Source organism: Brachionichthys hirsutus, chromosome 15, assembly GCF_040956055.1.
Source record: "Brachionichthys hirsutus isolate HB-005 chromosome 15, CSIRO-AGI_Bhir_v1, whole genome shotgun sequence".
NCBI classification, from domain to species: Eukaryota; Metazoa; Chordata; class Actinopteri; order Lophiiformes; family Brachionichthyidae; genus Brachionichthys; species Brachionichthys hirsutus.
Genome location: NC_090911.1, coordinates 1,102,722 through 1,171,340, shown reverse-complemented (window position 1 = coordinate 1,171,340; position 68,619 = coordinate 1,102,722). Strand labels below are relative to the sequence as shown.

The window sequence follows — 68,619 nt, the reverse complement described above, 5'->3', positions numbered from 1 at the left end:
TAACTTACTGCAGCGGAGCCTTTCCGACTTCCGGCATCGACGAAACAAACAAACAACCCGAAGAAGACGACAACAATGCCGCTGGGACAGTGGCGGCGGAAGAGCAAGTCTCCCAGGGAGCACCTGGTGGACAACGAGGAGGTCGGCGGCGGGCGCGCAGGTACCGGCACCGGGAGCCCGAGCAAGCCCGCCGTGCACGGCGCGGGGCTCCCGCCCCCGCCGGCCAGCCTGCGGCCCAAGCTGGTGTTCCACACCCAGCTGGCCCACGGAAGCCCCACCGGGAGGATCGAGGGATTCACGAACGTCAAGGAGCTGTACGCCAAAATAGCGGCGGTGTTCAACGTCACCGCGCCTGAGGTAAGCCCCCCCCCCCCGTTTGATGTTGCCTTCAGGGTACTTTAATATTCAGGTGTTTCCGCTTTTACAAAGGTGCTTTCATGTCTTTTTTATGGTAGATCATATTTCACGGAGGAATTAAACACTTTTTTTTACCCAAACACACCAATAATATTTATGACGGCGAGTTTTCTTCCATTTTTGAAGTTATAGATTCTATAAATTGAAACGAGTGAAGTTTGTTTTAATGAGTGACTTCTGTCACTCCAACCTGAAACGTGAGGGAGGGAGGGAGGGGGGGGGGGGGGGTCCGACAATGTCCCCGCGGGCCCCCCGTCCTGTTCAGGATGCCTGACTTGTCCCACCCACTGTAAATACCCCCATAAACCTCACAGGTGGTTTCATTACTGTCTAAAGGCCTAAAGCGATTAAGCATTCAGCTAACCAGAGAACGCAACTCTGTGGAGCTTCATGTTGGTTCACATCGGTTCACATCGGTTCACATCGGTTCACATCGGTTCACATCGGTTCACATCGGTTCACTTTGGTTCACATCGGTTCACATCGGTTCACTTTGGTTCACATCGGTTCACTTTGGTTCACATCGGTTCACTTTGGTTCACTTTGGTTCACTTTGGTTCACTTCTTTCACTTTGGTTCACATCGGTTCACTTTGGTTCACTTTGGTTCACATCGGTTCACATCGGTTCACATCGGTTCACTTTGGTTCACTTCTTTCACTTTGGTTCACTTTGGTTCACTTTGGTTCACTTCTTTCACTTTGGTTCACATCGGCTCACTTTGGTTCACTTTGGTTCACATCGGTTCACTTCTTTCACTTTGGTTCACATCGGTTCACATCGGTTCACTTTGGTTCACATCGGTTCACTTTGGTTCACTTTGGTTCACTTTGGTTCACTTCTTTCACTTTGGTTCACATCGGTTCACATCGGTTCACTTTGGTTCACTTTGGTTCACTTTGGTTCACTTCTTTCACTTTGGTTCACATCGGTTCACATCGGTTCACTTTGGTTCACTTTGGTTCACATCGGTTCACATCAGTTCACATCGGTTCACTTTGGTTCACTTTGGTTCACATCAGTTCACATCGGTTCACTTTGGTTCACTTTGGTTCACTTCTTTCACTTTGGTTCACTTTGGTTCACATCGGTTCACATCGGTTCACTTCGGTTCACTTTGGTTCACTTCTTTCACGTCCTGATCATCTCAGATTTAACCTTTGACCCTTTGGAAGGCCCCGACCTGTAAACCTGAAACCACTGGACCAAAATGCCTGTTTATAAAGAAATGAGAGCTGCTTCCAGTTTACTTTACATTACATTGCATTACGACAATGTAATAATATAAATTATAAGGTATCACAACGTAGTAATTACAGGAGCGGCTTTCCTGCAGAAATAGCACATTGCTTGTGCGTATTTTGTATTTTACTGAAATGTATCTGTACCCCGTTACGTATTTCTACATTCAGGTCGCACAAGCTTTACTTTTGAGCCTTTCTTCCACCAGCGGCTTCCTCTGCAAGCTTTTGCAGGAATATCTTCCATTCAGCTTTTTAATGTTTATTTTGTGCCTCTTCCGAGGTTATCGTATTTATTTATGGACCTTCGATCCATCAATAACGCTCATTGGACTCGGCGTGTTGGAGCTTTATGAGCTACGAAGAGTCAGAAGTATTCGATGTGTGACGCTGCTAGAACATCTGAAAGCTGTAAAGCTCTTTGTTACAAACTGTAGGAGTAGCAGGAAGGGGGGGGGGGGGGGGCAGAAGGTCAATACGAGGACCGGACCTCTGTCTGTTCTGTTGGGCAGAACTTTGTCACATTGGTGCTCTTTGATGCTGATTCAAACAGTGCGTCCCTGCAGGTATCCTCCATTCATGCACGTGATGCGGTGAAGACGACTACAGACTGACGGCCTGAGGAAGCGGGGGGGGGGCGGGGGGGGGGGGGGGGGGCTGTGGTCATGTTAGTTGCCACGAGCCACGTTTTTTGCACCACAGGAAGTCCCTCATGTCAGAGATTCTGCCTCGGTCCTCCGTTTGGCTGTTGTCTCCGTCTCACGCGTGAAAGTAGAGCCGGAAGAGCTTTAAGAGCTTTAAGAGCTTTACGAGCTTTACGGTCCCGTTCTGCTCGGGTCAAAGTCTGCTTCCTGGCCCTCGGCTGCAGACTCGGGTGTGGCTCTGGGGGCTCTGGGGTTCTGGGGGCTCTGGGGGCTCTGGGACTCTTGGGACTCTGGGGGCTCTGGGGTTCTGGGGACTCTGGGGGCTCTGGGGTTCTGGTGCTCTGGGACTCTGGGGGCTCTGGGACTCTGGGGACTCTGGGGGCTCTGGGACTCGGGGACTTGGGGGCTCTGGGACTCGGGGGGCTCGGGGACTCTGCTGAGTGTGCGTGTCGCTCACCAGAAAGCACACAGACATGTGAATATCTGGACCGTTGTCATGTGACAGACGCACACTTTACTGGTGTTGGACTTCTATGTTTGCAGCCGGGACACGACTAGCTTGCTATTACAACATGTAATAAACATTATAACAAGTAAAGTAAAGCGTTTATCTTGATTGCTGGATGTTTATCTGTTTATTTGGTGGACGATTAGAAATGAGGTGGAGAAAAGGATTCTTCTCGTCTTTGAATCGATTTTGTGTTCTGGTCTGAAGTAACATTTGTGGAGTGAAGCTTCTTAAGGTGCTTCACCGTCCGTGCGTCCGTCCGTCCATCCATCCGTCCATCCGTCCTCCACCACTTATCCGCGGCCGTGTATTAGCAGGGATTTCCAGCCCCCCCTGTACCCAGACATTTGTTCTCCTGAGGCGTTCCCAGTCCAGCCGAGAGACAGAATCTCTCTGGCTGCACCTAGAAAACAGAATCGGTGATAAAGGAGTCCTGCTGGAGTCCAACGTGCACCTGGAGCAGGTTTAACTACTTGTACTCTTGAAGCACCCCCCCCCCCCCCCCACACACACACACACACACACACACACACCCGTAAGTATGCTGTAAATATCGGCGTGGTAACGTGGGCGGGACCCCAGATGCTGTCGCACACTCAATCATCTCTCATTATTGATCTACGATCTAGAATCTGCATCAAGATCCAATCAAGGCTTCTTAGATTTACCCCCACACTAAAAAAAACACAACCTATCATTCAATATAATGAATTAAATATCAAGTAGTAATATCTCATGCACAAATCATGGATCACAACCCCACGGAGGTGTTCCCGGCGGCTGTTCAGTAATTAATGCCGCTTGCTATTGAATCTGTTGCATCATAATGTATTTTCAGCTCATATCATCCAGAGATAATTATTATTGCTCATAAGGGAACGAACCCACAAGGACCTGACTGAGCAGAGCCCGTCACCGCCCTGCAGCTGATGTGCTCGTGGTTACGATGCACGAGGTTTATTTAGGAGGCCGGAAATCTCTGAGTCGAAACAGAGTCGTTTGTTTGTTTGTTTGTTAGCAGGAAAGAAATAATAAATAAATGGATGTTGGTCTAACTTTGATCCTCGGTCTTAGATCCTTGCACTATCAAACAAAACGTCTCCTGGTTCTGATCCAGAATGAGCTCAGGAGCAAATATTACATTTTAACATTAAACCCATTTATGGATTCAAGAATCAGTTAAAAATACATCAACTCTGATTCACTTTAACTCTTCATGTTGGTGTATAAAGATACCGAGAACAATCCAGAACCTTCTGGTGCTGATCCAGATCACCGTGTGGACGGTGGAGATCCGGTTGGGAGGGGAACGAGCTGCTTGGGGGACACTTGACTGTGTCGTTGGTTTCTGGGTCAAGAAGAAGTGAAGAGAAGTTTAGATATCCTCCATCTTTGAACGGTGAGAAGCAACGCTGCGATGAAGAACCGACCCGCATCCTGTTTATTGATGAATCCTAAACCACTGATGCTGGAAGTAGGAGGAGTTACAGGGAAAAGAACCCTTTGTTTGAACACAACACAGACCGGAACAGAGCGGCGGCGTTATTGCGTCATCGCCATTGTGAGTGCAATGATGACGATTGGCCTTCTCCACGAAATAGAAAGCGTGCGTCAGACATCCTCCACGTGCTGAACGGAACGGGTAACGGCGTTCCTCATCCTGCTGGTGGAGCCGTCTCCCGCTCGGGGGGGGGGGGCTCACAGCGAAGCAGGGCTCGCCGTCCATCCCGCCACCGGCAGCAATGTGGCGTTCGGTTTGCGTCTCGGGAGCAGATTGGATCAGTGTGACGAACGCAGTGGGAGGTGTGAGACGCTGCTCCCCGTATCCCGGCGACGCCTCGGTGACCGTTACCCGGGGGGGGAAGGGGGGGAGAATCACCAGTTCAACGACAGAGCACTCTGCTTCTCTCTCCTCCCTCCATAATAATCCCCTTTTATAGTCGGGTAACCCCCGGCAACGCACGAGGCACGTCTGCTAATGAGCGAGCGGCGTTAGCTGGCACACGGCGAAGGGCCCAAACGAGGGTGGCCTCGCTGCCGGGCTCTGATTGGATCACGGAGGTGATCCTGCTGATGAACCAGCTGGAATCAAGCTTGGTGCACGTTCCTAATCTGCCTGAACACAAGCTGGTCTGACCCCCCAGACGCACCGATGGGGGGGGGGGCGAGGCTGCTGCAGCGACCCCCACCCCCCCTGATGACTCCTGGATTTAGTGTTCTGTCATCTCAGCTCAGGCTGTGATAAAAAAACAGGGATTTTTGTTATTGATGTTTATCGCCTATGTACAGTGTACGTACACGATGTACACGCCCATGTACACTGTACGTACACGATGTACACGCCTATGTACACTGTACATACACGATGTACACGCCTATGTACACTGTACGTACACGATGTACACACCCATGTACACTGTACGTACACGATGTACACACCCATGTACACTGTACGTACACGATGTACACGCCTATGTACACTGCCCCTTTATGGGTCCGCTACAAGAAGGAGACCCTGCAAAAACTCCAGGTAGCATGTAATGACTGCCTGAGGATACTGCTGAGGAAGCCCAGGAGCAGCGGTGCTAGAAAGCTCTTTTGTGACTCAGGACTAATCTACAGGCCCTCTTGAGGGACCTGATGTTTAAGTTCATGTCCCGACTTGATGGGTCCCGAAACAGTATTATATTGATGCTCACAAATCCCAGGTGCAGCTCGGTCAGATATCAATCGTATCTATGGAAACATTGGTATTGGTGTCTGTTAAGACTCTCCTGAATAAGATGTTTTGCTGTGTTTTTGTGTTGTATGTTTTTACTATTGGGTCTAGAGCCTGTAATAAAGTTTATATATATCAAAGAGATTTTCCTTCACAGGAGGATCTATTCTTTATGTTTTCTGTTTCTGTGTGTGCAGATCCTGTTTTGCACCCTCAATACCCACAAGATCGACATGGAGAAGCTGCTGGGGGGGCAGATTGGCCTGGAGGACTTCATCTTTGCCCACATTAAAGGGCTCCGGAAGGAGGTGGCGGTTTATAAATCTGAGGAGGCGCTGGGCCTCACCATCACCGACAACGGGACGGGATACGCCTTCATTAAGGTAGAGCCCCGTGGGTCACGGTGGTGCAGCGTTGATCAGGAGGAGCAGCTCAGCTTGTGTTTGTAATTCTACTCCTGTCTTTGTTGGATTTAACTCATTCAGTTCCAGCCGTTTTCAGCTCCGCTTTATGCCGCGTTCCCCAGTTCTCGCGTATTTTCCCTGATTTTCTAAGCCGCACAGAATATTCTTTACCGTGACACTGCACCTGCCAAAGGGAAGAGTAAAGTCTCTTCTTTCATCACTTGGTTCTGGAGTTATTGGCCGTTGAAGAGAGGCGGATTTCAATGTTTGGGTTATAAAACCATCTTTAGACGTGAATGGCACTCAAAGGGTTAATTTAATGTATGTTAGCCTTTATATTTGTTTGCCTTCGAGTTCGAAGAGTTCAGAGACTTCACAGGTTTTAACTTTGCTCAATGTCATTTCAGCAATATTACGTTGTCTAGTGATTAATTAATTAATTTAGGATCAGTTCTTTCAAATAATCGAATGCCTTCATTTATTCTGATGTACTCAAAAGTAATAATAATATTCTGTTATTGATCTGCGCCACATAAAAACGAGCAAACGGATTAAGACAAAAGCATTTTTAAGTTGACCTAAAAGGTGATTTCATGCTCAAACGTGCCGTTGGGTAATTATCAGTAGTTGTTTGAAATGTACTGCAGTATAATACCAGTTACTTTATACAGGCCACATACCGGTAATAAACACAATGTGTATATTAAGATCGATCAAAGTAGAACTCGCTGAACCCCACAGGGAACATTTGGTTCGGCGTTTTACTCAAAGGGCTCACGGGCGCCATCGTGTGGCCAGAACAGCGAGCGGATGGCTTCAGGGTCGGACGTCGTCGTGCTGTTGGAGACGCCGCTACACGCATACATTGTCCTCTGCAGTAGTATTTGTGGTTTTGTCTCGCTCTCTCCTCCTGCGCCGCCCTCCTCTCCATGCGGCAGCGGATCAAAGAGGGCAGCGTGGTGGACCGGGCGAAGGTGATCTGCGTGGGCGACCACGTGGAGTCCATTAACGGCTGCAACATCGTCGGGACGCGGCACTATGAGGTCGCCCGCATGCTGAAGGAGCTTCCCAAAGACGAGCCCTTCACCCTCAAGCTGGTGGAGCCAATGAAAGCCTTCGGTGAGTGAAGAGGGAGGAGCTCACGCTAGCGTGGGGGGGGCCAGAACGTCACCATGCATGAGGCCAGGACGGGAACAGAAGCACGTGTTGATATTCGGGTCCTTTTTAGTTTAAAGAAAAAGGATCAACTCAGAACAAGATTAGAATTGAATCTATTGATCATGCCGGAAATGCTTTTAGCGTCGGAGACGATCGACTCGCTTTAGTTTCTGCGTATTCCCTCGTCTGAAATGATCGTCCTCACTAAACTAACATCAAATAATCTATCCTTCACGAACATCCCGTCTGTCCTCTCAGAGCTTTCATTACGACAGTAGAGGCCTGATATTAATATCAATTAAAGTACTATAAATGCTACTGCAAATATCATTCTTTTAGAGGAGTACTTGAAGAGTGAAAGGTGTTCTTGAAGCCGCTAAGAAAGTATCAGAAATACACAGAAAGTAGTTTTGAATGCATTTTTATCATATTATTTTCTGTAAATATATAGTGCTATTGTGCTTCCACCTGTTGAGTGTTAAAACAGCAAAAACGTACAATCCTGTACTCATGAAGTATTTGATCAACGTAGGGAAGCCTGGAGGGTCATTGGCTGGCCCTCCAGGCCGGGGGGGTGGGGGGGGTCGCTGATCCCAGACTTCGCCGTCTGTCCCACGTCTGCAGGCCTCGGCTGATATTGAATCTTAGCGTGACGAAGCCGTTCTCCACGCCGTCCCTCCCAGAGACCGGCTGCAACCTCGCCTGATGCGTCGTTCCGCCCGCGTGTTCGGGAGTAAACTGGACTTTGTGTGCGTTTTCTTTCCCTTCTGAATGACAGAAATGCTAGAGCCCAGGTCAAAGGGCACCAAACCTGCTGGCGACAACAAGCTCGGTACGGGAAGGGGGACTCTGAGACTCCGATCCAGGGGCCCAGCGACTGTAGAGGAGGAGGTGAGTCAGTGGAACATTGATCCGCCGTGGATGCAGCATGACGACAGCCGGGAATTTGGCCCCTTTGATGTCGACTCCTTTGCATCTGCGTCAGTAAAGATCTCTCTGGCGGACTCAAAACGCATGAAAGATCATCAAGAAAGAAATCTGGCACCGAAAAAATGCTCAGTAGCTTCTACAGGCTGAGAGGCGAGCGTGTCCCTCCAACTTCTGTCCCTGGCTGGAACGCGACGGCGCTAGCACGGCGTTAGCACGGCGCTAGCACGGCACTAGCACGGTCCACAGGGACACGACTCACGCAACACCACCCCCTCTTCACACGTCTGCCGTCAGGCCAGACTGACTGAATCATATTTAGCAGAAAATTAGCATCAACGTGCAACGAGCACCGAAATACAATCAAAGGAAGGCCTGACTGATGGAGGTGTGTGTGTGTGTGGGTCTGTGTGTGTGTGTGTGCGTGTGTGTGCGCGCTCTGTAGCCGACAGAATTTGAAGAAAAGGCCGTGAAGAAGGTGGACGACCTCTTGGAGAGCTACATGGGCATCAGAGACACTGAGCTTGGTGAGTGATCACGCAGATTTAAATCCATGTGGGGGGGGGGGGGGGGGGACAGTGAAGCTACAAGGAATAGACGTAAAGAAGGTAGAGGACTTCAGGTACCTCGGGTCAACAGAGCAGAGTGATGGAGAGAATGTGGAAAGGAGGTGAAGAATCGTGTGCAGGCAGGCTGGAACGGGGGGAGGAGAGTATCAGGTGTGCTCTGTGATAGGACGAAGGGACAGGTCTACAAGACAGTGGTGAGGACAGCCATGATGGACGGCTTAGAGACAGTGGTGAGGACAGACATGATGGACGGCTCAGAGACAGTGGTGAGGACAGCCATGATGGACGGCTTAGAGACAGTGGTGAGGACAGCCATGATGGACGGCTCAGAGACAGTGGTGAGGACAGCCATGATGGACGGCTTAGAGACAGTGGTGAGGACAGCCATGATGGACGGCTTAGAGACAGTGGTGAGGACAGCCATGATGGACGGCTCAGAGACAGTGGTGAGGACAGCCATGATGGACGGCTCAGAGACAGTGGTGAGGACAGCCATGATGGACGGCTTAGAGACAGTGGTTCTGAGGACAAGACAGGAGGCGGAGCTAGAAGTGGAGGAGATGAAGATGCTGAGGTTCTCCTTGGGAGTGACCAGGTTGGACAGGATTAGAAATGAGACAATAAGAGGGACAGTGAAGGTTAGACGTTTTGGAGACAAGGTCAGAGAGACCAGACTTTGATGGGTTGGACATGTCCAGAGGAGAGACGGGGACTATATCGGTAGAAGGATGCTGAGGATGGAACTGCCAGGGAACAGGACTAGAGGACGACCCAGGAGAAGAGACATGGACGTAGCAGAATGTCGTTTACATCGCTGCAGGTCTAACGTCCCGAGTTCTGTCCTCCTGCAGCTGCTACGATGGTCGAGGTCGGGCGTGACAAGAAGAACCCAGACGAGTTCGCCATGGCGTTGGACGAGACGCTCGGCGACTTCGCCTTCCCCGATGAGTTCGTCTTTGATGTCTGGGGCGCCATTGGGGACGCCAAGCAGGGACGATTCTGAGCTACTTCTCCCAAACACACACACGCACACACAGACACACACACACACACACACACACACACACAGACACACACACACACGCGCACACAGACACACGCGCACACACACGCACACACACACAGACAGACACACACACACGCCCACACGCGCACACACACGCACACACACACAGACAGACACACACACACGCCCACACACGCAGACACACGCACACACACACACACACGTGTCCTTGCGCGTAGCTCTGAGACGACGTCATTCCGGCGGGATTAAAGATGGCCGTGTAATCCTGATTTATCCGTGACGTGTGGAACGCTGAGACTTTGGCGTCTTGAAGCTCGTCCTGCCGTCCTGCCGTCCTTCCGTCCGAGCAGCGGTGCGCAAACAATCGCTTCTTTAATGGCTGCGTCTTCTAATCTAGAGTCGCATGGCGTAGCTTTGTATCCTTTTTATATGTGAAATGTCGACAGCTTGTCGTTATGGTGATATTTGTCCAGGAGTCTTTTATCTGCCGCTCCCCCGGCAGGGAGACGCGTTTTTATCAGATAGCTTTAACTACGTTTGACATTAACATTGCCATGAGTCTTAGTTATCGCCGTTATGTCCTGAAATAGGCTCATTTAGAAACGCATGCCTGTTTGTTTTCTTGTAAATTATTTTATAATGAAGAATCTGACTTTTAGTTGTTTTTCTGCACAAATACATTTGTCTCTTTCCGAAGGTACTATCTGACATGGGATCAGTTGCAATGCCTGACATGAACGCTAATGTAGCTGCTATAAACAGAATCGGTTCATGTTTACTCTACAGCGGATGGAAACTGAAGGGATCACTATCGTTAAATAGACAATAAAATCTGACATGCTACTTTCTGCCTTTTCATGAATGTGTCTCTCAGAACCTAAATAATACAGCTCAGTACAACAAACTTTATTTTGCACGTCTGGCCTGCGTACATGTTCAGTAGAAAATACATCCAGTGAGTAATAACACGAGTAATAACCGAAATCAGAAGTACGGTGCACGTGTAGTGTACGACTTGACGAGGATGGAGTTGCACACACTGCGGAGTCTCTTTGGAAGCGCATCGCGTTAAAACATGACGTCACGTTGGTCCTTCCCAGAACGACGAGCGCTAACGAGAGCTCGGTTGGCGAGCCTGATTTGCGGCGCCCTCTACAGACGGGCAGTACACTGTGTGCACATGGAATTTAAGAGTGGGAACAAATATAGAAGTCAAAAAATAAATATGAGAAGTACTGTTGAAAACCCAGTCGAAGTACCCGGGTCGTCTTTTATGGTTGGCTCGGTACCGTCAGTGGGATGGATCTCACGGGGGTTATTTCGGGACCCCCCCCCCCCCCCCCTTACATCCCGACGCCTGGCCCCGCCTCCTTACAGCTCGTCTGGAGTGTAAACCTTCTTGGAGTTGACCGTCAGCTTCTCCTGCGCCTCCTTCATGCTGGACACAACTGAGTAGGATGGGAGGGAACACAGGCAGGAAATACACGCCACGATTATCGGCAGCTTTCAACGCATCCTAGACCCCCCCCCCCCCGTGACCCGACCCCGGCTGAAGGCGAAGATCGCCATCTATTACTATGTAATGACACAATTACAAAGCACACGTGATCAGAGACGCGTAAGCACGCTCGTGGAGAATGAGTCCTGGCAGAAGGCCGTTCCGGTGATTGAGAAAGATGATGATGATGATGAAGTCATGGCGCTGAGAAGTCCAGCACGACCGAAGCGGAACATAACTCGCTCTAATAACAAAGGTTCCTCACGGTAACGGCTGGCACTGAATGGGTTAAGGGAGGAGCCCGGTGGGAGTCCACGCCACGGGCCGGCGCTCAGGTGTCTCACTGACCTTGTTCCTCGCTGGTGTAGAAGTACTTGTAGTTCAGATTCCCATCGCTGTTAAAAATCTCAGGATGGACGGCACCGCTGGGATCTGAAAGGGTTAACAGGGAAAGGTGATGGGACAGACGCATCAGCCAGTGCCCCCCCCCCCCCCCGTGTATTCAGGCCCAGGCCTCAGAAACGTGTGTGGGTGCGTCCTCCTAAAACACAAACGAGTTCAACGGAGCGGAATGCGTCCGGGACATTCGGCCCGGCCCTCGTCTAATCTGAGAAGCTCGTGTTCCTCCCTGTGACCCCACGGAAGGTCAGCAGGTCAACGCGACTCCACTCCCTCCGTACCAAGGAAGAGAATCCGAGGGACGTATCTGCCGTCAATGAAGTAGGCGTCGCCAGGCGGCTCCTCATCACCCTGGAGGAGATGAGTTCAGCCTGACGTTAGCTAGCATCGGCGGTTAGCGCACGGGTACAACGAGGTGTATAAATACTCATTTCCGTACCTCCAAGTTGATCATGACGAAGTTACGCGACAGCTCAGCGATTTCCGTGGACTCGGCGAAGACGGGCTTGAGCGCTGACGTGAAAGAGCAAACGCACAACGCTGAAGCGGCTCGTCGACACACAAAATAAAGAATCTGCTCTCGCACAAGCTCAGGGTGCTCCCGCCGTGGAGCCGGGGCGCACGCGCTACCTTTGCAGGCTCCACACCAGCTCTTGTGGATGATGATCATGATTGGACGGCCGCTGTCGACCCGACGCCAAAACAGAGCCGTTATTAAGTAGTTATTACAACACACATTATGAAGGCGGTGTCGGGTTTCCTGCAGGCTGCATGAAAGCTGAGCTGCAGCTTACCTTTCCTGGGCTTCCTTTTTGCCTTCATACAGCGGCCTCCATCGGATGTTCTCTCCAAACCCTGCGTACAGGAAGTGTTACTGCGTTGTGTAGCTAATGTTAGTGTTACTGCGTTGTGTAGCTAATGTTATAGTGTTACTGCGTTGTGTAGCTAATGTTATAGTGTTACTGCGTTGTGTAGATAATGTTATAGTGTTACTGCGTTGTGTAGCTAATGTTATAGTGTTACCGCGTTGCGTAGCTAATGTTATAGTGTTACTGCGTTGTGTAGCTAATGTTAGTGTTACTGTGTTGTGTAGCTAATGTTACTGCGTTGTGTAGCTAATGTTATAGTGTTACTGCGTTGTGTAGCTAATGTTATAGTGTTACTGCGTTGTGTAGCTAATGTTAGTGTTACTGCGTTGTGTAGCTAATGTTATAGTGTTACTGCGTTGTGTAGCTAATGTTAGTGTTACCGCGTTGCGTAGCTAATGTTATAGTGTTACTGCGTTGTGTAGCTAATGTTATAGTGTTACTGCGTTGTGTAGCTAATGTTATAGTGTTACTGCGTTGTGTAGCTAATGTTAGTGTTACTGCGTTGTGTAGCTAATGTTATAGTGTTACTGCGTTGTGTAGCTAATGTTAGTGTTACCGCGTTGCGTAGCTAATGTTATAGTGTTACTGCGTTGTGTAGCTAATGTTATAGTGTTACTGCGTTGTGTAGCTAATGTTATAGTGTTACTGCGTTGTGTAGCTAATGTTATAGTGTTACTGCGTTGTGTAGCTAATGTTATAGTGTTACCGCGTTGTGTAGCTAATGTTACTGCGTTGTGTAGCTAATGTTATAGTGTTACTGCGTTGTGTAGCTAATGTTAGTGTTACTGCGTTGTGTAGCTAATGTTATAGTGTTACTGCGTTGTGTAGCTAATGTTATAGTGTTACTGCGTTGTGTAGCTAATGTTAGTGTTACCGCATTGCGTAGCTAATGTTATAGTGTTACTGCGTTGTGTAGCTAATGTTATAGTGTTACTGCGTTGTGTAGCTAATGTTATAGTGTTACTGCGTTGTGTAGCTAATGTTATAGTGTTACTGCATTGTGCAGCTAATGTTATAGTGTTACTGCATTGTGCAGCTAATGTTATAGTGTTACTGCGCTGTGCAGCTAATGTTATATTTCTGCCCTGAACACACAACCAAACAAAGAACTAAGTAAACTCCAGCAAATACAAATGGCTGGAGGTAAATTCAACCTTCAGGACCTCCAAGCTTTCGTGTGTGAGAAACAATCTATTCATTTTGATAGATTCATTTTGCGGCTGCGCATAATCTAATCTCAGTTTTACCACAAATCCTCTGTAATCTGACACAAGCCTGTCAGTAAGTGGTTTCATATACATAGTTCATCCAGATTGATGTAATCCGAGGCATAGCTCTGTCCAACACGGCACCTCATCAACGATCCAGGTAACTATCCGGGACTAAACTAACATCAAACTCACCTTTATCCAGGTTTACGTTAACATCAAACTCACCTTTATCCGGGACTAAGCTAACATCAAACTCACCTTTATCCGGGACTAAGCTAACATCAAACCCACCTTTATCCGGGACTAAGCTAACATCAAACTCACCTTTATCCAGGTTTACGTTAACATCAAACTCACCTTTATCCAGGACTAAACTAACATCAAACTCACCTTTATCCGGGACTAAGCTAACATCAAACTCACCTTTATCCGGGACTAAGCTAACATCAAACCCACCTTTATCCAGGTTTACGTTAACATCAAACTCACCTTTATCCAGGACTAAACTAACATCAAACTCACCTTTATCCGGGACTAAGCTAACATCAAACTCACCTTTATCCGGGACTAAGCTAACATCAAACCCACCTTTATCCAGGACTAAGCTAACATCAAACTCACCTTTATCCGGGACTAAGCTAACATCAAACTCACCTTTATCCAGGTTAAGCTAACATCAAACCCACCTTTATCCAGGTTAAGCTAACATCAAACTCACCTCTCCCACTGGTTTCTCCGGCGACGTCTTGAAGACACGTCAAAGACAACAGAAGAAGCGGCACGGATGAAAGTAAAGCGATCTTCATCATTTTGAATGGCCTTTCTTCACACAAGACAAGTCGCTCCTCGATTGGATGGACGCCGCCGTGCGCGCGCATATTTATCACTTTACTCCTCCCCCCTATTGGCCAGCAGCGAATCATTTTCCATTTTCGGTGGACGTTCACGTGACGTCACATCCTCACAACCACGTGTTCTGTTTTACGGCGTCACTTGGTCAAGTTAGACAACAAACTATCAGACCTAGAGCGGAAATACAACAAAACAAAAGTTTAAAAGCCAGTCATCGTTTCAAAATGTTGAGTTCTGCGCATATTGAATGGAATTCAATAATTCATACTTACGTAGTTGAGTGAATGCAGCGAATGTTGCCTCGACAAAAGTCTAAATTGGTTTTTTTTTTAGATAAGAATAAAAATTTATTGTGAAAAATTGAATAGGAGATGTATTTTACTGCTGGAACGTGATCCCGGTTTGAGCTGCACACTGTGGGCTCAGTGGCGTGAGGAACTCAGGTCGGGTTATTCATTTAAAAGGCTAAAAATAGTAATTTGTGGTGAATATCCGACACCGTATATTTAATCCTTTCTTTGGAAATTGGAATAATCTTTATGCCGCGCTAAAACTGAAATCCATTGTTTGTTTTGTTTCTGTAGCCATCATGCTAATGTTAGCCAAATCAGCCTTTCATTTAGCGCTTCCTGCACCGATCAGGTCGCGTCTATTCGGGTTATGTTAGTCAGATTGTCGGTAGCTCTTTGCTAGCTCAGTGTTGGCGTAAAGGCAGGATTACTGTGGCTGTGGTTAGCCTCACTAATGTGTTCATTGCATTTTAACACGCATTCACGCATTCACTGTGTGACGTTTGTTTATTGATCAAACGTTTTTCTCGTGTTTAAACAGAACACTATGAATCAAGAGAAGCTTGCCAAACTTCAGGAACAAGTCCGAATCGGTGGAAAGGTGAGTGTGTTCCGGTTTGCTGATGTCCTATAATCAGCTAAAGTGTTTACATTCTGTATTAAAAACGTAATATTCACATCTCAGACGGGCGTTCAAGTTTATTTCTGCTGTTGTTTCTCATTTCAAGGAGTTTAACACCTGTCAGCAGAAAAGTGGGCCCCTAATCTGAGGCTTTGTTTACGTTTACTGTAGGCTCTTCACACACACACTAGATGGCGCTATTTGTTATTTTTACTTTGACAAGAACTTGCTGTTTTCTACAACGCTCCTCTTTTATATTCTGACATTCACTTTCTTTGTGTTTTAGTACAAATAAAAAGGAAATAAATCCTAAAGGTTGGTGACTAGTTGTATTTCCCGAGTTTCTTTTCAGTCCACACTTTTTGATTTGGCATTTGTCACATAGAATTTATAGTCTACACATTTCTTTTTTGTAGATGTGAATGAATAGTACATGTAAATAATACCACTATGACTTGGTTGTGTACCGTACAGAATTGGCTCTATTGTTTGTGTGGACAGTATTAAGGTTACGATTACTAGTTCGAATATCAGTTCTCATTGCAGCCATCCCAGTCGTTTTCACTTCACTTCATTTATACAGAGACGTAAAACGCTACTTTTAGTCGACTTTGGTTGAAAGATGAATCTTTGATTTTATTAAATGCACTAAAAGTAACTTGCAACAACAGATCAGTGTAACCTGAGAATCTCAAAATGTGTTTGAAACTGTTTCACCGCAGCTCTGTGAGAAGAGACTTCATAGCTTCCCAGACAGAAGGAAAAAGAAAAACTATCTTTGACTCAGAGGTAGTAAATTCTGTTTCTGTTCTTTCCACAGGGAACAGCCCGCAGGAAGAAAAAGGTTGTCCACAAAACGGCAACAGCTGACGACAAGAAACTCCAGAGTTCATTGAAGAAGTTAGCCGTGAACAACATCGCAGGAATAGAGGAGGTGAGCGTTTTACACAGGAAGAACTTACAGGAGAACGTTTGAATAGAGGAGGTGAGCGTTTTACACGGGAAGAACTTACAGGAGAACGTTTGAATAGAGGAGGTGAGCGTTTTACACAGGAAGAACTTACAGGAACGTTTGAATAGAGGAGGTGAGCGTTTTACACAGGAAGAACTTACAGGAACGTTTGAATAGAGGAGGTGAGCGTTTTACACGGGAAGAACTTACAGGAACGTTTGAATAGAGGAGGTGAGCGTTTTACACAGGAAGAACTTACAGGAACGTTTGAATAGAGGAGGTGAGCGTTTTACACAGGAAGAACTTACAGGAACGTTTGAATAGAGGAGGTGAGCGTTTTACACAGGAAGAACTTACAGGAACGTTTGAATAGAGGAGGTGAGCGTTTTACACGGGAAGAACTTACAGGAACGTTTGAATAGAGGAGGTGAGCGTTTTACACAGGAAGAACTTACAGGAACGTTTGAATAGAGGAGGTGAGCGTTTTACACGGGAAGAACTTACAGGAACGTTTGAATAGAGGAGGTGAGCGTTTTACACAGGAAGAACTTACAGGAACGTTTGAATAGAGGAGGTGAGCGTTTTACACAGGAAGAACTTACAGGAGAACGTTTGAATAGAGGAGGTGAGCGTTTTACACAGGAAGAACTTACAGGAACGTTTGAATAGAGGAGGTGAGCGTTTTACACAGGAAGAACTTACAGGAACGTTTGAATAGAGGAGGTGAGCGTTTTACACGGGAAGAACTTACAGGAACGTTTGAATAGAGGAGGTGAGCGTTTTACACAGGAAGAACTTACAGGAGAACGTTTGAATAGAGGAGGTGAGCGTTTTACACAGGAAGAACTTACAGGAACGTTTGAATAGAGGAGGTGAGCGTTTTACATGGGAAGAACTTACAGGAGAACGTTTGAATAGAGGAGGTGAGCGTTTTACACAGGAAGAACTTACAGGAGAACGTTTGAATAGAGGAGGTGAGCGTTTTACACAGGAAGAACTTACAGGAACGTTTGAATAGAGGAGGTGTGCGTTTTACACAGGAAGAACTTACAGGAACGTTTGAATAGAGGAGGTGAGCGTTTTACACGGGAAGAACTTACAGGAACGTTTGAATAGAGGAGGTGAGCGTTTTACACAGGAAGAACTTACAGGAGAACGTTTGAATAGAGGAGGTGAGCGTTTTACATGGGAAGAACTTACAGGAACGTTTGAATAGAGGAGGTGAGCGTTTTACATGGGAAGAACTTACAGGAACGTTTGAATAGAGGAGGTGAGCGTTTTACACAGGAAGAACTTACAGGAACGTTTGAATAGAGGAGGTGAGCGTTTTACACAGGAAGAACTTACAGGAACGTTTGAATAGAGGAGGTGAGCGTTTTACACAGGAAGAACTTACAGGAGAACGTTTGAATAGAGGAGGTGAGCGTTTTACACAGGAAGAACTTACAGGAGAACGTTTGAATAGAGGAGGTGAGCGTTTTACACAGGAAGAACTTACAGGAACGTTTGAATAGAGGAGGTGAGCGTTTTACACGGGAAGAACTTACAGGAACGTTTGAATAGAGGAGGTGAGCGTTTTACACAGGAAGAACTTACAGGAACGTTTGAATAGAGGAGGTGAGCGTTTTACACGGGAAGAACTTACAGGAACGTTTGAATAGAGGAGGTGAGCGTTTTACACGGGAAGAACTTACAGGAGAACGTTTGAATAGAGGAGGTGAGCGTTTTACACAGGAAGAACTTACAGGAACGTTTGAATAGAGGAGGTGAGCGTTTTACACAGGAAGAACTTACAGGAGAACGTTTGAATAGAGGAGGTGAGCGTTTTACACAGGAAGAACTTACAGGAGAACGTTTGAATAGAGGAGGTGAGCGTTTTACACAGGAAGAACTTACAGGAACGTTTGAATAGAGGAGGTGAGCGTTTTACACAGGAAGAACTTACAGGAACGTTTGAATAGAGGAGGTGAGCGTTTTACACAGGAAGAACTTACAGGAGAACGTTTGAATAGAGGAGGTGAGCGTTTTACACAGGAAGAACTTACAGGAGAACGTTTGAATAGAGGAGGTGAGCGTTTTACACAGGAAGAACTTACAGGAACGTTTGAATAGAGGAGGTGAGCGTTTTACACAGGAAGAACTTACAGGAACGTTTGAATAGAGGAGGTGAGCGTTTTACACGGGAAGAACTTACAGGAACGTTTGAATAGAGGAGGTGAGCGTTTTACACGGGAAGAACTTACAGGAGAACGTTTGAATAGAGGAGGTGAGCGTTTTACACAGGAAGAACTTACAGGAACGTTTGAATAGAGGAGGTGAGCGTTTTACACAGGAAGAACTTACAGGAAGGTTTGAATAGAGGAGGTGAGCGTTTTACACAGGAAGAACTTACAGGAGAACGTTTGAATAGAGGAGGTGAGCGTTTTACATGGGAAGAACTTACAGGAACGTTTGAATAGAGGAGGTGAGCGTTTTACACAGGAAGAACTTACAGGAACGTTTGAATAGAGGAGGTGAGCGTTTTACACGGGAAGAACTTACAGGAACGTTTGAATAGAGGAGGTGAGCGTTTTACACAGGAAGAACTTACAGGAACGTTTGAATAGAGGAGGTGAGCGTTTTACACAGGAAGAACTTACAGGAGAACGTTTGAATAGAGGAGGTGAGCGTTTTACACAGGAAGAACTTACAGGAGAACGTTTGAATAGAGGAGGTGAGCGTTTTACACAGGAAGAACTTACAGGAACGTTTGAATAGAGGAGGTGAGCGTTTTACACAGGAAGAACTTACAGGAACGTTTGAATAGAGGAGGTGAGCGTTTTACACGGGAAGAACTTACAGGAACGTTTGAATAGAGGAGGTGAGCGTTTTACACAGGAAGAACTTACAGGAACGTTTGAATAGAGGAGGTGAGCGTTTTACACAGGAAGAACTTACAGGAACGTTTGAATAGAGGAGGTGAGCGTTTTACACAGGAAGAACTTACAGGAACGTTTGAATAGAGGAGGTGAGCGTTTTACACAGGAAGAACTTACAGGAACGTTTGAATAGAGGAGGTGAGCGTTTTACACAGGAAGAACTTACAGGAACGTTTGAATAGAGGAGGTGAGCGTTTTACACGGGAAGAACTTACAGGAACGTTTGAATAGAGGAGGTGAGCGTTTTACACAGGAAGAACTTACAGGAACGTTTAAATAGAGGAGGTGAGCGTTTTACACGGGAAAAACTTACAGGAACGTTTGAATAGAGGAGGTGAGCGTTTTACACAGGAAGAACTTACAGGAGAACGTTTGAATAGAGGAGGTGAGCGTTTTACACAGGAAGAACTTACAGGAGAACGTTTGAATAGAGGAGGTGAGCGTTTTACACAGGAAGAACTTACAGGAACGTTTGAATAGAGGAGGTGAGCGTTTTACACAGGAAGAACTTACAGGAACGTTTGAATAGAGGAGGTGAGCGTTTTACACGGGAAGAACTTACAGGAGAACGTTTGAATAGAGGAGGTGAGCGTTTTACACAGGAAGAACTTACAGGAACGTTTGAATAGAGGAGGTGAGCGTTTTACACAGGAAGAACTTACAGGAACGTTTGAATAGAGGAGGTGAGCGTTTTACACGGGAAGAACTTACAGGAACGTTTGAATAGAGGAGGTGAGCGTTTTACACGGGAAGAACTTACAGGAACGTTTGAATAGAGGAGGTGAGCGTTTTACACAGGAAGAACTTACAGGAACGTTTGAATAGAGGAGGTGAGCGTTTTACACGGGAAGAACTTACAGGAGAACGTTTGAATAGAGGAGGTGAGCGTTTTACACAGGAAGAACTTACAGGAGAACGTTTGAATAGAGGAGGTGAGCGTTTTACACAGGAAGAACTTACAGGAACGTTTGAATAGAGGAGGTGAGCGTTTTACACAGGAAGAACTTACAGGAACGTTTGAATAGAGGAGGTGAGCGTTTTACACAGGAAGAACTTACAGGAACGTTTGAATAGAGGAGGTGAGCGTTTTACACGGGAAGAACTTACAGGAACGTTTGAATAGAGGAGGTGAGCGTTTTACACAGGAAGAACTTACAGGAACGTTTGAATAGAGGAGGTGAGCGTTTTACACGGGAAGAACTTACAGGAGAACGTTTGAATAGAGGAGGTGAGCGTTTTACACAGGAAGAACTTACAGGAACGTTTGAATAGAGGAGGTGAGCGTTTTACACGGGAAGAACTTACAGGAGAACGTTTGAATAGAGGAGGTGAGCGTTTTACACAGGAAGAACTTACAGGAACGTTTGAATAGAGGAGGTGAGCGTTTTACACAGGAAGAACTTACAGGAACGTTTGAATAGAGGAGGTGAGCGTTTTACACGGGAAGAACTTACAGGAACGTTTGATAGAGGAGGTGAGCGTTTTACACGGGAAGAACTTACAGGAGAACGTTTGAATCGAGGAGGTGAGCGTTTTACACAGGAAGAACTTACAGGAACGTTTGAATAGAGGAGGTGAGCGTTTTACACAGGAAGAACTTACAGGAACGTTTGAATAGAGGAGGTGAGCGTTTTACACGGGAAGAACTTACAGGAACGTTTGAATAGAGGAGGTGAGCGTTTTACACAGGAAGAACTTACAGGAACGTTTGAATCGAGGAGGTGAGCGTTTTACACAGGAAGAACTTACAGGAACGTTTGAATCGAGGAGGTGAGCGTTTTACACAGGAAGAACTTACAGGAACGTTTGAATAGAGGAGGTGAGCGTTTTACACAGGAAGAACTTACAGGAACGTTTGAATAGAGGAGGTGAGCGTTTTACACGGGAAGAACTTACAGGAACGTTTGAATAGAGGAGGTGAGCGTTTTACACAGGAAGAACTTACAGGAACGTTTGAATCGAGGAGGTGAGCGTTTTACACAGGAAGAACTTACAGGAACGTTTGAATAGAGGAGGTGAGCGTTTTACACAGGAAGTCACATTGTATGATTTTTAATTATAACAGGCACTTTACAGGTGTAGCACAAGAGCAAGCACTTTAAAGGAAAAACTTTCCTTTAACAGACAGAAACCTTGAACAGAACCTTCAGTGACGCAGTCACAAAGGTTCCTCTTAGTAACACGCTACGTCGGCTTGGGTTAACGTCCTACGATGGCCCAACGGCCCCCTGTTTAAGGAGGGTTGAATGTCACACGGTCAGACGAGACTCTTTGGCATCAACTCCACTCGCCGTGTTTGGAGAGGGAAGAACGCCAAACCCACCGTGGCGCACGGGGGGGGGGACGTTGTGTTTTGGGACTGCTTTTCTGCGACGGGGTCAGGACGACTGATCCGGGTGGATGAGGTCAGGTTTCGTGAGATTTTGAGCATTGGAGATGGAACGTCGGTCTTCCAGCATGACGGTGATCCCGAACACACCGCCCGGGAAACCAAGGCGTGGCTCCGTTAGACGCATGCCAAGGTCCCGGAGCGGCCCAGCCGGTCTCCAGACCGCAACCCAACAGAAGAATCTGTGTTGCCCAGCGACGGCCCCGAAACATCCCAGAATACCAGCAGCAGCGTCCAAACCGGGTCGGCCCAAGAACGACAGGAAACGTCCGTCGTGGCCAGCAGGGGGCGACGCTGTACACCGTTAGCCATTGTGGAAATGACAGACTCACTTCTGGTGTTTGTGTTTGTTTGTCTCGGATTAAGCGGATTAACACGAGGATTAGAGACTAATCTGGTTCACGTCTTGGGACATTAAGTACTGCTGATGTTTCATTGGCTGTAAACGTGGTTTTTTTTTGGGGGGGGGTTGTAGGTGAATATGATCAAAGACGACGGGACAGTGATCCACTTCAACAACCCCAAAGTGCAGGCGTCTCTTTCTGCCAACACGTTCGCCGTCACGGGCCACGCCGAGACCAAGCAGCTGACGGAGATGCTGCCGGGCATCCTGAGCCAGCTGGGCGCCGACAGCCTCGGCAGCCTCCGCAAGCTGGCCGAGCGGTTTCCACGGCAACGTAAGCGCACGCACCAGCACGCAGTCGGTCGACGTAAGGTTCCGACAGTGGGGGGGGTCACTGCAGCAGCGGAGGCTGGCATTGACTGACTGATTGATTGATTGATTGATTGATTGATTGGGTGAGCTACCGATTGAGTCCAGCTCTATTCATCCGTGACACGTCTATTTCCTGCATGGCCTTTTTTAACGTACGCCTACCGTGATTCCCCAAAGCTTCGTAGGTTTCAGCCAAACTCGGATTCACGTCGTTTCTCTTCCTCCTTCCGTATTTTCCAGCGATGGACATGAAAGCAGTCGAGGAAGAAATAGATGAGGAAGAGGACGATGACGTTCCAGGTAGATCATTCAAGTTTTTCTGCCTCTTTATGTTCGACTCGAGTCATTTGCGTCGCGTTCTGTAAATGCACGTTGCTATTTGGTGTCTTGCAGACCTCGTGGAGAACTTTGACGAGGCCTCAAAGAATGAAGCAAACTGACGAGTCCCTTCTTCCTGTCGGCGCTTCTCTTTTGACCTCCACATGGTCTCACAGAGGCCGTTTCCCCTCGTGAGGCCTAATGGATCATCTCCAAACACAAGAACCACGTTGGGCTCAAGCTGCTTTAGAAATCATCTTTCTTACATGGTTAAATATTGAACCGATTCGATGTTGAAGTGATTGCAGAGTTCACTTTATATTATGGTGATGAGTTGTGAATTTAATAAAACATGTTTGGGCTATCGATGCGTCTTTTTATTACTTGAATTCTCAGGTATGCGTTGTCTTTCCCTAAATATCTGCTGGTTGAAGTCTTTAATTGTTTGGAAGTTGCAACAGCTACTAATTTGACAGCAACTACATTTGCTGGATTTGTACCAGTCCTGGATTAATGAAAATAAACTAATATAGTAGAAAGTTTATACTTATTTGTAAAATGTGTATTGATTTAAAAAAAGACTCTAAATTATTATTTTTGCAAGAGTAAATATGTATTTAACAATGCTCAGGATGGCTCAGACATCGGCTAGAGCAATCAAATAAATGTACAGGAAATAAATATTTCTTTCTGATGTATGAACTTGAAGTACGGCAAGGTAGTAAAAACGTTCCAAAACTCATTGATCACTCACAGTAAATCAGTCGTTTTATTTGAATGGGGTATTCAGGTCTTTAAGGCTTTTACAAAGTACATATGAACCAGTATTGTAATTTTCATATATATAGTAGTAGTATAATTTCTTATTGATATTGATCTCTCTTTAATAATTCGTTAATCTGAGTGGTTCTGGGATTAACAGGGTGTGCGTGACGTGAACGCATCACTGATCCCTTCTGACGCTGCTCCGGTGAACCGGACAAGGTGATTCAGGTGGAGCTGCGGACCCGCCCCGAGACGCGACCAGCTGCAGCAAACCGGAAGCTGGGTCTCTCCCTTCAACATAAAATCACAACAGGGAATGAATATTAGGCTGCATTTACTGAAGCAATAGCGCTTTTATTTCTGATGGTTGAAGTTAATTTCTATTGTGAATATTGTATAAATTGTGCATGCTTGCACACCACGGGAGATACCACCTTTATCTTCGACTTTTCATAAACATGAATTTGATTTTTGTTTCTAACTGGCTGCTAAACTGGAAATTATTTTTGCTGAATCTCTCTATTGTTATTTATTTATTTATTCTTACACAAAAAGTTATTGTAAACTTTTTCATGGAGCAATAAATTTCAAAGCTTCCGCCGTTCCTACACACAGTGTCACCATTGGCTATCGTACTAATAATGACGTCACCGCATCTTGTATTGTGTGTGACGTAAGGAGACCGGAGTGATTCACATTTATTTCTACAGAGGGCACAGTCAAGGTCAAATAGCTAAATGTGAAGTGAAGAAATCATTTTGATAAGAATGTATACATTGGGCCACTCGCAGGCATTCATCCGGTTAAACGGTCCATCTGCGTCCGTATCGACGTTTTATTTTGAAAGATACAACCGGAAATGAAGGATTTCCGACCTTGATCGCTGTTGTTGGGGGCGGGTCCTCGGTTGTGTCGCGCAGCTAGCTAGCTAGCTAGCCTCTACTTTTTGACTTGAGCGAGCGGCGACGGTGAAACACGGAAAATAGCTTTCAAAGGCGGCGAGCCATGCGGGACACCGGCGGCGGAGCTCCGGGAGACGCCCCGTGAAGATGAGGACGCCTCCGGTGAGCGACGCGCCGGTGTTAATCGCGGTTCCCGGGTCTGTTGCTGCTACAACCCGCCATTGCAATGACAAGCGCGAACTCGGCCGGAGTCCGTGTCGGCGGGGGTCGCGGCGTTCAGCTCACAAACCGGCGGCGAGCACCGGACGACGGGGTTCCGGTAACACGGCTTCACGTCAATGAGCGTCGGACAACACTTTAACGTTCTGCTTCGCACCGCGAACACCGGCGGGAGCCGGCCCGTCAGCCCCGGAGACCACCGACTCCACGGCGGGGCGGCTGTCCGCTAGCGGGGCATGGATCGAGTCCCCGTCGGGCTGTTTGTCCTGCAGCCTCCTGGGATCAGGTCCCCGTCGGGCTGTTTGTCCTGCAGCCTCCTGGGATCCAGTCCCCGTCGGGCTGTTTGTCCCGCAGCCTCCTGGGATCCAGTCCCCGTCGGGCTGTTTGTCCTGCAGCCTCCTGGGATCGAGTCCCCGTCGGGCTGTTTGTCCTGCAGCCTCCTGGGATCGAGTCCCCGTCGGGCTGTTTGTCCTGCAGCCTCCTGGGATCGAGTCCCCGTCGGGCTGTTTGTCCTGCAGCCTCCTGGGATCCAGTCTCGTGTTTCCCTTAAATCTGTACAAGAAGAAGAAGAAGATAATTTCAAGGGCTGAGACTTGATCAAGCTGAGGACGAGGCGGCGCGTCCTGTCGAGGATGTGATTTGTACCTCACTGAATATTAAAGTGGTATTAAATCCCGGGGGGGGGCAGAGACCTCTCTGATGTGTGCTCCTGCATGCTTTCGTGTAGCGTTAGCGTCTCCAGCGTCTTTTGGTTGTTGCTGTTTTTCGGGTTAAATGGAGATCAAAGCGATCAGAAGCGCTTTTGAAGCGGAGCAGCTCTTTGGGTGGGGCGGCTGCTTCTTCTTCTTGACCTTTTCCACCTCTCTTTTTTGGCGCCGTGTGGAGGATGCCGACCTGAGGCGTGTTTCTGTGGAGGTTCTACCGACTCCACGTCAGTCGGTCCATTCTTAAAGACAGGAAGTGGCCGTTTGGGGCTTCCTGTGTTCACCCCGAGCAGACGGCGCCTCAGGGCGGCGTCGACCGGGACGACAGGGACGGAACGGAAACCTCTGGAAGCTTCGTCTTCCACCCGATGATGAAGAGGAGTCCTGCTAATGAACTCATCGGTCTCATGAATGATCCCGTCTGAATCCTGCCGTTACCAATCACTCAAATTAGTTCCATTATTGATAACTCGGCCACTTATTCTCTCTCAATTAATAATTAGTCATTGTTTATAAATTTTTTTTTTTTTTTTAAAGGCTCAAAAGTTTGAGATGGATAGTCCTAAAATGTTTTTGATGCCACACACAGGAAATGAAGAAACACCAGTAATATACCAGTATTATACCAGTATTATACCAGTAGTACACCAGTAGTACACCAGTAATATACCAGTATTATACCAGTAGTACACCAGTAATATACCAGTATTATACCAGTAGTACACCAGTAGTACACCAGTAATATACCAGTAATACACCAGTAGTACGCCAGTAATATAGCAGTAATATACCAGTAGTACACGAGTAGTACACCAGTAATACACCAGTAGTACACCAGTAATACACCAGTAATACACCAGTAGTACACCAGTAGTACACCAGTAATATACCAGTAGTACACCAGTAATATACAAGTAGTACACCAGAAGTACACCAGTAGTAGACCAGTAATACACCAGTAGTACACCAGTAATATAGCAGTAATATACCAGTAGTACACAAGTAGTGCACCAGTAGTACACCAGTAATATACCAGAAGTACACCAGTAATATACCAGAAGTACACCAGTAATATACCAGTAGTACACCAGTAGTACACCAGTAGTACACCGGTAATATACCAGTAGTACACCGGTAGTATACCAGTAGTACACCAGTAGTACGCCAGTAGTACGCCAGTAGTACACCAGTAGTACACTAGTAGTACACCAGTAGTACACCGGTAGTACACTAGTAGTACACCGGTAGTACACCGGTAATATACCAGTAGTACACCGGTAGTATACCAGTAGTATACCAGTAGTACGCCGGTAGTACACCAGTAGTACACTAGTAGTACACCGGTAGTACACCGGTAGTACACCGGTAGTACACCGGTAGTACACCGGTAGTACACTGGTAGTACACCGGTAGTACACCGGTAGTACACCGGTAGTACACCGGTAGTACACTGGTAGTACACCGGTAGTACACCGGTAGTACACCGGTAGTACACCGGTAGTAAACCAGTAGTACACCAGTAGTACACTAGTAGTACACCAGTAGTACACCAGTAGTACACTAGTAGTACACCGGTAGTACACCGGTAGTACACCGGTAGTACACTAGTAGTACACCGGTAGTACACCAGTAGTACACCAGTAGTACACCGGTAATATACCAGTAGTACACCGGTAGTACACCGGTAGTACACCGGTAGTACACCGGTAGTACACCGGTAGTACACCGGTAATATACCGGTAGTACACCGGTAGTATACCGGTAGTACACCGGTAGTACGCCGGTAGTACACCGGTAGTACACCGGTAGTACGCTGGTAGTACACCGGTAGTACACCGGTAGTACACCGGTAGTACACTGGTAGTACACCGGTAGTACACCGGTAGTACACCGGTAGTACACTGGGCAAGGACTTCAACATTTGCTCTGTAGCACGGCTGCAACGTGCAGCTTTGGAGGCCGCCGCTAGTTTCAGCATCAGTGATGCGCCGCGTTGGTTCTGTGTCTGATCCAGAAGCGGCTGCACGGGTTCGGGCCCCTCCCTTCATTTTGATGAGTCACATGTTTAATCGATCTGTTTGGATCTTTGGCTGCAGGACGGTCTGGTGACTGACACTCGTCAACAAGGACGTCTTCTTTCAGTCCGTCTAGAAATGCAACCGACTCATGCAACCCGACTCGAGCTGCATTATTCAGTGCCGCTGCAGAGTAATGAAACCTTCACCAGGAGCAGGCCCCTGTGTGTGTGTGTGTGTGTGTGTGTGTGTGTGTGTGTGTGTGTGTGTGTGTGTGTGTGTGTGTGTGTGTGTGCGTGCTTAAGATCACGACTCGCTGTCACCGTGATGTTTACACACAAAGGACGCTGCGATGTGCTGGCGATGCTTCCGGGGTGTAGAAAAGCTGGGATGGGCTCCAGCAACCCCCGGTGTCCCGCAAGGTGGATAAATGGGGCGTGGCGGTGGGTGAATGGACGGAAAGGACATTTCTGCTCTACCTACGTACGACCTGCTCACCCTTACAGCCATTCCTCATCGCTAAACGCCTACTCTAAAAGTCCATCGTGTCTCCGAGTCGTGGTTAAACGAGTCCATCGTGTCTCCGAGTCGTGGTTAAACGAGTCCATCGTGTCTCCGAGTCCGTCTTTAAGCGAGGACCGGCTGTTCTGACTTATTCCCGTCGCTGGAAATGGCGAGCTAGTTTAATGTTTGCTTGTTTTTCTAGCCGCATTCTTCAAAAGTCCCCCAAATGTTGGAGAACTGCGCCACATGGATGACTCGAGAACTTTGCACCGCCGAGTGCAGATTGATTTATTGCTAAATAAAAGATTTGGATGCAGCTTTAGTTTTCTCTGAAGTCGGACTCACAACTGAGACGCTGTTTAACCAACAACATGGAGTCCATTCCACTCACAGGGAGTGACATACGATGAGGCCCTGAGGGACGCCCCCAGTGTGGTCTAAATGTAACGGACTGTAGGAATCAGCCCACTCTTCACGTGGCGTGTCTCCGTCTCTAAGGTGTGGGCAGGGGAACACGTCCGGGACCACTGAGGACGGCCTCTGTGCGGGACCGCTGAGGACGGCCTCTGTCCCGCTGAGGACGGTCTCTGTGGGGGACCGCTGAGGACGGCCTCTGTCCCGCTGAGGACGGTCTCTGTGGGGGACCGCTGAGGACGGCCTCTGTGGGGGACCGCTGAGGGCGGCCTCTGTGGGGGACCGCTGAGGACGGCCTCTGTCCTGGTGAGGACGGCCTCTGTCCCGGTGAGGACGGCCTCTGTCCCGCTGAGGACGGCCTCTGTCCCGCTGAGGACGGCCTCTGTCCCGCTGAGGACGGCCTCTGTCCCGCTGAGGACGGTCTCTGTGGGGGACCGCTGAGGACGGCCTCTGTCCCGCTGAGGACGGTCTCTGTGGGGGACCGCTGAGGACGGCCTCTGTCCCGGTGAGGACGGCCTCTGTGGGGGACCGCTGAGGATGGCTTCTGTCCCGCTGAGGACGGTCTCTGTGGGGGACCGCTGAGGATGGCCTCTGTCCCGGTGAGGACGGCCTCTGTGGGGGATTTGTCCTTGGCCCTTGGCTTCCTAATCAATCATGTGTGAACGTTTTATTGATGAACAGAGGCGCCCTCTGCAGGTTGGGTTGAGAACGATTAGGTTGTGGAGGTCGTCCTGTTGCAGTGAGTGGATGCTGATGAATGGATGAATGGATGAGGAGGTCGGAGACCTTCGTCCTGGGGGCGTGCGTTAACACCAGCTCTTCTGCTCCTAGGTTCGGGCGGCAGTCTGCAGGGGGGGGCGTCTTACCCATGGAGAACTACTTCCAGGCCGAGGCCTTCAACCTGGACAAAGTGCTGGACGAGTTTGAGCAGAACCAAGGTGAGACACGGGGCTGCTCCGAATCGACCCACGAGTAGATCGGCGAGGACCCGCCTGGGTCGCTGAGGGACGACTGCTCAGAGCGTCTGTCCCCCGCCTGCTGGAGGACGGCAAGGACTGTCCTTTACTTCTGCTAATAAAGATGAAACATCATCAGAGCCTTTATGAAGCTGCGCTACAAGGAGTTTAATTACCTCTAAAAGACGACCTCCGAAAGACGACCTCTGAAAGACGACCTCTGAAAGACGACCTCTGAAAGACGACCTCTAAAAGACGACCTCTAAAAGACGCCCTCCAAAAGACGACATCCAAAAGACGACCTCCGAAAGACGACCTCTAAAAGACGACCTCTAAAAGACGACCTCTAAAAGACGACCTCTAAAAGACGACCTCTAAAAGACGACCTCTGAAAGACGACCTCTGAAAGACGACCTCTAAAAGACGACCTCTGAAAGACGACCTCTGAAAGACGACCTCTGAAAGACGACCTCTGAAAGACGACCTCCGAAAGACGACCTCCGAAAGACGACCTCCGAAAGACGACCTCCGAAAGACGACCTCCGAAAGACGACCTCCGAAAGACGACCTCCGAAAGACGACCTCCGAAAGACGACCTCCGAAAGACGACCTCCAAAAGACGACCTCTAAAGGACGACCTCCGAAAGACGACCTCCGAAAGACGACCTCCGAAAGACGACCTCCGAAAGACGACCTCCGAAAGACGACCTCCGAAAGACGACCTCCGAAAGACGACCTCCGAAAGACGACCTCCGAAAGACGACCTCTAAAGGACGACCTCCGAAAGACGACCTCTGAAAGACGACCTCTAAAAGACGACCTCTGAAAGACGACCTCTAAAAGACGACCTCTGAAAGACGAGCTCTGAAAGACGACCTCTGAAAGACGACCTCTGAAAGACGACCTCCGAAAGACGACCTCTGAAAGACGACCTCTGAAAGACGACCTCCGAAAGACGACCTCCGAAAGACGACCTCCGAAAGACGACCTCCGAAAGACGACCTCCGAAAGACGACCTCCGAAAGACGACCTCCGAAAGACGACCTCCAAAAGACGACCTCTAAAGGACGACCTCCGAAAGACGACCTCCGAAAGACGACCTCCGAAAGACGACCTCCGAAAGACGACCTCCGAAAGACGACCTCCGAAAGACGACCTCTGAAAGACGCCCTCCGAAAGACGACCTCTGAAAGACGCCCTCTAAAAGACGCCCTCTACTGGCCAAACGCATACAATCTGACGTAACGGGAACATTCTGTAAAACGCTGTTATTTCTAAATGAAGCCACATCTGACAGATGATCGTTGATTTCACTTTGTTTCAGTCGGTGGTTGATCAGCGATCAGGTCGGGGGGGGGGGGGGGGGGTGTTCAGTCAGGTGACCCGCAGAGGAAGGCTTGTATTTCAGACACAGAGACTAGAGAGACTAGAGACTCAACGCAGCGGGTCAACGTTCCGGTTTTGTGACCGACGAGACGAGGTGAGATCCGTATGAAGTGTTTCCTCTCCCTTCTGTCCCCAGATGAGACGGACCATCCCATTCTCTCAGATGCCAAGTGGGCCCGGATCCTCGCCCCTCCGGCCCACCTGCTCTCCCTGAACCCCGCCCTGGCCCACGCAGACCTCAGCCCCCGGGAGAGTCGGCTCTCCTTCAAGACCCTGCCCGACTCAGGGGCTGAGTCCAAAAGGCTTCCTGGGTCCGAGCCCCCCCCCCAACCCAACATCGGCAAACTGGTTGGAACCGACGACCTGTCTCCACCCCCTGAGACGGATTCGGTGTCGGACGCAGCGTCTCCTCCAGTTAGTCGGGCTGCTGTCTCTGACCAGGAGGACAAACCTCAGGAGGAGCGAGCTGTCCCGGCGGGAGAGGACCCGGCTCCGAGGAGCGCACGCTTCCCCTTTGACGTTGTGTTGGGACAGGAATGCCCGTCTTCAAAACCGGCCACACGTAATGGGGACGGTGTCAAGGAGGACGTCGTTCCAGGAGGTTTACAGGAAAGGGGTCCGGAAAACCAAACGGAGGAGCAGGTAGAAAGTCTCCTGGGTGGGGGGGGGGATATTCAACCTGGCGCTCGGGGTGAGGAGAACGGCGTGTTTCTTCCTGATGGAGTCGAAGTGGACGAGGAGGAGAAGAGACGTGGTCCGGAGGGACAGACGGACCAACTCCTCAGAATAACAGACACGTCTAATGGTTTGGAACGGGAGAGCAGCACCCAGGGGGAGGGGGTGGAGGAGAGCTGCCCCCCCTCGCCTGTTCCCTCCAAGGAGGACTCTGTCAGGGAGGAGAAGGAAATGGAGGAAAGTAAGCAGGAGACCGGCGACGGCGGCGCGGCGGGGACAGGAAGCCAGCCAAAGCTCAACAACAGCGGGCTGCGGCCGGTCAGCGTTCCTTATGGGGGGGCGCGGCCAAAGCAGCCGGTCGGCCTCAAGCTGCAGATCCCCCAGCCGCTGTCGGGGCAGGTCCAGAATCAGCTCGGCCCGGCCGCCGTCGGCAAGAACAAGAACCACGAAAACCAGAGGGGGGGGGGAGCGTCCCCCGAAGCCTCGCTCGGTGAGACCGATCACAGTGGGGGCGGAGCCATCCACGCTGAGGGCCCGGACAACGACCTCCAGGCGGGGCAGCGAGGCGCCAACGCTCTGGGGGGGGTCGCCCCGGTGTGGGTGCCCGACTCGCAGGCTCCCGTCTGCACGAAATGCGATGTCAAGTTCACCTTCACCAAGAGGAGGCACCACTGCAGGGCCTGCGGCAAGGTTAGTCCTGGGTGGGGTAATAACCGCCTAATAACCGCGTAATAACCGCGTAATAACCTCACCAGCAATGGCACCGATGTCGCAGCTTAACGTAGGTCAGAGGTCATCGGTGACGTTTCTCTCTGAAATGGACTTTATTCATCATTTGGAGTGACGCTCCTGATCGCTTCCGCCCACGCGCAGCGTTGCCTGCTGGGATGCGGCCGCTTGGTTTCCATGGTGGCGTTCTCTGTCACATGAGCAGGGCGGCGCTGGCGCTGCAGCAGCCCGGATAGACGGAGCGGCGTCGGTGCATCCGGCGCCGCCAGGCCGGAAGAGCCACAGATTAGCTGACGAAGCCGGCGTCATGTTTCACTGGTGTGTGAGCGAAAGAGAAGTGATGCGTGATGCGTGCAGGAAATCAGTACCCTTCAAACGGGGCCTCACCCGAGCACGGGGATGCTCGACCTGCTCGACCTTCCAGGCGGGTCCAAACCGGCGGGTCCAAACCGGCCTCTCTCCGTGCTGCAGGTGTTCTGTGCAGCCTGCTGCGGCCGGAAGTGGAAGCTCGCCTACATGGACGGGAAAGAGGCCCGCGTCTGCGTCACCTGCCATGCGGCCCTGAGCACAGGTGAGCACGGCTAGCAGGCTAGCAGGCTAGCAGCGCTAGCAGCTGAAAGCATGAAACCAATAATACGCCTCCATCCCCCAAAGCTCGAGCATGGCAGACCCCGCCCACTGCCAGCAACCAGAGTCCCAACCCCAACAACCCGGCAGAGTACTGCTCCACCGTCCCCCCCCTGCAGCAGGCCCACGCCTCGGGGGCGCTGAGCTCCCCCCCCCCCACCGTCATGGTGCCTGTGGGAGTCCTGAAGCAGCCCGGCAACGAGGGTACGACTACGACGGGCACGCTTAGTGGCTTGTTCTCTGTGGGGGGGGGGTCTCCCGGGTGTTGAACCAGGGCGTGATGAGGAGCGTGTTTCTGTGGGGGGGGGGCTCGCCTGCAGGTTCCCTGACGCGGGAGCAGAGGAGAGTTTGGTTTGCTGATGGGGTCCTACCGAACGGAGACGCAGCAGAGACCCCCCAACCTCCACCCGCCGGCGCTGCCCCCACCCGGCCGCCGGCCTCCACCGACTTCAGTAAACCCTCAGAGGTAGGCTCGGCGTGAGGCCACAAAGACGCTCCGTTTACTGACTGCGTCTGGGACCGCTGCAAACAGGCGGTAAACGTTCGTCTCCCAGAAACGGGTCGCCGGTTTGCTCTGAAGCCAACGCCCGGTCGGACGTGGCTTATTCATGTTCCGGGTCCAGCGACCTCTAATAAATGTCGTCGGTGAGATCCAGAGAGCCCTCAGTTTAGGCTTAAAGGAACGTTAACGTCGCTGTAGGTTCAATCGGGAGTTTGCTTTCCATTTGTATTTAGTTTAAATAATGTAAGCCTAACATTTATTTAGTTTAAATAATGTAAGCCTAACATTTATTTAGTGTAAATAATGTAAGCCTAACATTTATTTAGTTTAAATAATGTAAGCCTAACATTTATTTAGTTTAAATAATGTAAGCCTAACATTTATTTAGTGTAAATAATGTAAGCCTAACATTTATTTAGTTTAAATAATGCAAGCCTAACATTTATTTAGTGTAAATAATGTAAGCCTAACATTTATTTAGTGTAAATAATGTAAGCCTAACATTTATTTAGTTTAAATAATGTAAGCCTAACATTTATTTAGTTTAAATAATGTAAGCCCAACATTTATTTAGTTTAAATAATGCAAGCCTAACATTTATTTAGTGTAAATAATGTAAGCCTAACATTTATTTAGTGTAAATAATGTAAGCCTAACATTTATTTAGTGTAAATAATGTAAGCCTAACATTTATTTAGTTTAAATAATGTAAGCCTAACATTTATTTAGTTTAAATAATGCAAGCCTAACATTTATTTAGTTTAAATAATGCAAGCCTAACATTTATTTAGTGTAAATAATGTAAGCCTAACATTTATTTAGTTTAAATAATGTAAGCCTAACATTTATTTAGTTTAAATAATGTAAGCCTAACATTTATTTAGTGTAAATAATGTAAGCCTAACATTTATTTAGTGTAAATAATGTAAGCCTAACATTTATTTAGTTTAAATAATGTAAGCCTAACATTTATTTAGTTTAAATAATGTAAGCCTAACATTTATTTAGTTTAAATAATGTAAGCCCAACATTTATTTAGTTTTTCTGGAAGGTTCATGTTTTCTTTTCATCTTAAATTATATTTCTTAATTGTCATCCAGAGCGTTACAATTCAATAAAAAACTACAACACACGACATTATTATAATTATATGTATATATGTCATTAATGACATTTAACAGAAGTTTATCTTCCTCATTGTTTCATATACAGAAACGTGAGCAGCTGATTGGATCCGTAGCTAACGGCGACAGAAGGAACACCAAGCGAATCATCTGCAGTCGGCTAGGCTCCGCCTTCGCTCGCGTGTCTTCGGTTCGCCTCGGCTCCGCCCGTGTGTTGGAACTCTGAAAATCCGTTAGACTTCCGAGGCATTTTACACACCATTATTTTGGGTCAAAAACGAGAACCGGGGCGCCTGAGAACCGAGGCGCGTGAGAAGAGAACCGAGGCGCGTGAGAACCGAGGCGCGTGAGAAGAGAACCGAGGCGCGTGAGAACCGAGGCGCGTGAGAACCGGGGCGCGTGAGAACCGGGGCGCGTGAGAACCGGGGCGCGTGAGAAGAGAACCGGGGCGCGTGAGAACCGGGGCGCGTGAGAACCGGGGCGCGTGAGAACCGGGGCGCCCGAGAACCGGGGCGCCCGAGAACCGAGGCGCCCGAGAACCGGGGCGCCCGAGAACCGGGGCGCGTGAGAACTGAGGTTCCACCGTACTTCTTTAATGTGTTATTAGAGTCGAGGACCCCCCCCCCTTATGGAGAGATTCCTCAGACTGATATCACAATGCTATTGCTAGCGTGGCTCTAACCACATTATAACGACCCCCCCCCCCCCTCCGCCCGCAGGCAGCCCCCCCCGCCGTGGTGGGCAGCTCCCTCAGCCTGATCCCGGAGGACGGGCTCCCCCCCATCCTCATCTCCACCGGAGTCAAAGGAGGTACGGGAGGCCACATCACAGGTGCTTGCCCCCCCCCCCCCATCCACACCATTCTGCCACCTCATCTTCTGTCTTTTTTGTAGCGCCGCTCATCGCTGGGGGGGTTATGATGTTTGAAGAGCTCTCTCCCATGACCCTAACCCCCCCCCCCCCCCCCCCCCGTTCTCACCTGCAGACTATGCAGTGGAGGAGCAGCCGTCAGAGATCGTCCTCATGCAGCAGCTGGAGGAGGGGGGGCCGGACCCTCTGGTCTTTGTGCTCAATGCTAACCTGCTAGCCATGGTCAAGCTTGTCAACTGTGAGTCCCCCCCCGCCCCCCCCCGGAGTGGTCATGCCTGCCTGTTGGATGTTTTCAGAGCCCTAGAAATAAATGCGTGTGAACGTTTGGCTTTAAAGGTTCACAAAGTACACAAAGTACTACAGTGCTACTTTGTGTACTTTGTGTACTTTCCCACTTTCGTGATCTCGCGTCCGGTTTAACCCCTCGTGATCTCGCGTCCGGTTTAACCCCTCGTGATCTCGCGTCCGGTTTAACCCCTCGTGATCTCGCGTCCGGTTTAACCCCTCGTGATCTCGCGTCTGGTTTAACCCCTCGTGATCTCGCGTCTGGTTTAACCCCTCGTGATCTCGCGTCTGGTTTAACCCCTCGTGATCTCGCGTCTGGTTTAACCCCTCGTGATCTCGCGTCCGGTTTAACCCCTCGTGATCTCGCGTCCGGTTTAACCCCTCGTGATCTCGCGTCCGGTTTAACCCCTCGTGAGCTCTCTTTCTCATCCTCTCTCTGTGTGTATATCTCGTTGTTTAAGAGAGATTTTTGTTTTTCCTTGTGTTCCTATGAGCGCCTTACGCCGCGGTTTTGTCATGTTAGCATAATGACAATACAGAATCTGGAGTCTGGAGCTTGGTTCCGGTTCGACGGACTTCTCTCCTGTTCTTTTAAACCCACAGATGTCAACAGGAAGTGCTGGTACGTGACGACTAAAGGCATGCACGCCGTGGGCCAGGCCGAGGTGGCCGTTTTGCTCCAGTGCCTGCCTGATGAGAAAACCATCCCCAAAGATCTCTTCAGCCATTTTGTGCAGCTGTACCAGGAAGCCCTCGGCGGTAAGAACCGAGTCACCCCCCCCCCTCCTGCTCTCAGTCCACCTTTCTTCAGGTGTCTCCCAGGTAAAACCAAGTGGACGCGGGAGGACACGCTACAGTCGTCCTCTATTTGGTGATCAATGGGACAAACATCGTCCTGCTGTCTCCGCTGACAGCCGCTTGTCCCGCGTTGGAATCCCAGCATCCTCTCACTTTGGCCTTCTTCCCCCCCCCGCCGGAGCTCATCGTTCGGTTTATCATGCCCCCCCCCCCCCCCCGTCTCCTCTAGGCAGCGTGCTGAGCCACCTGAGCCACGCCTTCTTCACGCAGAGCTTCCTGGGCAGTAAGGAGCACGGGGGCTTCCTCTACATCAGCCCCTCCTTCCAGTCGCTGCAGGACCTGCTGCTCCCCAACCCGCCGTTCCTCTTCGGCATCCTCATCCAGAAGTGGGAGGCGCCCTGGGCCAAGGTGTTCCCGATCCGCCTCATGCTGCGGCTGGGGGCGGAATACCGATGTGAGCAGGGACAAATGTCCTTTCATTTACGTTTTAAAGATTCTGCCCGTTGCCTGGCAACGAGACGAAGGATTCCTGTCCCCCAACTCAATATAATTAAAGGATGAAAAGTTGAACAAAGAAACTAAATTGAAACATTCTCAGAAGATGTAAGCAGCAGCATCATCAGCAGGCGGGGGGTGAAGCGTTCCGTGCGCCGGCTGCAGACGTAGGGGGGAGGAGCTTCACCGGCCCGCGACCCGAACCCGGCGGCCTCCGCAGGGTTTCCTCCGCGGGTCGCGTCTCACCGCCGGTTTGTCTTGCAGTTTATCCGTGCCCGCTCTTCAGCGTTCGCTTCAGGAAGCCGCTGTTCGGGGAGACCGGCCACACCATCATGAACCTGCTGGCAGTAAGCGAGCTTCCTCTTCCTCTTCCTCTTCCTCTTCCCGGAGCTCAGGTTATGTTCATCCCCCCCCCCCCCCCCAACGCGTTCTCCTTCCTGTCCCTCCTGAAGGATTTCCGTAACTACCAGTACACGCTGCCAGTGGTCAAAGGTCTGCTTGTGGACATGGAGGTGAGGAAGACGAGCATCAAGATCCCCAGCAATCGCTACAACGAGGTGAGCGTCGGCGCCAGAACGGCGTCCGCATGAACCGCTAATCGCGGCGGCGTTCTCCGGTTCTCCGGTTCATCGGTTCAGCAGATCTTAAAGGTTCTGACGGGAACGTTTACTGCGAATGGGACCAAGATTTGAGCCACAAACATTTCCCCACAGCCAAGAACTCGAATGGGGGCCTTTGGCGGGCTTGTTTTGTTTTGTTTTGTTTCCATGGTTACCAGATGACTTTAGTGGGATGCAGACATTGCAGAGTTTACAGGGAATAATTAAGAAAAATGTTTCACGTGAAACTCTCACGCCCTGATGTCTGCGATGGAATGCAGCCCCCCCCCCGACCCGAGTAGCGCTGCTGCCCCCCTGTAGCGCTGCTGCTAGCCCCCCTGTAGCGCTGCTGCCCCCCCTGTAGCGCTGCTGCTAGCCCCCGTATAGCGCTGCTGCTAGCCCCCGTGTAGCGCTGCTGCTAGCCCCCCTGTAGCGCTGCTGCTAGCCCCCGTATAGCGCTGCTGCTAGCCCCCCTGTAGCGCTGCTGCTAGCCCCCCTGTAGCGCTGCTGCTAGCCCCCCCTGTAGCGCTGCTGCTAGCCCCCCTGTAGCGCTGCTGCTAGCCCCCGTGTAGCGCTGCTGCCAGCCCCCGTATAGCGCTGCTGCCAGCCCCCGTATAGCGCTGCTGCCAGCCCCCCTGTAGCGCTGCTGCTAGCCCCCCTTGTAGCGCTGCATCTAGCCCCCCTTGTAGCGCTGCTGCTAGCCCCCCCTGTAGCGCTGCTGCTAGCCCCCCTGTAGCGCTGCTGCTAGCCCCCCTGTAGCGCTGCTGCTAGCCCCCCCTGTAGCGCTGCTAGCCCCCGTATAGCGCTGCTGCTAGCCCCCGTGTAGCGCTGCTGCTGTGAGTTTGTGAACGAATGTCTGGCCGTGAGGAAGAGGAGCCTTACTGAGCTGCTGTCTGTCCTTTCAGATGATGAAGGCCATGAACAAGTCTAACGAACACGTGCTCGCCATGGGGGCGTGTTTCAACGACGGCGCCGACTCTCACCTGGTGTGCGTTCAAAACGACGACGGGAACTACCAGACCCAGGCCATCAGCATCCATCACCAGCCCCGCAAAGGTGCCGACCCACGACCGCGCCCCCCAGGCGCCCCCCTCACACCGCCCCCCCTCCTCACACCCCCCCCCCTGTGTGTCCGTTCAGTGACCGGAGCCTGCTTCTTCGTGTTCAGCGGCGCCTTGAAAACATCGTCGGGCTTCTTAGCCAAGACCAGCATCGTGGAAGGTGAGAACCGAGGCATCGACTGGTGCAGGCGCTGGAGGCGGGGCTTGTGGTAAAATGAGGCTCTGGACTCGCCCGCTGTGGAAGAGTTGGCGCTGAGGATCGTAAATCTCCACGCTTTCCTCCAACGCCAGAATCTCATGATGTAGTTGATCATCAGTTATTGATTGGTTGTATATGTTTGAGCAGCCAATCACCATCGCTGCTCTTCTGTCCTCAGATGGAGTCATGATCCAGATCACAGCGGAGACCATGGACTCCCTACGGCAAGCCCTGAGGGACATGAAGGACTTCAGCATCACGTGCGGTAAAGCCGGCCAGGAGGACAGCCAGCAGCTCGTCTTCATCCAGTGGACGGAGGACGACCACGACGTCAACAAGGGGTGAGACGGCAAACGCCACGACGTGTTTTTGGGTTTCCTGCTATATACAGTAGTCCCTCGATATAATGCGGTTCATTTTCCGCGACTTCGCTGCTTCGCAGAGTTTTTTAGTGCAATTTCAGATTTTTTTTTTGCACTTGAATGCGCCTTGAAACGGCGCAAGACGAAGGGGCGCGGTCGGAGGAACTGTGAAATACGCGCGAGTTGCTATTAATAACTTCTCATGTGTTTTTATTTTTGTAGGAGCCTAAACGTCACGTCCCTTTTGGGTTTTGTTTCTTCCTGTTGATACATGTAGCCGCTGCCGTTCCGCTGTGCTAAGCTATCCAATAAAGCAGCATGAGAGGCTAAAGACAGCACGAGTAGAATATTTGTTCTTCTGCACTCCAAGCGGCTCTTTCCTCGACCTGCACGCCTTAACATTATTAACAGGAAAACGTTTACTGTACGTACTATATATTTTTATTCCTCAAACAAATGTTTCGTTCTGAAAAGGTTTTGATCTTTGGTTTCATTCTATAATACTGAAACAATCTATTTAGATTAATGCCTGCCTGTTAAACGTGTATAAAGTGTGTGGTGAGGGGTTTTACAGACTTAAAACATTTATGTACATGTATAATAATAATTAAAAATAAAAATTACTACATTGCGGATTTCACTTATTGCGGGTTGTTTTTGGAACGTAACCCCCGCGGAAAATGAGGGACTACTGTATGTGTTTTTATGTTTATATATATTCAGGTAATATCTAATCACAAATTATATTGAAGGAGACTTTTGGGAATCCCCGCATCGTTTTTCTACCATCGCTAGACTTTCCAGTGAACGAGGTCGTCCTGCATCCAATAATAATGCTCTAAGAGGACGTGGACAGGTGGACAGGTGATGTAAGTCGGCTCTCTGTGTGTGTGTGTTGCGTCGTTTAGCGTCATCAGCCCCGTCGATGGGAAGTCCATGGAGTCCGTCACCAGCGTCAAGATCCTCCACGGCTCCGAGGCCCAAGCCAACGGGAAGGTCATCCGCTGGACGGAGGTAGAGGGCGCCGTCCAAACGTGTCCCCGGAGTCTGTCCTGCTCCTTTGGGTAACGCCCCCCCAGGTGTTTTTCCTCCAGAGTGAAGATCAGCCCGGCGACCCGGCCGACCACAGCCGGCTGGCGGAGAACGTGGCGAGGGCTTTCTGCACGGCGCTCTGTCCACACCTCAAGCTGCTCAAGGAGGACGGGATGGCCAAGCTGGGCCTGAGGGTCACCTTGGACTCGGAGCAGGTAGGGCTACGGCGTGACCTTCGTGGAGGCCGCTGCTTCCGGTCTGACGCCTGCCTCCGCGTTGCAGGTCGGCTACCTGACAGGAAGCAACGGCCAGCCTCTCCTGCCTCGGTACCTGAGCGCCCTGGACAGCGCTCTGATCCCGGTCATCCACGGAGGGGCGTGTCAGCTGAGCGAGGGCCCCGTGGTCATGGAGCTGGTCTTCTACATCCTGGAGATCATCTCGTAGACGCTGAACTCTGACGGAGTCTCTCGTCGAACCGATGCATCCGTCCGTCCGGCTCCCGTCGGATGCGGGCGTGGTGACCCTCACCTGGCGGCGATCTCTCCTTCAGCCTAAAAGTATTCACGGGCTTCAAAATGATCAGTTTCATTCTGAAGCCCCTCCTGTACGGGACACTGATTCCTCGTCCCGGAGCTCCTTCCATCCAATCATCTGGAGGAATCTGGGATTAGGGTGACGCCCTCAAAAAGTGCACTTAATCTCCGCTTTAGTGCAAAATGGCACGAAGGAGAGCGAATTCTGTTCACAGGTCCCGTCGCTGTGGCAACCGGGCAGAGGCTGGAATTCATCTCGGAGACATTAAAGGAGCGCTGCAGAGCCCCCGGGCGAGGAGCTGGTCGGCACCCTGGGGGGGGGGGGGGGTGCTCAGCGCCTCCATCAGGACTGATTCTGTAGCCGCCACTTTGAGACGTTGATGAAGTGACCTTCACAGAAAGACGTTTGCTGTTTCGTTTAACGTCCGTTTGTCCTACGGCTGACTGGGAACCGGTTTAAATGCTTTATTGATAAAACGTAGAATGATCCGGAGGGAAATCAATCGTCTTCATCAGCGCTCCAGATACGGAATAACTGAAGATGCAAAGTTATATATAAAGAAATATATTAGAACTGTATTACTTGCAGAAGCGGTGCACTGGATTCTAAGCCATTTACGGGGTCGGGGCGTAAAGAGCCGCACGCCTGACCTGAAGCTGAATGTACTTCATCTCATATTTCCTGCAGCTTGTTCTGTATCTGAAATGTGTAAAATAGTGCGGATCTATTAGCAGATCGCTGCGGCCCCCCCCTCAGCGCGTGGACCCGGGACAACATCGAAGAATGTATTGAACCCGCAAAGCGAATCACCAAAAGCCATGTTCAGTAATCTTCCTGTGTTCTGGCAGCTTCGTCTCAAACCAGAAGGGGGCGCCACAACCATTTCCTGTTCGTCTGATTCTCCCAATCAGTTTCAATTCGACCTGTAGACATTCTCTATTCGTCTCTTATGTAGCTTGAAGTATTTTAGGAACTTCGGTAGCATAGAAAGGTTAGCAAAGCTGATGAAAGTTGTTGGGTACGGACTGAATGAGGGGGTCAAAGGTCACCAGCATCTGGGTTTATTACTGCGATCGCATCTCAATCACTGTGTGGCGTTCATCAGCCGCTGCTGGCAATTGAGTTTCTACAAATTAGACGTGAATATTCTGTCTCTGTCTATTTTGGCATTATTTGTGTAACGTTTGAAGTCCCAAAAAACAAAGAATGGCTCAATCTTTGAAGAGGCAGCATTCGTTAGTATTTGAGATGCTTTACAGTTTAACAGTTAAAGCTTCTGCAACTAAAAATCCACTCCTTCAGTTTTCGGTGGGCGACTTTTGGTTAAATGTTTCTTTACTGACATCAGAAGCGGTTGATGAAGCCAAAAACGCAGGACGTGTTTATTTTCCTCTACAAATGTCCAAGACAAGTCATCTTTATCAAAGGACCTGTGGTATATGTAAAATAAAACCTTTTACAGATTAAATGCCCAGTTTTTGCCTTTACAAAAGACTCGTCCCTGAAAGTAATGTAATAAATGACAGCACAGACTTAAAATGAGGTTTTTAATTATCTTTTGAACAGCAGATTAGGCAATTTCAGTAGACCGTTAAAAACACACAACCCATGATTATATTAGTAGTATTTTGTTAATACATCTTTCATTCTGCAGGAAACCAAAGTAACAATAAGATGAGCAACAATGTGTGAATTGATTGTAGTAAAATTAGCCTCATTTTTAGCTTTGATTCATGGATTTAACAAAAGGAGAAATGCGTTGAGGTAAGACTGTCGGAAGGCTTTAATCAACTTGGCTTTTCATTTATGACACAGGAGAGGGTGTAAAGTCTGCTCAAACGACAAAAACCTTCTAAAACGCTGGAGATTTGGTAATCAATTAATTGAGATTGGATGTTAAGAGGCAATGTGACCAGTTTTGTTAACCAATATACGAGAAAATAGAATTATTCTGAGAGAACTGGCCCCTCTTAAGAAATGAGATGTTCAGGATCGGCTTTTAAAGGAACAATACAAACGTCCCGGCGAGGACATGGCTACCGCTCTGCAGCGATTAGCTTAGCATTACAATTGTAGCGGCTTAAAGCAAAGCTTAGAAACTTTAAAGATGACTAATTGCTCTTTGGATTTTGTTGCTGAATGTTTAGCATAGAAAAATAAATATTGTGTTAGGAACACATAAAATGACGTGGAAGAGCCCAGCAACAGGAAACCAGCTAATACTCACAGCTTCGTTCACTTTGACCTGCGCAGAGAATAAAGTGCAGCCCGTCACCGATGACACAAGACAAGCAATTCCTCCCATTCAATATTTACGCTAAGCTAATGCTAGTTACCTTGATGTTTAACTCACACGAGTATTACCCACGAACTCACCTAAAATCACTGCAAACATGCGAGCGTGCTTATTTCCCAAAGGGTAAAACTGCTAAACTGTGTACTCGTTTGTGTTTCTCACACAAGGAAGACAAATAAGAATCTAAAGCCACAGACGAGTCGCGTGTGCAGATGCAATAATGACATCATCGTATCCGGTGTTTATTATTTCTGGAAACGACCAGATTATGTGGAAAAATAAAACGTTTCTTGACAATCTCTCTTGTCGGGCAGATAAACGGAGGATTTTACAGCAACTATGATTACTTTGGTATTAGTGCGATTCTAGATTCTAGCTGGATAGGAGGAACGTTTTCTGGAGGCTGATGTCAGGCGGCAGCAGCAGCTTGGCTCCGCCCTGAGCCCCGCCCGCAGCCCCGCCCGCAGTCCAGAAGATAGAGCGATGAGGAGGAAACAACAGACCAAATGATCCGTTTGTGGGCCGGAGGACGGACTCAGTTCCTGTCCCCCGAGACCAGCTGAGCAACCCCAGCCCCGCTCAGTGTCTCCCTCTGGTGGAGACCCTTGGAGTCTGAGTCTAGTAACAAACCTCGACTTCTTCACATCCCTCCGAGTATTTCTGAATGAACGTCTCGAACCTGAAAGACACGTCGTCGGTAGAACGGCTCAGAAGAGCAAAGAGCAGCAGTCTGCTGGTAAAGCAATCATCCGTAAACGTGTAGGCGCCGTGCACGCTCCCGTGCACGCTGCCGTGCACGCTCACCTGTCACTGGCCGATCGACAGCCAGCGCTCGCTGCTCGTCTGCATGTCCTGACCGCTCAGAGGCTCCCGCAGTCGGACCTTCATTTCAACCAGGCCTCCCGTGTGCTTGCGGCCGTCCATCACCTGACAGGGGTCACACGGGGTCACAGGGGTCACACACCGGGGCCAGTGAACACGTCGGAGGACTTGTGTCTCACGCACCTCGACGATCTCCCTGATCTCACTCTGGGACTCCAGCTTGTCCAGCTTTACGAGGGCCGTCCCGATCGGCTTGTCGCTCCTCAAGAAGCCTCTGAGACAACGAGCAGGACACGGAGCAGGCAGGACACGAAGCAGGCAGGACACGAAGCAGGCAGGACACAAAGCAGGCAGGACACAAAGCAGGCAGGACACGGAGCAGGCAGGACACGGAGCAGGCAGGACATGAAGACGGTCGGGAGACAGTGAGACTGATTTTAGTCCTCGGTAACCCTCGGCTGGAGCTGAGAGACACGGTAATACCTGGAATACTGCTATAATGGTGATCATTATACTAAAACTACTACAACAATGATTGTACTACTAAAAGCGACTACTCCTAATAACATTAATACTCCTAATGAATCTGATATTAAACTATTTCTGATGATGCTGCTAATACTAGTGCTGACCCCCCCCCCGCCTGAGACTCACCCTTTGTGCAGCAGCTCCAGCTTCAGCCCCTTCGACGCCACCACCCTCTTGAAGCTGCGGTGGTTCCGGTTGATGGACAGGGTGAAGCTCTGGTTATATTCTGGGAGGGACAGACGAAGACGTCCACGTCCTTATCAATACACAGGCTGTCCCCACTTAAGGACGCACTTATTCAACGACGACTCGGCGTTAAGACGGGCTTCCCGAAACGTAAAAGTGTTTAGGAAGGACTCGCCGGGTTTAGGGAAGGACTCGCCGGGTTTAGGGAAGGACTCGCCGGGTTCAGGGAAGGACTCGCCGGGTTCAGGGAAGGACTCGCTGGGTTTAGGGAAGGACTCGCTGGGTTTAGGGAAGGACTCGCTGGGTTTAGGAAGGACTCGCTGGGTTTAGGAAGGACTCGCTGGGTTTCGAGAAGGACTCGCTGGGTTTCGAGAAGGACTCGCCGTTCGTCTCTACGCGTTCCTATGTGGCTATGCGTCCCTGCGCGGCTCTACGTGTCCCTGCGCGTCTCTACGGGTCCCTACGCGTCTCTACGTGTCCCTACGCGTCTCTACGTGTCCCTACGCGTCTCTACGTGTCCCTACGTGTCCCTACGTGTCCCTACGCGTCCCTGCACGGCTCTACGTGTCTCTACGTGTCCCTACGTGTCTCTACGTGTCTCACCCGGGGAGCTGCTGTTCTTGACGACGGCCGTTCTGTGTCTCTGCGGCTGCTCCTGGAGCCACAAATCAAAAAGCAACAGTGAGAAAGCACCGACCCGAAGGAGGGACTCGTCACAGACGGTGCTTCTCACCGAGCTGGGGGACGGGAAGTCAAACTTGATGTAGGCGTCCAAGTCGTTGCTCTGAATCCCTGCAGATAAAGAGCAGCAACATTTATCGCTTCCATTCATGAAGGCCCGCCTAAAGTCACCGCAACACATATTTACGACTCCTAAAATGACTCGTATATAAAATAAATGAATAAAACAAAGTCAGAAAACGTTCATTTCATTTAAGGTTGAATTTTCACAAAAAACAAAACTGTTTTTAATCTTAAAAAAAAACTCAGGACTTGACACTTTACAAACACTGAACTCAGAAACATTGCCCCCCCCCCCCCCCCCCCCCCCCTCTTACCACTGGGAGCAGGAAGATTCATCGCTTTGACGATGACAACAACCATGTCGGTGCTGCTCAGCTCTGGAAATATCCTGAGAGGAGAGACAGAAAACTAAAGGATTGCCTCGGAAACAAGCAATATCAGGAGACCCACCCCCCCCCACCCCCCCCGCCAACAGGAAAACGGACGAAACTGGAAGAAAGGAAGTTCGATTTAGCAGTGAGACATAAATATCCAAGTCATGCTAAAGAACGCTCAAAACATATATTTGTATTACTCCTGGTATACAAGCACAATTTGTCAGAACACAACTTATACGACGTGCTCGGAAAAAACAGCTTCAGTGGCTTAAGCTCAGGCTGAAATTGTTGCCACGGAAACAATACAAATTTAAACTGTGAAAAACTGAAGATGTGGGTTTTTTTTTATCCTCCTTTCTACAGGTGTTTTGACTAAAATATTTAGAATACTTCCTTAAGTATTCCTACAGCAAAGACAGCAGCTAAAGTATTTTAGTATTCTTAGAGTTATGGGCCGGACTAATGTTTGGTACTTTCCCCTATAATGATAATATAGAAAACAGAAAAGATACTAAATGCTGCTAGTATTCAGCACTTACCTGTCGGACTGGATGTGGGCGGAGCTAAAACACAGTCAGGTTTGAGCTTTTCTTCAATCACTCAACAGATCAAAAAGCTGCTGCTTGTTCTTTTACCTTGCTCAAGGAATCTTTACACCTCAGAATAAACGGATCAGATATTTGGGTGAAGCGATCCGTTCCTACCTGGCGGTGTGAAACGACCTCTGCTCAAAGGCGTGCTGGGGAGGAGGCAGCCCTCGGGACTGAGCCAGCTTCAGGACCTCCAGACTCTTCTTACAGCCCTCCGCCAGACTCTCGAACCTGCATCAGTCACGTGATCAACACCGGTCAATACCGCAGCACGATCCACCGATGCTTTACCTCATTAACCTGCTAGACTGGCTAAAGAAACACATTCATTCATTCCTTTTCTTAACCGCTTAATCCGAAATCCAGGTCACAGGATCTACTGGAGCCAATCCCAGAGGGTCAATGGGCGGGGCGAGGTACACCCCGGACAAGCCGCCAGTTCACCGCGGACACACACGCTCGCTCCTACGGAGGTGGGAGGAGAACCCGGAGAGAACCCGGAGAGAACCCGCGCAGAGCCGGGAGAACATGCAGACGCCTCAAACAAAGGTTGGATGTGACCTGTGACCTTGTTGCTGTGAGGCAACAAGGTCACAGGTCACAGCTGAGGTCACGCTTACTTCGTCGTCTCCTTCACGTTGCCCAGGTGAGTGAAATGCTTTGCGCGAGTCACACATTTCTAAAAGAAGGAGAGAAATCTCATGTCAGTTGTCCGTAACGACGACCCGACGAGGACGGGCATTATGGGATGCGTTCGCCTCACCTCGCTCTGCTCTTGGAGGATCTTGGCCAGGTGAGCGTAAACCTGCTCTTCTTTCTCTGAGACCTGCACATCGCAGTGATGCACCAGAATGAAGTCTTCGTCTTCGTCTTCGTCAGTCGGGGGCGACGGCACCTACAACCCGGGGAGGGTCAGCGTTTCAATGTTTCATTCAGCTGTCTAATAAATATATTCATCATCATCATCATCATCAGCAGCAGCAGCTTCTTTGAGCTCTCTGTCGCACATTTAAACTAAAATACAAATCATCAAAAGTTGCCTGACGGAGCCATTTTAGGCAAATATAGAAGCAGTTTGATGTCGTACTGCTGAAGCGTTCAGGCGGACGGTCGGCCTGCAGAGCCTCCGGGCATCTCATTCATCATGGGGGGGGGTCAGAAGCACAGAGAACGGGGGTCGTCTGCTGCAGCGATGCGCCATGCTAGGTTTACAGTGACCTCTATCCATCTCAGGACGCTCACCTTCCTCATGTCCACCGTTTGGCCGCAGCGCGCCGCTTCGATCATGGGGTCGAGGCCCTTAGCAGCACGGAGGCAAGCCTTCGCCTGCTCCATGTTGCTCTCCTGCTTCGCCTGCAGAGCTGCTTTCATGTACTTCCTCTTCCTGCCCTCGAGGAACTCAAGCTGCTGATTCGCTGGAGGATAAAATAAACAGACAATTTGGAGTAAAACAATTACAAACAACAACTTATAATTTTTATTGGCGAAAACAATAGTAACTAGAAAAGCACTCAGAGCACAGACCTCCCCCAAGCTGCTCATTCCCCCTCCTAACTGGATCTACACCGTCCACATGGGGATCTGGATCAGCACCAGAAGGTTCTAGATCAGGGGTGGGCAAACTTTTTGACTCGCGGGCCACAATGGGTTCTAAAATTTGACAGAGGGGCTGGGCCAGGAACAGATGGATGGAGTATTTGTGTATTGTGTATTTGTGTATTTGTGTGAGCTAGTATAAATGACATGCAAAACCCATTACATGAAAGGATTTGGCTTTTTACAGGCAGCATTACAAGAAAAAGGTCAAATGAATCGGGTTTAATTCTAGTAAAATTTAATTTAATGATATAATTTGGACAAGTTCGGTGGGCCAGATCAAATAGCCCAACGGGCCGCATATGGCCCCCGGGCCTGGGTTTGCCCATGCCTGTTATAGATTGTTCTTGGTGTCTTTATTCACCAACCATGAAAAGTCAAAGTGAATCAGAGTTGAGTATTTTTAACTGATTCTTGAATCCGTAAATGGAGATTTAATGTTAAAATGAATGTATTGCATCTATTTCCACTTCTTAATGAGGTGAAAGGTGAAGAATGATGACGATGACGTGGCACACACACGTACCCTAAACAAATCACCAGACAGTAATCCACTGGATCCGATTCGATTCTCGGGTCATTCCTTCGCGTATTCTGAGGCGTTCTCGTGTCTTTCACGCGTAACGTTCCGTCCCTGAACCTCTCGGGGTGGAACGGGGACTGACCTGTGGAGGAGAGCATGCCGGCCGCTCTGTCAGGCGAGGGTGACGGAGGCCTTCCCCGTCCTTGGTCCGCGGTGGAGCAGGTTAAAGTGGATTTCTTCAGCTCTTCTGGAACAGCGGACTTTGACAAAAATATAGAACAAAACCCACAGTCTTAACTTTTTAACCAGCAAACACTCGATACAAGTAATATACAACACGCTGATGGTAGCCTACCCCCTCCCCTCTTTCTTCATCATCATCATCATTTGTTATTTCAACATTTTCAGTGGAGGTAAGCTTATTGGCTGCCACGAGAGCAGCAGCCAATCCGTGCTCTGCTCCTGTGGCCTTCTGACCTGGGATTGGTGGAAACCCTGAAAGGTGAGACAGAATTCTCATCCTCTAGGCAGACACTGATGGAGATTTATCCTTCTGGTTGAGGACAAACACACATTTGTTGTGTAGGTACAGAGACTCGTATACAATAGCTCAAATACTTCAGTTGTACAACATTAAATGTAGCGTAGATAATACACCGTCGACTACAAACAGGAATCACGAGAATCGGCTCACCAGGGGGAACCGGCAGCTCCTCGAAGTTAACCGCCTTCCCTGCTTTGTGAGCCCGAATGGCGCTCTGGTATTGCTGCAGGAGAACACATGCTAACTTCACACAGCAGCGCTAACGCTAATGTAACACTGTGAAAAGCTTCCATTCACTAAGAAACCGGCGTTAATAACGGAGCTGCGTAGAGGTAAATACAAACATTAGCTGCAGCGCTAGCACCTTGGCGATACGGTCATGCATTCGGGCCTTGCGATCGTCTCCATTAGCTTTAGCCTGGCTGGACGCCTCCACATATTTGGCTCGCCTCTGCTCAAGAGCCTCCGACACGTCTTTGGGAGCTGGAGGAGCTGACGGAGGAGCAGACGGAGGAGCAGACGGAGGAGCTGACGGAGGAGCAGACGGAGGAGCTGACGGAGGAGCTGACGGAGGAGCAGATGGTGGAGCAGAGGTTAGCGTATGAGACAGTGGGGTTTAGAGGTTGTACACAGACATGACCTCACTCTCCGTTAAGGGCTTCATGAAGTATTTAATTGTAATTCTAGTCGGCACTCACGAGTGAATAGAACCAACAACATGGCGTCGCCTTGAAGTTACAGTGCTAAGATGCTTCCGTTTAGCCGTGTAATATTTACCACAGCTTTCCAGAAAGAATGCAGCTCCTGTGTAAAACGACTCACAACAAGATTTAAGGTTATTTTGAGTACTACTATGGAGTATTTCTAGCTTTCTTGCTGGTAGGTTTCCCAGATTATTTTCGATTTGTGCTTCGAGCACCACAAGTGGATTGCTTTAGATCAGGGGTGTCAAACTCATTTTGAGCATTATGGCTGCCCTCAAAGGGCCAGTTGTAAATGTAACTAAATGTAATGTAATGTAAATAAATGTAACTACTCCCTAACATGCTGCTAAATAACTGCATTTACTACTACATACTTAATTAAATTATAAATATTACATATGCAGTTGCATAGTTCTAAAAATATATCGATACCTTACTGCTGTAATAATATCCGCCGAGGTTATGTAATCGCCGGCGTCTGTCTGTAATTTGTTCTTCAATATCTCCATTGATTATTGACCGATATTTAGGGAATTTAACACAGTCATGTAGGGGGGGGGGGGGGGGGCTCTATCTCACCACTGAATATCATCTGGGTCGGATCCAGAATGGAGTCAGCAACAAATATTTAATTTTAACATTAAAACCATTTACAGATTAGAAATCAGTTACAAATACACATCAACTCTGATTCACTTTTACTTTTCAGCATTTTACAAAAACCAATGTCTGCCCAAAGCTCTAGCGGGCCACAAAAAATGACGTGGCGGGCCACATTGGCCCCCGGGCCTTGAGTTTGACACACATGCTTTAGATCCTTTACTGGACAGGAAGCAGACATCTCTGCAGTTCAGAGCACCAACAAGTCGAAAATAGAAAAGCAGCTCGTTCCCCTCCTAACTGGATCTGCACCGTCCACACGGTGATCTGGATCAGCACCAGAAGGTTCTAGATTGTTCTTGGTATCTTTATACACTAACATGAAAAGTCAAAGTGAATCAGAGTTGATTTTTGAATCCATAAATGGAGTTTTCTATGTTACGGACCCATGTTTCATAATTATCTGAGTTTTGAGGAACAAAGTTTGAAGCTCCATTGACTGCTATGTTAATGAAAGTTTCAAAGTGATCCAGAATCCAGGATCTCTTCTGGATCACCTGTTCCTGGTCATCGTGTTGACCTTATCATCACCTGAGGCTGCTGCAGCCGGTTGCAGCACCGGTTTGGTTCGGTGGGATGAAGCTTCGTTTACCGGAGCGCTGAGTCCTCCTGTAACGAGATCAAACGAAACATGCAGAACCCAAATGAGACCGTTTCAAGGAGCCACTAATCCATCTCCTCACGTACATCCTCTTTCTGGAGCCTCATGCTCGTGCCATTTTAACATATATTCCAGTGTTGGTGCTTACAATGAATCACATCAAATAGTTCCTCTGATACATTTTTGCTATGTAGAAGATTTGATCTAAATGCTACTTTGTCATTTCTCCCTTCCATTTTCCCTGTAAATTAACTTCAAACCTAAAATATGAACGGAACTATACATTGTGCTCACAATTATTAGGCAAGTGATCATATCATCATCAAGAAGATCAATATCCAGGTGTGCATAATTATTAGGCAGCTTCTTTTCCTAATTGAATTCCTTTTGAATAGTGTCCGGGAGGTCACAAAAAGGTGATCAACAGATTAAGAAACTGACAGACTCCATGAATGGAAGGCTGGAAGAAAGGCGGCCACCGACTTCATATTTTAAACTACCAGAAATTTGTATTTGTAAATTTTGAGTTTATTATTCTCACTTTAATTTAGCTTCATATTAATTCCTCAATAATTGTGGCGAGATAGATATTCTCCTAAGAAAGCAAAAACCTCACTTGCACATTATTAAATATTAAGGTTTGAGGTTTAGTAATTGCTCAATAATACAACTCGACTAATAGTTTTATTAGTGAGCGTATAAAAGCGTTTGCTTTCATACCCTGCCCCGGAGACGGAGGAAGTCCACTCAGGTCGACTGCTCGTCCATTCGCCGAGGCCTCGACTGCTGCACCGAACCGCTGCCAAACACAACGACGTTCTTTGTCATTACTACGTTTCAAATACTCGAGAGATAGATCCTGTTAGAAACGCAGCAGACTCAAAGGCTTCCAAAGCAATGATATGTAACATGAAATACTACGCGTGTGTGTGTGTGTGTGTGTGGGGGGGGGGTTCCACTGACCTTGCTGGTCCTCAAGTAAAGCCTCGCTTGGTCTAAATCTCCCTCGTGCTTCGCCCTCAGCGCCGCCATCTTGTATTCTCTCTGCCGCTCCAAAAGCAGCGTCTTGTTCGCTGCGGGTTCACAAGACGGCGACTCTGAACAATGACCACACTGAGAGACGAGCATCACGCGTTGACCGGTCAGGAGACAACGGCCTCACAATCTGGCTGTGAAAACACATCCCATCATCTTCTCCATTAAATGCGTCAACAGGAAAAGTGAGGAAGCCTCGGCGCTCCATTGGCTGTGACGTCATCACTGTTAAAATCAATGTGTGCTGGAAAACTAAATAAAAGAATCAGTGTAGTTGAACATAGTTCACTCCTCGTCATTAGTTCCAGTTCTCCATCATTAAGCCACGCCCTGGTGAGCTCTCAAAGCCCATGTCCCTCGCTAGCATTAGCATTTATAGCAGCGCTTGAGTCAGTATCTTGTTCAGCAGCCTTCTGTTACGTTACGTTTTTGTCTGCTCTCTGTCTCTCTATCGCTCTTTGTTTTTCACTCTCCTCCTACCGGTCATTGTCTCTTTGTCTTTCTACCGCTGTCTCTCTCTCTCTCTCTCTCTCTCTCTATCTCCTTCTCAGCCCAGCCGGTCAGACAGATGGCCGTCCACCATGAGTCTTAGGTTCTGTTCAAGGTTTCTGCCTGTTAAAGTAAAGTTCTTCCTTGCCTCCGTCTCCATAGTTCTTGCTCTTGTGGGTCAAGTTGGGTTCTGTCTCTCCCTGCTGATCCTGTAAAGTGCCTTGAGATGACTTCCTGTTGTGATCTGGTGCTAGAGAAATAAAACTGAACTGAATTGATTACATTATTTATGACATTATTCATGTCCCCGATTGGGACTTGGGACTCCAGTGGCAACAGGAGGAGGGATGTCTGCACAATTTTCACATCCTAGGTCTCACTGACGGATTACTTTAACCTGAAAGCTGCTTTTATTTCCAGTGTAACATTTTAGAAAGTGTGTAAAGCGTGTAAGATAACACACATCAAAGTCACACATCCCAGACACAGACGAGCATGAAGCTTATCACTGCTGTAATAAATGCGATAATAAGCGCAGGGTGTTGGGCAGGGCAGGGGTCGGGAACCTTTTTGACTAAGAGAGCCATAGGTTCCCGACCCCTGACTTGGGGAAAGGGGCAGGAACAAAGACTCAACTGCAGAGAAACCTTTCCAGAATTCTGTCAAACTGCTCCCCAACCTCCCGACGTGAACGGCGACGCAAGCCTCACCTGATCCAGCCGGCTCCTCTGGAGATGGGACGGCGCTCGGCGTGGGCCCGGCGCAGAGGGACGAGTGCGGCGCACTGCTGGGGGCGAGGGCCGTCGGCACTGGACTGGGTTTGGGAGGTGATGGAGGAGAAGGAGGAGGAGCTGGTTGTTGAGAGGCAGCACCTGGGACTCCAGTGGCAACAGGAGGAGGGAGGTCGGCCTCGTTCACCGGCCGTCCTTTATTCACAGCGGTTAACATCGTCTCTAGAGTCTGGAGGGAGAAATATCACAGTTCTCTTCGTCTGCAGAACGGGAGTATTCCATGTGAAATGGAGGACGCCTGATATCTTATGAACGTGTACGCTCTTATTCCAGATTAATGCTGATTGCACAATTCTCACATCTTAGGTCTCACTGACGGACTACTTTAACCTGAAAGATGCTTTTATTTCCAGTGTAACAGACAGTTTGTCCCCTGAGGGGTCGCCACAGCAAACCAACGTTCTCCACTTCACCCTGTCCTTTGCATCGTCCTCCCCAACACCAGCCACTCTCATGTCCTCCCTCACTACGTCCATGTCTCTTCTCCTGGGTCGTCCTCTAGCCCTGTCCTTTGCATCGTCCTCCCCAACACCAGCCACTCTCATGTCCTCCCTCACTACGTCCATGTCTCTTCTCCTAGGTCGTCCTCTAGCCCTGTTCCCTGGCAGTTCCATCCTCAGCATCCTTCTACCGATATAGTCCCTGTCTCTCCTCTGGACATGTCCAAACCATCAAAGTCTGGTCTCTCTGACCTTGTCTCCAAAACGTCTAACCTTCACTGTCCCTCTGATTGTCTCATTTCTAATCCTGTCCAACCTGGTCCCTCCCAAGGAGAACCTCAGCATCTTCATCTCCTCCACTTCTAGCTCCGCCTCCTGTCTTTTCCTCAGAGACACTGTCTCTAAACCGTATGGATGTTTTTATACATTCAAATAAAACATTATATATGAATGATAAACCCTGGAAAGCCGTGTTGCGTGTAGGTAAAACACAAACCATAATTGAACATGTCGTATTTAAACGATATGTTTCACTCACCTTCAGGCCGCGGTCGTATCTTCTGACCTTAGACGCCTCCCCTGCAGTCTTGGCCTTTAGTAGAGCTGCCCTGTACATGCCGATTCTCTCCCCCAGGGTGAACTCCAGGCTGCCAGGTGCTGCTGAGGAGCGCATCACTTCCTGCCGCTTCGCCTAAACCACAGGCAGGTTGCTGTCAGCACTGGATAATACATTATACAGCACATAGAGCTGCAGAATAATACGCAGGTATTCAAATACTATTTGTAAATATCTTTATACAAAAATGATGTACAATTGAAGTAGGCAGCATGAACCTAAAACAAGGAGAGCACATCCAGGCGCTAACTTTGTGGCTAGCAGCAGCAGCACTAAGCTGTACCTGAACCGCTTCAGGCTCATCCGTCTCAGCGGCGGTCGGGGATGGAGGGGAAATGGTTAGCGCATGCTCAGCCTCCTCGCCACCAACCACTTCCTGCAGCTCTGCCTGAAGAAAACAGCAACCAGGGAAACCGATTTACCGAGAACACGAGCTCGCTCTGTGAAATCTATCAATTCCATGCTTTTTGCAGCAATGTGAACGTTATCAATTGGAATACCACAAAGCTTTTCTTAAGTGCCTTTTGCACATTTAACAATTCTCCATGGGCGGTTGGATGAGAGGCCTCCTGGTATTTCAGGATAAACTTCTGTCCATATTACCGTTGGAAAGACTTCCACACATGTAGAGCGATTCCCTAGAACCATCTGAGGGACTGGTTCTCAGCGGAGGCATATTTGCATTCGGAGTGGTCTTAAATTATGGAAGTAAGCACATCAAATATTCCAGAATGCCTTGTATAAAGCAAACTGGCTCAGTTCAACCAGTTCCTGCTTTGTTACTATTGTTTTTGGAAGCTTTCCTTTGTTTACTTTCATTTCAGCTTGACTGGGTTTTATATCAGCTCATCTGAAATGAAATAAAAACATGTGGTGCTCTGTTATTTACAGAATACTTGCACATTCAGCATTTATTAAATAAATCAATGATTCCTGGATTTTAAAAAATGATAAATGACGCTGCCCACAAGCATTTTTGTTGTCGTTGACTCAAATGTGAACTGGATGATTGCACCTGCTCCTTGAATTGAATAATGGACATAATAACCAGAGATAAAGGTGCTCGGCACGAACCAATAGATCCTCATCATCTTCCAGGTTACCGTCATCTTCATCGTCATCGATATCTTTCATGCAATCGTCGGCCATTCTTGCGATGTCTTCCATGGCGAGCGGGCCTGCAACATAAACATGATGCCGTGCATCCAACAGGTTTCTACCTTATTTATTTTTTAAGTAGGGACAGTACATATCACGGTAATGAACATATTAAAATACGTAAATATGCCAGATTATAGCCAAAGCTCACGTCCACAGACTCAGGTAGAGCGATACAGATCAAAGGAATTATAGGAAATGGGAAATTCTTGCACTATAAAACTAACTTTCATTGTATTCTATGCTCAACAATTACCTGTGTAGAGTGTCGCAGCGCATCGCACAAAGCCCGAAGGTGCCTTTCATATTTTCTTTCTGTAAATACGAATAATTCAATCGATGATGTTTGGGTTGTTCTGAGCCAGTCCGTGAGATGACTTGTGAATGCTTTAAACCTGGGGGGCCTCCCTCACTGTCGTTGGTAAACTGTTCCAATGGACACTGCCTTTGTAGGACAGGAAGTTGTGACGTTCCGACGCAAGATCAGAAACATTTCTTCCATAGTTTGGTGATAATGTCAAAAATAACCATCATCAAAGGAGAATTAATATTTGGATAATTATTGCTTTCATTTCTGCAGGTTTTCAACCACAAAGCCCTTTTAAAGCCCTCACCAGCCAGGCCCCTCCTACCTCACAGAGGTGATTATCCCATATTGCCCCACTAGAACCCTGCGGTCCCAAAATGCTGGCCTGCTTCTGGTTCCAGATATTTCCAAGAGCAGACTGGGGGGCGGAGCTTCATTTATCAAGCTCCTTTATTGTGGAACCAGCTCCCTGATTGGTTCATGAGACAGACACCATCTCTATGTTCAAGAGTAGATTAAAGACTTTCCTTTTTAACAAAGCTTATAACTAATCGATGCAGTAATCAGTATAATCAATCTGCTGTCATTAGGCAGCACTGGTGGCTTAACTTCATGACACACTGAGCTCCTCCCCCTTTATCTGGTTATTCATGTTATAAATATATGTCAGTAATCTCTCTCTCTTCCTGTAGTCTTGTTCGCTCTCTCCCGCTGTTTGTCCCTCTTTCTCTTTCAGGTCCTTCTGTCCGTGGTGCTGCAGAACCTGGACCTGTGTCCCTCACCACTGATGTCCACGTCGCTAGCATTAGCATCTATAGCTTTATATCGCTAGCATTAGCATTTCTAGCTCTTTAGCAGCTTGTGTCGTGTAAATGCACGACGTTTTTGTCTGCTCTGTTCTCTCTGTTTTTGACTCTCCTATCGGTCCTCGTCTCTGCCTCTCCGCCCCCCCCCCCCATCAACCCAACAGGTCAGCCCCCCCCCCCCGTGTCTCCCCGATGCACATTTAAAGTTACGTTCTGCCGCTATAGAACTTAAACTGACTCACTCTTTCCCTTCCGCTTGGCTCTTCCTCCGGTCGCAGCTTTATTTCCAGTGATAGCAGCGAGTTCAGCCTCCAGGTCCGGGTCGTCCACGTCCATCATCGTCTCCTCGGGGTCCAGGTCTACGAAGAGACCCAGCTGAGAACCGGGAGGTAAGAGAATAGCAACGGTTACCGTGGCGTTACCAAACCTTTTTACGCGGTTCTTTACCTGCCTGGCTCCTTTTTACGCGGTTCTTTACCTGCCTGGCTCCTTTTAACGCGGTGCTTTACCTGTCTGGCTCCTTTTTACGCGGTGCTTTACCTGCCTGGCTCCTTTTAACGCGGTGCTTTACCTGCCTGGCTCCTTTTTACGCGGTTCTTTACCTGCCTGGCTCCTTTTTACGCGGTTCTTTACCTGTCTGGCTCCTTTTTACGCGGTGCTTTACCTGTCTGGCTCCTTTTAACGCGGTGCTTTACCTGCCTGGCTCCTTTTTACGCGGTGCTTTACCTGTCTGGCTCCTTTTTACGCGTTTTTTTACCTGTCTGGCTCCTTTTTACGCGGTTCTTTACCTGTCTGGCTCCTTTTTACGCGGTTCTTTACCTGTCTGGCTCCTTTTTACGCGGTTCTTTACCTGCCTGGCTCCTTTTTACGTGGTTCTTTACCTGCCTGGCTCCTTTTTACGTGGTGCTTTACCTGCCTGGCTCCTTTTAACGCGGTGCTTTACCTGCCTGGCTCCTTTTTACGCGGTTCTTTACCTGTCTGGCTCCTTTTTACGCGGTTCTTTACCTGCCTGGCTCCTTTTTACGTGGTTCTTTACCTGCCTGGCTCCTTTTTACGTGGTGCTTTACCTGCCTGGCTCCTTTTAACGCGGTGCTTTACCTGCCTGGCTCCTTTTAACGTGGTTCTTTACCTGCCTGGCTCCTTTTTACGTGGTGCTTTACCTGTCTGGCTCCTTTTAACGCGGTGCTTTACCTGTCTGGCTCCTTTTTACGCGGTTCTTTACCTGTCTGGCTCCTTTTTACGCGGTTCTTTACCTGCCTGGCTCCTTTTTACGTGGTTCTTTACCTGCCTGGCTCCTTTTTACGTGGTGCTTTACCTGCCTGGCTCCTTTTAACGCGGTGCTTTACCTGCCTGGCTCCTTTTTACGCGGTTCTTTACCTGTCTGGCTCCTTTTTACGCGGTTCTTTACCTGCCTGGCTCCTTTTTACGCGGTTCTTTACCTGCCTGGCTCCTTTTTACGTGGTGCTTTACCTGCCTGGCTCCTTTTAACGCGGTGCTTTACCTGCCTGGCTCCTTTTAACGTGGTTCTTTACCTGCCTGGCTCCTTTTTACGTGGTGCTTTACCTGCCTGGCTCCTTTTTACGCGGTGCTTTACCTGCCTGGCTCCTTTTTACGCGGTTCTTTACCTGCCTGGCTCCTTTTAACGCGGTGCTTTACCTGCCTGGCTCCTTTTTACGCGGTTCTTTACCTGCCTGGCTCCTTTTTACGTGGTGCTTTACCTGCCTGGCTCCTTTTTACGCGGTGCTTTACCTGCCTGGCTCCTTTTTACGCGGTTCTTTACCTGCCTGGCTCCTTTTTACGTGGTGCTTTACCTGCCTGGCTCCTTTTTACGCGGTGCTTTACCTGCCTGGCTCCTTTTTACGCGGTTCTTTACCTGCCTGGCTCCTTTTTACGTGGTGCTTTACCTGCCTGGCTCCTTTTAACGTGGTGCTTTACCTGCCTGGCTCCTTTTAACGTGGTGCTTTTCCTGCCTGGCTCCTTTTAACGTGGTGCTTTACCTGCCTGGCTCCTTTTAACGTGGTGCTTTACCTGCCTGGCTCCTTTTTACGCGGTTCTTTACCTGTCTGGCTCCTTTTTACGCGGTTCTTTACCTGTCTGGCTCCTTTTTACGCGGTTCTTTACCTGCCTGGCTCCTTTTTACGTGGTTCTTTACCTGCCTGGCTCCTTTTTACGTGGTGCTTTACCTGCCTGGCTCCTTTTAACGTGGTGCTTTACCTGCCTGGCTCCTTTTTACGCGGTTCTTTACCTGTCTGGCTCCTTTTTACGCGGTTCTTTACCTGCCTGGCTCCTTTTAACGCGGTGCTTTACCTGCCTGGCTCCTTTTTACGCGGTTCTTTACCTGCCTGGCTCCTTTTTACGTGGTTCTTTACCTGCCTGGCTCCTTTTTACGTGGTGCTTTACCTGCCTGGCTCCTTTTAACGCGGTTCTTTACCTGCCTGGCTCCTTTTAACGCGGTGCTTTACCTGCCTGGCTCCTTTTTACGTGGTTCTTTACCTGCCTGGCTCCTTTTTACGTGGTGCTTTACCTGCCTGGCTCCTTTTTACACGGTTCTTTACCTGTCTGGCTCCTTTTTACGCGGTGCTTTACCTGCCTGGCTCCTTTTAACGCGGTGCTTTACCTGCCTGGCTCCTTTTAACGCGGTTCTTTACCTGTCTGGCTCCTTTTTACGCGGTTCTTTACCTGTCTGGCTCCTTTTTACGCGGTTCTTTACCTGCCTGGCTCCTTTTAACGTGGTTCTTTACCTGCCTGGCTCCTTTTTACGTGGTGCTTTACCTGCCTGGCTCCTTTTTACGCGGTGCTTTACCTGCCTGGCTCCTTTTTACGCGGTTCTTTACCTGCCTGGCTCCTTTTTACGTGGTTCTTTACCTGCCTGGCTCCTTTTAACGTGGTTCTTTACCTGTCTGGCTCCTTTTTACGTGGTGCTTTACCTGCCTGGCTCCTTTTAACGCGGTGCTTTACCTGCCTGGCTCCTTTTTACGCGGTTCTTTACCTGTCTGGCTCCTTTTAACGTGGTGCTTTACCTGCCTGGCTCCTTTTAACGTGGTGCTTTTCCTGCCTGGCTCCTTTTAACGTGGTGCTTTACCTGCCTGGCTCCTTTTTACGCGGTTCTTTACCTGTCTGGCTCCTTTTTACGCGGTTCTTTACCTGTCTGGCTCCTTTTTACGCGGTTCTTTACCTGCCTGGCTCCTTTTTACGCGGTTCTTTACCTGCCTGGCTCCTTTTTACGTGGTGCTTTACCTGCCTGGCTCCTTTTAACGTGGTGCTTTACCTGCCTGGCTCCTTTTTACGCGGTTCTTTACCTGTCTGGCTCCTTTTTACGCGGTTCTTTACCTGCCTGGCTCCTTTTAACGCGGTGCTTTACCTGCCTGGCTCCTTTTTACGCGGTTCTTTACCTGCCTGGCTCCTTTTTACGTGGTTCTTTACCTGCCTGGCTCCTTTTTACGTGGTGCTTTACCTGCCTGGCTCCTTTTAACGCGGTTCTTTACCTGCCTGGCTCCTTTTAACGCGGTGCTTTACCTGCCTGGCTCCTTTTTACACGGTTCTTTACCTGTCTGGCTCCTTTTTACGCGGTGCTTTACCTGCCTGGCTCCTTTTAACGCGGTGCTTTACCTGCCTGGCTCCTTTTAACGCGGTTCTTTACCTGTCTGGCTCCTTTTTACGCGGTTCTTTACCTGTCTGGCTCCTTTTTACGCGGTTCTTTACCTGCCTGGCTCCTTTTAACGTGGTTCTTTACCTGCCTGGCTCCTTTTTACGTGGTGCTTTACCTGCCTGGCTCCTTTTTACGCGGTGCTTTACCTGCCTGGCTCCTTTTTACGCGGTTCTTTACCTGCCTGGCTCCTTTTTACGCGGTTCTTTACCTGCCTGGCTCCTTTTAACGTGGTTCTTTACCTGTCTGGCTCCTTTTTACGTGGTGCTTTACCTGCCTGGCTCCTTTTAACGCGGTGCTTTACCTGCCTGGCTCCTTTTTACGCGGTTCTTTACCTGTCTGGCTCCTTTTAACGTGGTGCTTTACCTGCCTGGCTCCTTTTAACGTGGTGCTTTACCTGCCTGGCTCCTTTTAACGTGGTGCTTTACCTGTCTGGCTGCAGCAGCGCCCTGGCCTTTGGGCTGCGGTGCTCTCTTCTTACCAAACATGTTGTTACTGTTGTGGTTTGTTGTCCAACAAGCCCCGAAGCAACGCTCCAAGGGTCTAAACAAACAAACAAACAAACAAACACACACACACACACACACACACACACACACACACACACACACACACACACACACACACACACACACACACACACACACACACACACACACACACACACACACACACACACACACACACACACACACACACACACACACACACACACACACACACACACACACACACACACACACACACACACACACTCATGTTACGTCACCCGCTACTTGGAGTCATGTGATGCCTCGAGCTGAGGGCTAACGAGCTGCTAGCTGTTTGCTAACCATGTTTACTGAGCGGCAATTCAAAAAGTTTGTTTATGAGTAAGCCTGCTGTCGTCACTGTTAGCGCGCGTCCGTACACGCATGTATATCATGAGAAGCGTGTGCGTGTTTACCTGCTCGTTCACTTCAGCAGCTAGCTTCCAGCTAGAGTTTAAGTGCTGTGGTTTGACATGGCAATGTTTGTCAGAGTACGCATGCGCAGAAGAAGGGCGCGTCATCATGACCGGAAGTCTATTCCCTGAATTCAGACTGACTTCCGTGGTGTGACTAATAAAAATCAAATGTGAAATGAAATAATTAAAAGAATAAAATATGAAAGAACACAATATAAAATAGATCCACTACTAATAGCGGTATATTAAATGTAACATAGAATTGAATAAATTAAATTAGTGATACGTAATTTGTCTTCGTTGACGTGTGTGAAGCGGGAGCCCTGGCCCTGTCTCTGGCATCGTTACTGCCCTGACTTACGTAGCCTGCCCTTCCCTGAGTGAAGCAAATGCACAGACAAATCAGGTGTAAATGCAAAGCCATGAAAGCAGACGGCAAGTGATGCATCAATCACTGCAGCTTCAAACCCTTGTGATGTGAATATCTTTACAGTTGTGGCCAATGGTCATGCAAAAAAAAAAAACTATTTAAAGACATCATCCTTTCTAACGACACAAAAGAAGTAAGGACACGATCCAAGTGCTGTAGATGCCGGACTCATCACTGGACATAATGCTCTGACGAGACGCTTTTCCGTTGCAGAGAAACATAACAGCAGACTTGTTGTGACTGACCTGGAGGGACATGATCAGTCCCCGGCTTGAGACGGTTGGCGTCCAGACGCCAGAGTTGTTCGAGCACCTCTGTGATTTTCTGGTTGGCTTGTTGACTGAGAAGGCAGAGAAAGCAACTAACCAAAAAAAGAGGAGGCAATAATCGCTTTGCCTTAAAATACGGGCCATTTTCCACCTTCCTATGTGGGGTATATTCCCAGGAAGTTCTTTTTCTCCTTTTTCTTGGTTTCTCTTGTCAGCACAACAAGGGATAAATCTGACAGCGATGGCTAACAACCTGGCTGATGATCACAGACCTCATAATCATGACTCCCAGATGGAGGCGTCAAGATGCCACAGGCACCTGACCAACCAAATATGATTCAGGGTGCTATAATGATAAGTTAAACCACTGCATTTGCTCAAGTCCATCTTTGCTGTGCAATTTTATTTGTGATGGATGGACAAAAAGAGATGAGTAAGAATCACTTGAGAGGAAGGACAGTGATACAGACACTTCCCTGTTTGTTCTGTTGTATAATTCAACACAGTGATTAATACCAGGCCCTGCTGCTCGGACTCAGATACCCACACTGGCCATGTTGGTGTCTGAATAGAGCGGGGCTTTTTGCGCTATGTAGACACATCTACATATTTGTTTCAAGACGACAACCCGAGATTGCGTTAGGATACTGCATCTTATGGCTACAACAAATATGTCTTGAAGGGAAACTAAACTATAAAGTCTTAAAGTAGCAAACAGTCACCAATCAGCTGACGAGAGGAATTAAATGCATTAGTGTATCTGGTCTATCTCTATTCAATAACAACCCTTACCCTTCTGTTCCCTTGAAAACATTTTTTTGGGGACTTTTCATGTTCTCTAAAATCCCATTTTAGGCGTCAATCCTGACGTATTCAAGTAAGGCAGCCAATTACAAGACAGAGAAATGGCTGCAGCCACACCCAGCATCTCATTTTGGGATTGTATGAAATTATAATTCAAAGTCGTATTGGGATCACTTTCAGGTGTGAAATAAATGTAAATGTGTGAAGTTGTTATTAAAAACCACCCGTGGTTTAGTTATATAAAAAAAAAACACATCATCTGGATGAAACAAGTACATGACGCTCAGTCGCAGTTTATTTTGACAATGCTCTTATTTTGAAAGCCATGTACACGAAAACAGGAAGTCGTCGAGGCGCATGCGCGTGGACTGCACATGTTTTGAAGCGCCTGCGTAGAAAAGATAAAACATCTGCAGAAGTTCACGTTGAGAAAGGTAGCTCTTATTAGTTAAGCGATACAGGAAGCTAACCAGGTAACTACTAGTCATTAGTTAATACAGGAAGCTAACCAGCTAACTATTGGTCAGTAGTTAATACAGGAAGCTAACCAGCTAACTATTAGTCAGTAGTTAATACAGGACGCTAACCAGCTAACTATTAGTCAGTAGTTAATACAGGACGCTAACCAGCTAACTACTAGTCAGTAGTTAATACAGGACGCTAACCAGCTAACTACTAGTCAGTAGTTAATACAGGACGCTAACTAGTCGCAACATGGCAGCTGTCCTGGAGCTGGTTGCTGGAAGCTACGAGCAAATCACCTTTGGCTACCGAGTAAACACCGACGAAGCGGTGAGTCCTGTTATTGATTAGCGTTGTGTTTGTTATTGTTATTGTTGTTGTTGTTATTGTTGTTGTTGTGATTGTTTGTCATCCAGAAGTGGACCGCCCAGCCGAACTTCACGCATCACGCTCACACGGCGTCCATCTCGGCCGTGGCAGCCAGCGAGAGGTTCACCGTCACCGGGAGCAGGGATGAGACCATCCACCTGTACGACATGAAGAGGAGAACCGAGCACGGAGCGTTGCTGCATCACGACGGTGACCGCTGCAGATCGGTGTCCATGTTGGACATTAAGTCGGCCACATTTAACAATCGAGCCCCCCAATGCCACAAAACGCTTTGAACTTTCTCCATGAACATATCAAGATGTTCAACATGGACGGTTGCAAAGATGGATAAAAAAAAAAGCCTTTGGGTGTCCATGGTGGAATTAAACTAACTACAGGCGTCCTCTGAAGCGATATAAATTAAACTAACTACAGGCGTCCTCTGAAGCGATATAAATTAAACTAACTACAGGCGTCCTCTGAATCGATATAAATTAAACTAACTACAGGCGTCCTCTGAATCGATATAAATTAAACTAACTACAGGCGTCCTCTGAATCGATATAAATTAAACTAACTACAGGCGTCCTCTGAATTGATATAAATTAAACTAACTACAGGCATCCTCTGTGAATCGATATAAATTAAACTAACTACAGGCGTCCTCTGTGAATCGATATAAATTAAACTAACTACAGGCGTCCTCTGGATTGATATAAATTAAACTAACTACAGGCGTCCTCTGTGAATCGATATAAATTAAACTAACTACATGCGTCCTCTGTGAATCGATATAAATTAAACTAACTACAGGCGTCCTCTGTGAATCGATATAAATTAAACTAACTACAGGCGTCCTCTGGATTGATATAAATTAAACTAACTACAGGCGTCCTCTGTGAATCGATATAAATTAAACTAACTACAGGCGTCCTCTGTGAATCAATATAAATTAAACTAACTACATGCGTCCTCTGTGAAGCGATATAAATTAAACTAACTACAGGCGTCCTCTGTAAAGCGATATAAATTAAACTCACTACAGGCGTCCTCTGAATTGATATAAATTAAACTAACTACAGGCGTCCTCTGAAGCAATATAAATTAAACTAACTACAGGCGTCCTCTGAAGCAATATAAATTAAACTACCTACAGGCGTCCTCTGAATTGATATAAATTAAACTAACTACAGGCGTCCTCTGTGAAGCGATATAAATTAAACTCACTACAGGCGTCCTCTGAATTGATATAAATTAAACTAACTACAGGCGTCCTCTGAATTGATATAAATTAAACTAACTACAGGCGTCCTCTGTGAATCGATATAAATTAAACTAACTACAGGCGTCCTCTGAATCGATATAAATTAAACTAACTACAGGCGTCCTCTGAATCGATATAAATTAAACTAACTACAGGCGTCCTCTGAATTGATATAAATTAAACTAACTACATGCGTCCTCTGTGAAGCGATATAAATTAAACTAACTACAGGCGTCCTCTGTAAAGCGATATAAATTAAACTCACTACAGGCGTCCTCTGAATTGATATAAATTAAACTAACTACAGGCGTCCTCTGAATTGATATAAATTAAACTAACTACAGGCGTCCTCTGAATTGATATAAATTAAACTAACTACAGGCGTCCTCTGTGAATCGATATAAATTAAACTAACTACAGGCGTCCTCTGAATTGATATAAATTAAACTAACTACAGGCGTCCTCTGTGAATCGATATAAATTAAACTAACTACAGGCGTCCTCTGTGAATCGATATAAATTAAACTAACTACAGGCGTCCTCTGAATTGATATAAATTAAACTAACTACAGCCTGTCTTGGTTTTGTCACCCAATACCAACATTTCTGTTTGAAGTCGATTGCTTTCTTCCTCCTCTCCCATCATTTCATGATGATGATGATGATGATGATGATGTGCCGAAGCACAACTCGTTTATCCACATGTTTAGGATCTTCAGCTGTAGCAGCATATTAAAACGCATCCCCGTATTGAACAGGCAGCATCACCTGTCTGGAGTTCTATGGGTCGTCTCATTTATTGAGCGGAGGAGACGATGGACTCATGTGTGTGTGGAGCACAAAGAAGTGGGAGTGTCTGAAATCCATCAAAGCCCACCAGTGAGCACACCCCGAGCGACATGTTTGTGTTGTTGTTTGTGCTGTTGTTTGCTGACTCGTCTTCTTTCGTTGACTCAGAGGTTCTGTCACATCGCTGTCTGTCCATCCGTCTGGGAAACTCGCACTAACAGTTGGGACAGACAAGACGCTCAGGTAACGTCTGCAGTGCTGCTAGAAAGCGGTTTAGCACGGAATCAGATGACTATGTCATCTTTTCATCCTTTTAGAACCTGGAACCTCATCAATGGAAGATCTGCTTTCATCAAAAACATCAAACAAAGTAGGCGTCCTCTTGGATTGGGACGTAAAGACTTCAAGATCTCAGAGTAATAATACGTTTGACTAACGCCGACGCTTTATTAACAGATGCGCACATCATCAGATGGTCTCCAGATGGTGATAAATACGTGGCTGTGGTGAACAACCGAGTGGACGTCTATGACCTGGAGAGCGCGTCTGTGACGGGAACCATCACAAACCCCACCAGAATCTCCTCCCTCGCATTTTTAAATGTGACTTCTTTGACCGTGACTCTGAGAATCTCGACGTTTATACGGAATGAAATTGCCAAAAAGCCCAGCAGTAACGTTTTATTCTTCAGAACGCCGTCCTGGCCGTCGCCGCCGACGATGACCTCGTGAGGATACACGACTTGGGCCGAGACAAGTGCTTGTGTGAATTTAAAGCTCACGAAACTAGGTAAGGTTATTTAGCTCGTTGGCGTCTTCGCAGCTAGGAGGCGCTTTGGCAACGATGTTCCCACACAGATGAGCGCTGTCAGAATCGGTTTCTGTGAATCCCGCTGATCATTTCTATTGGCTGTTTCATCCTTTGTGACTGCAGAGTGAAGGCGCTGGACAGTTTCATTATGGACGATTACTGCGTGATGGTGACGGCTTCAAATGATGGATTCATCAAAATGTGGAAGCTCTATATGAAGGAGGCGAGTGTTAAAGCCGTTCCGTTATTGAAAAGTGCACCATTGCCCACTGATGTACGGCGTTTACATATTCAGAATAATCATGTATAAAAATGTGAAACATTATTACAAGGCTAAAGTTCTATGAACAAGTTTGTTCAGGAAATACAGAAGATGAGCAGAACGATTGGTTTTCCTTTGTTACCTGACTTCGCTGCTGTTGCTCGACGTCCTTCTGAACAGCAGGAGCTCGAGTCTCCCACTCTCCTTGGGGAAGTGAACACATCGGCCAGACTGACGTGCCTCGCTGTGTGGAAGCCTTCATCGGTGCCTTCATCAGTCCCTGCGGAGCGGCCAGCAGCTAAGGCAACAACGTCTGAAGGTTGCTTTCCTGCAAACGCTAACTTTTATTGCACCTCACCTTACGACAGGAATCAGATGGATAGATGGCCGTTGTAGTTTTTAGCAGATATGGTGACTCGTGCAACAACTTCCTGTATGCTTCTGTCCACAGAACTTGCTCGGGAGCTTTCAAAATCAAAGAGAGTTCGTATTGCAGAAGAAGTCATTCTTGAAGATGAGAGCAAACCCAAGAAGAAGAAAAAGGATGCTGGAAAATAAGTCTGATAATAATAAATACCTTATTAGTTGTTAAATGTTTTATATCTGGACTTATTTTTTCATTGATGTATTTGGTTTTTTTTTGAGAGGGACATAGAGAGGTGATGAAGCACAGGAGAAGAAACTATAAAGTGGGACTGGTGGTAATAAAACTATTTTAATTATTCATGATGTTTTTATCTGGAGTTATATGTAAATTCACACGTTATTAAGGGGAAGTGATTAAAAAAAACTGCGAATGTGGATATTCTTCTAAGGATTTATTTGCTGTACTTGCTGCAGGGTGGTGTAAAGGTAACTACGCAGTATTTTATCGGCTGCAGTAAGATTAATCGGGTATTTTCAAGGATCAAGGATGTCCCTCTCTCCAGGCATGCGAGTTCATCTCCATTGACTGTAGATGCGTCCTCACTAATAAAGACAACGAAATGGATGTCTAAAGTTGCTGTAAAGTACGACGCACTAATGTAAGCAAACTTTATATTAGTTTGGAAGAGTCATTTCTTTCAAACTTTATTTTATGTCCACTAATTGTTTTCAGCGGGCGGTGCAGTGTTAGCGCTGTTGCCTCAGCAAGAAGGTCACAGGTTCTCAAATCAGTTATGAGCTTACTGCAGTATTTTAGACCTCTATTCTCTGACATCCAGTCTTTTGCACGACTGTACTATTTCTATTTTAATATTCTTTAACCTCTAAATTAATGAGCCATCTTGGTTAAATTACAGTTTGTACATTAGGAAAAACGTTGATCTGGAGGTGTCAAAGACACCAATGGCAGTTTTAAATCCATCTCCTAGCGTGACTAATGTGTTTTTTTTGTATTACACACATCAAGGTGAGCGTCTGGTGTCAGCGTGACTCTGCCTTATGCTCATCTCCTGCAAGCTCGAAATGAACACAACGATAGGATACTTACAGACCACAATGTCACTTCCTGAACTGCACCAGAGACAGATCATGGGTCCGTTCTGGTGCAAATCTGATCAGATTTGTCTCTTTCTCTGTATTAATACAGGACTTTTTGAAACAAGAAAATAGGTTATCCATTTACCAGGGAGACAACTATGACATTCAAACTCAAAATTCTCATATTATGTTCTTGGGTAGTGCAACTAGTATACTAAAGTAATTTCTCTTTGGGGATTAATAAAGTATTCTGACATTCAGAAGTTTGACTAACTCAGCCGCCTTAGTAAAGAAGGCCCACCAGCGCCTCTATTCAATTCAATTCAGTTTTATTTATATAGCGCCAGATCACAACATAAAGTCATCTCGAGGCACTTTACAGGATTAGCAGGGAAAGACCTGCAGGGAAACACAGAACCCAACTTGACCCACAAGAGCAACGGAGGCAAGGAAAAGCTTCCCTTTAACGGGCAGAAACCTTGGACAGAACCTAGGCTCATGGTGGACGGCCATCTGTCTGGCCGGCTGGGTTGAGAGAGAGAGAAAGAGAGAGAGAGAGAGAATGGCAGGTCGGAGACGAGTCAAGGAGATGGATAGGGAAGTGATAGTGAGACAGAGCAGGAGCAGACAAAAACTAAATGCTAATGCTAGCGACGTGGACATCAGCCCTTTGGCCACAGGTCCAGGTTCTGCAGCACCACGGACAGAAGGACTAGCGACGTGGACTTCAGTGTTGAGGGACACAGGTCCAGGTTCTGCAGCACCACGGACAGAAGGACCTGAAAGAGAGAGAGGGACAAACAGCGGGAGAGAGCGAACAAGACTACGGGGAATAGAGACATATTGCACACATATATTTATAACATAAATAATCAGATAAAGGGGGAG

At 48.2% G+C, this 68,619-nt stretch overlaps 6 protein-coding genes across 6 annotated transcripts; 4 read left to right on the top strand and 2 right to left on the bottom strand.

Moving 5' to 3' along the window:
- The first annotated feature begins 75 nt into the window (after window positions 1-75).
- Window positions 76-10,445, top strand: gipc2 (GIPC PDZ domain containing family, member 2). The gene is made up of 6 exons (XM_068748778.1): window positions 76-357; window positions 5,726-5,911; window positions 6,871-7,051; window positions 7,869-7,981; window positions 8,463-8,544; window positions 9,438-10,445. The coding sequence occupies exons 1-6, from the start codon at window positions 76-78 to the stop codon at window positions 9,587-9,589; spliced, it is 996 nt and encodes a 331-aa protein (XP_068604879.1). The 3' UTR covers window positions 9,590-10,445.
- A 527-nt stretch (window positions 10,446-10,972) lies between these two features.
- txndc12 (thioredoxin domain containing 12 (endoplasmic reticulum)) lies at window positions 10,973-14,413 on the bottom strand. Its single transcript, XM_068749118.1, has 7 exons — window positions 14,309-14,413; window positions 12,305-12,365; window positions 12,141-12,193; window positions 11,950-12,023; window positions 11,792-11,861; window positions 11,460-11,543; window positions 10,973-11,061 (listed from the first exon to the last, which is right to left on the bottom strand). Exons 1-7 carry the CDS (start codon window positions 14,397-14,399, stop codon window positions 10,985-10,987), a joined length of 510 nt encoding a protein of 169 aa, XP_068605219.1. The 5' UTR covers window positions 14,400-14,413; the 3' UTR covers window positions 10,973-10,984.
- Window positions 14,414-14,832: 419 nt separating this feature from the next.
- Window positions 14,833-23,004, top strand: LOC137904422 (transcription factor BTF3 homolog 4-like). Its single transcript, XM_068748598.1, has 6 exons — window positions 14,833-14,885; window positions 15,274-15,333; window positions 16,175-16,288; window positions 22,089-22,290; window positions 22,569-22,628; window positions 22,722-23,004. Exons 2-6 carry the CDS (start codon window positions 15,280-15,282, stop codon window positions 22,766-22,768), a joined length of 477 nt encoding a protein of 158 aa, XP_068604699.1. The 5' UTR covers window positions 14,833-14,885; window positions 15,274-15,279; the 3' UTR covers window positions 22,769-23,004.
- A 6,033-nt stretch (window positions 23,005-29,037) lies between these two features.
- On the top strand, window positions 29,038-41,871 carry zfyve9a (zinc finger, FYVE domain containing 9a). The gene is made up of 17 exons (XM_068749296.1): window positions 29,038-29,107; window positions 30,648-31,876; window positions 32,387-32,486; window positions 32,570-32,746; window positions 32,863-33,008; window positions 34,888-34,978; window positions 35,154-35,276; window positions 35,927-36,082; window positions 36,351-36,575; window positions 36,881-36,963; window positions 37,069-37,173; window positions 38,121-38,271; window positions 38,356-38,436; window positions 38,654-38,816; window positions 39,746-39,851; window positions 39,917-40,084; window positions 40,152-41,871. The coding sequence occupies exons 1-17, from the start codon at window positions 29,038-29,040 to the stop codon at window positions 40,311-40,313; spliced, it is 3,336 nt and encodes a 1,111-aa protein (XP_068605397.1). The 3' UTR covers window positions 40,314-41,871.
- Window positions 41,872-41,939: 68 nt separating this feature from the next.
- Window positions 41,940-60,863, bottom strand: cc2d1b (coiled-coil and C2 domain containing 1B). The gene is made up of 25 exons (XM_068748792.1): window positions 60,809-60,863; window positions 60,291-60,405; window positions 56,459-56,591; window positions 55,020-55,123; window positions 54,229-54,333; window positions 53,868-54,020; window positions 52,809-53,058; window positions 51,538-51,671; window positions 51,295-51,373; window positions 50,504-50,582; window positions 48,974-49,109; window positions 48,760-48,832; window positions 48,421-48,560; window positions 48,208-48,325; window positions 47,189-47,361; window positions 46,710-46,841; window positions 46,567-46,625; window positions 46,061-46,177; window positions 45,294-45,367; window positions 44,969-45,027; window positions 44,839-44,890; window positions 44,176-44,275; window positions 43,705-43,795; window positions 43,504-43,626; window positions 41,940-43,378 (listed from the first exon to the last, which is right to left on the bottom strand). The coding sequence occupies exons 2-24, from the start codon at window positions 60,348-60,350 to the stop codon at window positions 43,507-43,509; spliced, it is 2,541 nt and encodes an 846-aa protein (XP_068604893.1). The 5' UTR covers window positions 60,351-60,405; window positions 60,809-60,863; the 3' UTR covers window positions 41,940-43,378; window positions 43,504-43,506.
- Window positions 60,864-63,025: 2,162 nt separating this feature from the next.
- Window positions 63,026-67,328, top strand: pak1ip1 (PAK1 interacting protein 1). Its single transcript, XM_068749060.1, has 10 exons — window positions 63,026-63,103; window positions 63,190-63,352; window positions 65,165-65,285; window positions 65,364-65,438; window positions 65,513-65,565; window positions 65,652-65,797; window positions 65,887-65,984; window positions 66,129-66,228; window positions 66,451-66,586; window positions 66,719-67,328. The coding sequence occupies exons 1-10, from the start codon at window positions 63,026-63,028 to the stop codon at window positions 66,823-66,825; spliced, it is 1,077 nt and encodes a 358-aa protein (XP_068605161.1). The 3' UTR covers window positions 66,826-67,328.
- The last annotated feature ends 1,291 nt before the right edge of the window (window positions 67,329-68,619 follow it).

Excerpts from the sequence above, each read along its gene's own strand:
- cc2d1b (XM_068748792.1), bottom strand. The coding sequence starts at position 60,350 with ATGTTTGGTAAGAAGAGAGCACCGCAGCCCAAAGGCCAGGGCGCTGCT. Across the intron at positions 51,672-52,808 it reads AGAGGAGCCGGCTGGATCAG|AGTCGCCGTCTTGTGAACCC; the intron begins GTGAGGCTTGCG and ends GTCATTGTTCAG. Across the intron at positions 48,326-48,420 it reads ATGAAGAAAGAGGGGAGGGG|TCCGCTGTTCCAGAAGAGCT; the intron begins GTAGGCTACCAT and ends TTTTTGTCAAAG.
- txndc12 (XM_068749118.1), bottom strand. The coding sequence starts at position 14,399 with ATGATGAAGATCGCTTTACTTTCATCCGTGCCGCTTCTTCTGTTGTCT. Across the intron at positions 12,194-12,304 it reads AAAAAGGAAGCCCAGGAAAG|CGGCCGTCCAATCATGATCA; the intron begins GTAAGCTGCAGC and ends TCGGGTCGACAG. Across the intron at positions 11,544-11,791 it reads CCCTCGGATTCTCTTCCTTG|ATCCCAGCGGTGCCGTCCAT; the intron begins GTACGGAGGGAG and ends TAACCCTTTCAG.
- LOC137904422 (XM_068748598.1), top strand. The coding sequence starts at position 15,280 with ATGAATCAAGAGAAGCTTGCCAAACTTCAGGAACAAGTCCGAATCGGT. Across the intron at positions 15,334-16,174 it reads AAGTCCGAATCGGTGGAAAG|GGAACAGCCCGCAGGAAGAA; the intron begins GTGAGTGTGTTC and ends TTCTTTCCACAG. Across the intron at positions 16,289-22,088 it reads ACATCGCAGGAATAGAGGAG|GTGAATATGATCAAAGACGA; the intron begins GTGAGCGTTTTA and ends GGGGGGTTGTAG.
- pak1ip1 (XM_068749060.1), top strand. The coding sequence starts at position 63,026 with ATGGCAGCTGTCCTGGAGCTGGTTGCTGGAAGCTACGAGCAAATCACC. Across the intron at positions 63,104-63,189 it reads GAGTAAACACCGACGAAGCG|AAGTGGACCGCCCAGCCGAA; the intron begins GTGAGTCCTGTT and ends TTTGTCATCCAG. Across the intron at positions 65,439-65,512 it reads GGGACAGACAAGACGCTCAG|AACCTGGAACCTCATCAATG; the intron begins GTAACGTCTGCA and ends TCATCCTTTTAG.
- gipc2 (XM_068748778.1), top strand. The coding sequence starts at position 76 with ATGCCGCTGGGACAGTGGCGGCGGAAGAGCAAGTCTCCCAGGGAGCAC. Across the intron at positions 7,052-7,868 it reads GGAGCCAATGAAAGCCTTCG|AAATGCTAGAGCCCAGGTCA; the intron begins GTGAGTGAAGAG and ends TCTGAATGACAG. Across the intron at positions 7,982-8,462 it reads CAGCGACTGTAGAGGAGGAG|CCGACAGAATTTGAAGAAAA; the intron begins GTGAGTCAGTGG and ends CGCGCTCTGTAG.
- zfyve9a (XM_068749296.1), top strand. The coding sequence starts at position 29,038 with ATGGAGAACTACTTCCAGGCCGAGGCCTTCAACCTGGACAAAGTGCTG. Across the intron at positions 33,009-34,887 it reads ACTTCAGTAAACCCTCAGAG|GCAGCCCCCCCCGCCGTGGT; the intron begins GTAGGCTCGGCG and ends CTCCGCCCGCAG. Across the intron at positions 34,979-35,153 it reads CTCCACCGGAGTCAAAGGAG|ACTATGCAGTGGAGGAGCAG; the intron begins GTACGGGAGGCC and ends TCTCACCTGCAG.